This window comes from Carex rostrata, chromosome 8 (genome assembly GCF_964058835.1).
Source record: "Carex rostrata chromosome 8, lpCarRost1.2, whole genome shotgun sequence".
Classification (NCBI taxonomy): Eukaryota; Viridiplantae; Streptophyta; class Magnoliopsida; order Poales; family Cyperaceae; genus Carex; species Carex rostrata.
Window position 1 is genome coordinate 2682007 of NC_135925.1, and position 70600 is coordinate 2752606.

The 70600-nt window shown below is 33.8% G+C and overlaps 8 protein-coding genes, 1 long non-coding RNA gene and 9 other non-coding genes across 19 annotated transcripts in view; 5 read left to right on the plus strand and 13 right to left on the minus strand.

Moving 5' to 3' along the window:
- Nucleotides 1-248, plus strand: part of LOC144558759 (GATA transcription factor 27-like) — a 5074-nt gene extending 4826 nt beyond the window's left edge. For both annotated transcript variants that reach the window (XM_078307622.1, XM_078307623.1), the window contains exon 8: nucleotides 1-248. This exon is cut by the window's left edge and continues 408 nt beyond it. The gene's annotated coding sequence lies outside the window, so the exon portion shown is untranslated.
- Nucleotides 249-3202: 2954 nt separating this feature from the next.
- LOC144558452 (pentatricopeptide repeat-containing protein At1g02150-like) lies at nucleotides 3203-5471 on the plus strand. Its single transcript, XM_078307294.1, has 2 exons — nucleotides 3203-3658; nucleotides 4103-5471. The coding sequence occupies exons 1-2, from the start codon at nucleotides 3284-3286 to the stop codon at nucleotides 5267-5269; spliced, it is 1542 nt and encodes a 513-aa protein (XP_078163420.1). The 5' UTR covers nucleotides 3203-3283; the 3' UTR covers nucleotides 5270-5471.
- Nucleotides 5472-6111: 640 nt separating this feature from the next.
- LOC144558203 (uncharacterized) lies at nucleotides 6112-6985 on the minus strand. The gene has a single exon (XM_078306980.1). It carries the CDS (start codon nucleotides 6941-6943, stop codon nucleotides 6293-6295), a length of 651 nt encoding a protein of 216 aa, XP_078163106.1. The 5' UTR covers nucleotides 6944-6985; the 3' UTR covers nucleotides 6112-6292.
- A 14722-nt stretch (nucleotides 6986-21707) lies between these two features.
- LOC144557992 (uncharacterized) lies at nucleotides 21708-22232 on the plus strand. The gene has a single exon (XM_078306679.1). The coding sequence runs from the start codon at nucleotides 21708-21710 to the stop codon at nucleotides 22230-22232; it is 525 nt and encodes a 174-aa protein (XP_078162805.1).
- A 7698-nt stretch (nucleotides 22233-29930) lies between these two features.
- LOC144558887 (small nucleolar RNA snoR20a) lies at nucleotides 29931-30016 on the minus strand. Its single transcript, XR_013513043.1, has one exon. It is a non-coding gene; the product is annotated as a small nucleolar RNA snoR20a (small nucleolar RNA).
- Nucleotides 30017-30054: 38 nt separating this feature from the next.
- LOC144558877 (small nucleolar RNA R38) lies at nucleotides 30055-30140 on the minus strand. Its single transcript, XR_013513033.1, has one exon. It is a non-coding gene; the product is annotated as a small nucleolar RNA R38 (small nucleolar RNA).
- Nucleotides 30141-30608: 468 nt separating this feature from the next.
- LOC144558798 (uncharacterized) lies at nucleotides 30609-32270 on the minus strand. The gene is made up of 2 exons (XR_013512993.1): nucleotides 31792-32270; nucleotides 30609-31072 (listed from the first exon to the last, which is right to left on the minus strand). It is a non-coding gene; the product is annotated as an uncharacterized LOC144558798 (long non-coding RNA).
- LOC144558881 (small nucleolar RNA Z221/R21b) lies at nucleotides 30756-30851 on the minus strand. The gene has a single exon (XR_013513038.1). It is a non-coding gene; the product is annotated as a small nucleolar RNA Z221/R21b (small nucleolar RNA).
- On the minus strand, nucleotides 30913-31061 carry LOC144558893 (small nucleolar RNA snoR2/U65). Its single transcript, XR_013513049.1, has one exon. It is a non-coding gene; the product is annotated as a small nucleolar RNA snoR2/U65 (small nucleolar RNA).
- Nucleotides 31101-31299, minus strand: LOC144558882 (small nucleolar RNA Z112). The gene has a single exon (XR_013513039.1). It is a non-coding gene; the product is annotated as a small nucleolar RNA Z112 (small nucleolar RNA).
- On the minus strand, nucleotides 31333-31418 carry LOC144558885 (small nucleolar RNA snoR77Y). Its single transcript, XR_013513042.1, has one exon. It is a non-coding gene; the product is annotated as a small nucleolar RNA snoR77Y (small nucleolar RNA).
- LOC144558892 (small nucleolar RNA snoR31) lies at nucleotides 31621-31712 on the minus strand. The gene has a single exon (XR_013513048.1). It is a non-coding gene; the product is annotated as a small nucleolar RNA snoR31 (small nucleolar RNA).
- LOC144558895 (small nucleolar RNA R30/Z108) lies at nucleotides 31788-31884 on the minus strand. The gene has a single exon (XR_013513051.1). It is a non-coding gene; the product is annotated as a small nucleolar RNA R30/Z108 (small nucleolar RNA).
- LOC144558883 (small nucleolar RNA Z107/R87) lies at nucleotides 31954-32064 on the minus strand. Its single transcript, XR_013513040.1, has one exon. It is a non-coding gene; the product is annotated as a small nucleolar RNA Z107/R87 (small nucleolar RNA).
- An 8378-nt stretch (nucleotides 32271-40648) lies between the features above and the next one.
- LOC144558761 (protein ORANGE, chloroplastic-like) lies at nucleotides 40649-45923 on the plus strand. The gene is made up of 8 exons (XM_078307625.1): nucleotides 40649-41003; nucleotides 41438-41552; nucleotides 41792-41908; nucleotides 42071-42157; nucleotides 42555-42631; nucleotides 42763-42890; nucleotides 43561-43697; nucleotides 45446-45923. Exons 1-8 carry the CDS (start codon nucleotides 40786-40788, stop codon nucleotides 45521-45523), a joined length of 957 nt encoding a protein of 318 aa, XP_078163751.1. The 5' UTR covers nucleotides 40649-40785; the 3' UTR covers nucleotides 45524-45923.
- A 1436-nt stretch (nucleotides 45924-47359) lies between these two features.
- LOC144558762 (light-harvesting complex-like protein 3 isotype 1, chloroplastic) lies at nucleotides 47360-48989 on the plus strand. Its single transcript, XM_078307627.1, has 3 exons — nucleotides 47360-47823; nucleotides 48012-48149; nucleotides 48508-48989. The coding sequence occupies exons 1-3, from the start codon at nucleotides 47451-47453 to the stop codon at nucleotides 48759-48761; spliced, it is 765 nt and encodes a 254-aa protein (XP_078163753.1). The 5' UTR covers nucleotides 47360-47450; the 3' UTR covers nucleotides 48762-48989.
- A 172-nt stretch (nucleotides 48990-49161) lies between these two features.
- On the minus strand, nucleotides 49162-54389 carry LOC144558760 (glutamate dehydrogenase 2, mitochondrial). The gene is made up of 9 exons (XM_078307624.1): nucleotides 54217-54389; nucleotides 54024-54137; nucleotides 51452-51673; nucleotides 51286-51360; nucleotides 51054-51170; nucleotides 50625-50875; nucleotides 49785-49860; nucleotides 49613-49699; nucleotides 49162-49502 (listed from the first exon to the last, which is right to left on the minus strand). Exons 1-9 carry the CDS (start codon nucleotides 54322-54324, stop codon nucleotides 49317-49319), a joined length of 1236 nt encoding a protein of 411 aa, XP_078163750.1. The 5' UTR covers nucleotides 54325-54389; the 3' UTR covers nucleotides 49162-49316.
- Nucleotides 54390-63135: 8746 nt separating this feature from the next.
- On the minus strand, nucleotides 63136-68216 carry LOC144558493 (subtilisin-like protease SBT2.5). Its single transcript, XM_078307331.1, has 9 exons — nucleotides 68010-68216; nucleotides 67620-67770; nucleotides 66953-67347; nucleotides 66704-66799; nucleotides 66253-66322; nucleotides 65880-66162; nucleotides 65132-65460; nucleotides 64743-65010; nucleotides 63136-63958 (listed from the first exon to the last, which is right to left on the minus strand). The coding sequence occupies exons 1-9, from the start codon at nucleotides 68156-68158 to the stop codon at nucleotides 63243-63245; spliced, it is 2457 nt and encodes an 818-aa protein (XP_078163457.1). The 5' UTR covers nucleotides 68159-68216; the 3' UTR covers nucleotides 63136-63242.
- Between the last annotated feature and the right edge of the window lie 2384 nt (nucleotides 68217-70600).

The window sequence follows — 70600 nt, forward strand, 5'->3', positions numbered from 1 at the left end:
TCTTTTTAGATCAATTTGGTCGAGTAATTTGGTATTTGTCGACTTCATTTCTTGATAAGAGATGAGAGTACAAGATTAACTCAGGTTTTGAACTGGCTTGTGCTGGTTATTTTAATGATATGTATAGGATGGTAAGATAAATGAGCGGAGATATGGAGTTAGCTTGTGTTTTGCTTTTGAACGTGTTGGAGTAGAAAAAAAAAAAAAAGTCAGGAAAAAAAGAAGGTACATTTTGCTTTGTTTTGAAAGAACTAGTGTAAATTTTGCTTGGAGATAGCATTGCTTTCTTTTATTTGGACAACATGTGTGCTCAGAATGCGGTACAAGATTACCTCTTAGGCTCTTACATAGACACTATATCTAATTTTTGTACACATGTTCATTTTTGACTCACTCATGTTTTCAGATAGTTAAAAAAACACTGAAAAAAAAAAATCTTTTCTGAAGGACGAGAGTTTATATTGAACCCACTCGAAAGTATGCGTTCAAATTAACTTTAAATGCATGTTTTCACTATTCAATTTTAACCCATAAATGTACTAGTCGTGTATGATTTATGAACATAGTGACAAACGAATAGTTCGGGTTTGGTTCGGGAGAGTCAAAATTTGTGATTCGGATATAATTCGGTACAATAAGGAAACAAAAAAAAAATTGTGTTTTCTCGTGAATAATTCGTGATTTGTGTTTTATTCGGAGTTCGGTTCAGAAACATTAAAAAAAACAAATAAAATGCAAATTATTAGCGAATGTATCGTGTATGTTGTTATGTGTTTATGAACGCATGCATGTATTTAAAAAGGACCGACTAATTGTTTCCAAACTTCATTCTCTAGTTTTTTTCTCAAACTTAATTAAGTGTCACCACTTTGAAAGTAGATGTAAATCTCTTTTTTAGTATTATGTAAAGTTTAATAAGAAGTATTGTAATTTGTTGTACAAGATGATGCGAAAAATAGAGACTTTTCATTATCATGTGGTTCTCAGTTGAAACTAGTAACTAACTGTTTTGATCAAAATCACTTGTAGAACTTTGACCGTTACCACTTCAAGTGTTCAAATCCTAAAATAACAGCTGAAAGAATTATGTAGACATGTAAACCAAAGTAAATAATCTTATACACCTAAGTATTATGCAAAAGTAAAACTAACATATCTCTAACTACCGAGAATTTAAAATAAGGGCTAAAAGATAAAAGCAGACCAACATGTAAATCTGACAAATAAAGTCTATAAATCTAACAGATCTATTTTGTAAAACTAATTTTTAAATCATGTACACCTGAATTCGAAAGTCTATAAACATCGAATATAAGACATGCAAAATAAACAAGATTAAGTAAGAAATGATAGATAGAGATATCTCTGAATAGATCGTCTCCTCATATCTTCTCTAGATCGCCTCTCTCTCATCTTTTCTAGATCGTGTTCTCATATCTCCAGATCAGCAGTAGCAGTCACATGAAAAGGAGACAGTACCGGATCGGTCTCAGGGGCGAGCACTACAAGAGAATATAAGAGGAAGGAGAGAAGAGAGATGGCGGGGGAGAAGAGATTTGGGAGTCTAATTTGGAGAGGACTTGTTTTCAACAGTTAGAACGATTCAAGTCTTATTCATAATTATTTTATGAAAAAAACTGAGAAATAAAACTTTTTCTCTTTAAAATAGCATGCAATTATCAACATTATTTTTGCCAAACTTTAACAATGAAAATAGACATAACAATTATCAGAATTTTTATTAGAAGCAGGCAAAAAATATTAATGGTATGATTAGTGGGTGCAGATTGTTGTGAATTAATTAATTCAGTCAATAGGTTGTTCAAGAATATGCAAAAAAAAGTTCATTAGTTGCTTGTTTCTCATTCAATGTGGCTCCACCATTAGTAGGGTGTCACGTTTAATGTGAGTTTGGATCCAATTAAATACTATATCTCGTATGGTGAGATTCAAATCGTCCGTTTTGATATAATATGAATTTTAATGAGATCCCGTAAATTTAAGGCAGGCTCGAATAAAATTTCGACTCAATTTTGAGTCATTCTACTGCAAAACATTAGGTAATTGTCCGAAGTAATTAAGAGGGGAGGCTATGCCATTAGATACTAGAACTTAACACATCAACAAAAGAAGATGAGACTTGAACTTAATCGTTTCGATTTGTATTATCGTCTAGTAAAAGAAAAGGGAAAGTCTAAAATGAACTAGAAAGGAAAAAAAAGAAAAAAAAAAGAAAGAAAGAGGACAACTATCACAGTGACGACATAAAAATAATCTTTTTGTCATATTTGATTGAAGTCTAAATCAGAGATTTATACTTCAATTATTCTATCAAGTGAATATTAATTAGACTGATCTAATTAGTAGGGGTGAGTAAACCGTTCATAACTTGTGAACTCATTCGTAACTCGCTCGCTAAAAGCTCACTAACAACTTATTCATTATCAATTCTCTCATTAACTTAATGAACTGAGCATAAGTATATCCCAACTCACTTATAACTCGCTCATTAAGAACTGGGTTAGATGAATTCATGCCACATCTAATTCCAAATGGATCAACTTCAACTTAGTTACACTCAGATCCAGGCAACCAACGACTCTAACCCAGCAGATCCAAAGTTTCTTCTTTATCCATATAAACTCTATTACTCTCTCATACTCGCATACTTACCGTTCCGACTTCACCCACTCTTGCTAACTCTAAATCCCTAACCCAGCGCTGCCACTTTATTATGACAATTTGTTAAATATTATCAATATTAATTAGTTTTTAAATGATGTGTGTGGAACAAAAAAACTCAAAACAAAATTCAAATTGCCTCAAACTTGATTTCTTAACGAGACGCTTAATGAGCACAAGTCAACTCGAGCATTTAACGAGCTGAACACAAGCACAGCTGTCAACTCAGTATTGTCTTCTCAACTCGAATCGACTCGCTCATTAGGCTGATGAACTAAGCACGAACATATCGCAACTCACTTGAATTTGCTCATTAATCATCCCTAACTGTGAGCGACCATTTACAAATTTTGAATAATTTAATTCGACCTAAATAAAAATAATCTAGGTTGTCTCATTAATTTTTTCGTCTTCAGTCGAACATGGGCTTAATTCTGTTAGACTTATTCGTTGGGCTGTTGGTCCGTTGGGCCGTTGGGCCTACAGGTACCCTCTTGCATAATATGAAATGGAGAGGATCTACCTCACCGCACAAACGATATCCTTCCGTCGTCGGTCCCCATAAACCCTGCTGCTCTCTTTCTAGAAAAAAATAAAAATTATGCTTCTCCGATCGCCTCTCTCTTCTTCCCTTCCATTTTTCTCCTCCCGTTCTACGAGATCACCGGCGCCGTGCCTCTGTCCCATCCTCCACCACTCCATTTCAAGATCAAAGGAGCAAAAGAGAGAATGCCTCGTCATAGTGTCGAGGAGTATATCACAAGTGCACAGCTATGGGGCAATGGATTTCGAGAATAAGCGAAATCTCCATTGGAGCTCGCTCTATCGCCGAATCCTGCCTGCTGGAAGGGAAGGCAAGACTGCTTCCAGTATACTTGAATCGTGGGACGCACTGGAGAAGAGGCTGACTAAGTGGGAGGTCTGTCGGGTTGCCAAAGAACTGAGGAAATTTGGCCATATCAATTCAGCCCTTGAGGTAATATATTCCCTATTTCCCTGTGCGTATTTTAATCATTCTTTTCATTTAGTATTGGATGGTCGCATGGTCAATCAAGACCCAGTTGAAAACATGGAGCTCTTAGCTGTTTGATTGAACTTCTTTATAACCAATTAATTCAATTTAAGTGCCCGTGTTGAAACCAAGCTTAATTAAGCTTCACTGTACGTTGATTTACTGGTCAATCTGTTTAACTTGTCTTAAGTTAATCCCAGTTAGGTCTTCAATTACAGTCAATTGGGGTACCAGTTCTAGTAACAAGTATCTAGAAAAAGGAATTGAGTGGAATGATGGCAACAAAAAGAGATTTTTCAAAGACCAGTACTGGTAACGGTACCATTACCTGGTACATGCTGGTACGCTCATGATTAAAGCGGCATATATATGAGTTCTGAAGTTTTGACCGACGGGTGTCTTTTTCAGGTTTATGAATGGATGGTGGCACAAGGGGGCCGCCGCTTCACCACTAATTCCGCTGACATGGCTGTCATGCTGGACTTAATAGGCAAGGTGCGGGGATCCGAAATTGCCGAACAATATTTCTCAAACCTATCAGAATCCTTCAAAGACAAGCGCACCTACTGCTCTCTTTTAAACATATATGCGCAACACAAGTTAAAGGAAAAGGCAGAGGCCACATTTGATTTTGTACATGAAAATGGGTATGTAACGGACGCATTACCATATAATGTCATGATGACGCTGTACCTTGATATTCACGAGCATGCTAATGTCATGAAACTCATACAAGAAATGAAAGAAAGGAACATAAAATTTGATACTTATAGCTATAACATATGGATTTCCAATTCTGCTGCCATGCAGGATTTGGATCAAATGGAGAGTGTACTTCAAGTCATGGAATCGGATAATGTAAATGCAACCTGGTCCATTTACACTACACTTGCTAGTAAGTATATCAAATTTAGTCTATTGGACAAGGCCGAAGTTTGTCTGAGGGAGGCAGAGAAGAGGATTACAGGTCGCGACCGTAGTGCATTTCTGTTCTTTATTCCTCTTTATGCGAAGATTGGTAAGAGAGAGGATATTTACCGGATATGGATGTGGTATAGATCTAGCTTTAGTTTACTCCTAAACAATGGATACAAAACCATGATACAAGCACTTTTAAATGTTGATGATGTGGCAGGGGCAGAATCAGTATATGAAGAGTGGACTAAAAGTGGAGGTAGCTTGGACCTGAGAGTTTGCCAAGTGTTAATGGGTTGGTATTGCCGTAATGGGTTGTCTGATAAGGCAAGTGAAACCCTAGACCGTATGGTACAACAAGGAGGGAAGCCAAACCAAGTTTCATGGGTAATACTTGGTGAAGGTTTTTTGAAGGAAAATAGATTGAGTGAGGCCATGAATTGTTTAGAGAAGGCAATCTCGTGTTCTATGGTTATAGCTGGAGATAAAAAATGGTGGCCAAAGCCGAAATTTGTTGAGGATTTGTTGGAATTGTGTAAGCAGAGAGAGCAAAGTGAGTGTTTTGATCAGGTGGTTGCGATTTTGAAAAGGGATGGTTTGGATGAGATTGAGCCATATCGGGCTTTCATACGGCAATATAGTTTAGTGGGTAGTGGTTGATTTTAGACACTTTTATTCCCATATTGACATTAGTTATTATTGTCACTATTCTCTTATTATTATTATTATTTTTTTTTTTTTTTTTTTTTTTTTTTTTTTTTTTTTGATAGTTTTTTATGTTGATTTAAAAATGGTTGGTCAATTATCTCTTATCTGACACGCAACTTTTAAATCATGCTTGTAAGTTCATAATTTCATGGTAGTCTCTAATTGTCATTTTCATCATGCTTTAAAAGTTTTAGTAATATGGTAATTTCTTATTTAGGAAATGACAAGATTTGAACTCTTTTCGTTGACACTACATGTTTTACACCAAGCAATGTATAATGTGGTTTCTTTAGCAATTTTAATACACGTTTGCTACTTGGTAACTGTACCTGGGATTGTTCATTTGGCACTCTGCATGGTTGAACTATTAGCTGTTTGTTTTCAAACCAAAAATTTCTAAATCAATATTTTCATTTTTAAAGTTCAAATTGTCAGATAGAGCTGTTCAACATGATTACTATATGAAAATCTACTTGCATACTAAATTTTACATTTTTTTCAGAAATTTCTTACTATTTTGTTAGATAGGTAGAATATTACTACTTTTGAATTTTTGAATTTTAAAATCAAGTGATTTTCTACCTATCTAAAAAAATAAAATATAAAACTCAAAAAATGTAAAATTTGATTTACAAATACATTTTCATATAGAGATTATGTTCAACGATTAGGATTGATTGTTTAGATTTTAAATTTTGAGATAATAATCTATAGTACGGATCAATATGCGCTATACATAGTAACATAGCCTCACTAGTCACTCCTTGTTTTGTGGAGAATGCACAGGCAAACCATTTTGCCAGTAACAGGGCAGTCTCTGCGTGCATAATATTATTTACTTACATAGAGACAGTAAATTTCACAGTTTATGTATCCATTCCTTGAAAACTATAAGCTAATATTGTCTTTAATCTCGCTCACTTGTTCATGTTCCTGCATGGGCACACCTTCTCTTCAAATAAAGAGATTTGCCTCTTAGCCATGGCCTTCATTTTGGGAAGCCGTTGCCTCGCCTTTACTATTTTGCGGGTGCCACCAACCTTTGCCTCTTCCAAATGGGGTACCAAAGCCTCCAAACCAACCACCTCCACCACCACTAGTAGAACCATCTCCTCCACCACTTGAACCACCAAATCCACTGCCACCAGTGCTGCTGCTGTATCCAACCCCGAAACCATATTTACCATGCCTGCCACTGCCACCACCTCCACCTCCACCACCACCCCCACCACCACCTCCACCTCCATACCCAGATGATGTACCCGATCCGCTTCCATATCCAAAGCCGTATCCCTTCCCATTACCATCAGGAGACTGGCCGGAGCCGGAGCCGGAGCCGGAGCCAGAGCCGGAGCCGGAGCCGGAGCCTGAGCCTGAGCTTGAGCCTGAGCCTGAGCCGTAGCCAAAGCCACTCCCTGGACCTGCTCCCCAGCCCCAATTATAGCCCCAACTTCCATCAGGACCAGAGCCATGACCCGACCCACTATCTCCGGTCCAACCGGGACCGTGAGGAGGTGGTATCTGCTCCATTGGATCTGGGTTGGATGGTGTTTCCATATCTTCAGCAAAAGCACAAGTTAACAGTACAATTGCTGTAGGCAGTGTGTATAGAATGTTCATTGGCATTTCTCTTGTTTGCTTTTTGTGTAGTTTAGTATATGCTTAGACCATATATCCGCTATTTATAGGATAAAGATGTGAGTCACGGGTTTCAGTTGGAAAAGCAAATTGGTTAGCGGATAAAGAGTCACAGAGGGGTTCAGCCGTTCAGTTCAGGTCCTTCAGAATAAAATTCAGATCCAGTGCAATGCATGAGATCTATGTCGGCAGTTCAATTTGACACGAATCTTAAAACGGATTCCTTATATCCTAACACCCTGATTGGATGGCAAGTAGAGAAAGGAAGGGGAGGTAAAGAATAGAAGATCATGGAATGGAATAGAAAGGAAGATCAATGTGTTTGGATGATTAATGAGAGAAAATAAGTTTAATTTTTTGTTTGGTTGATTAAAATTTAGAAGGTTAATAAGAAATTCGGTGATTATTGTAGGTTTGTGCCAAAAAAACTTGTATGAGAATTATATTGATAAGATATAGGATTGAACATTTGTGTTATATTTTTTTAATAATATTTGCAACAAAATTTATTTCCATCTGTTACACTCCAAATTGGAAGAGAAACTGATTATATTGATTACAATGATACAAGATTAAACCTTTCATCTCCTGTATCCTTCAACCCCTCTTATACTCTTCACCTCTGACATAATTTTGTCAACCAAACACGATTTAACAGAAAGTTTTCCTTTTTTTTCCATTCCCCTCCTTTCTCTACTCTCCATCCAAACAAGGTGGTGCAAATAGGTACCATATTGATTTTGGCTTAACCGAAAGTATTTTACTTCCTTAGTTACTTGAGAGGATATGGGTTTATTTGTTTTCTAGAATAACAAAAGATAAAATAGTCCTGTTAGTATGATATCAGTGTCATATGACACTAATTTTAAAGTTTATTGGATAGATTTCAAAAGACTAATTGATGTGTTTACATGAAAACAAATTATTTGTTCGAGTTATTTTGGTATCAAGTTAAACGGTCAAAAATGTTAAAAAATAAATGTATTAAAATTAACTTAAAAACTTTCACATTATACAGCTTGACTTGGATACTAATAAATTCAAAAAATTATAAGTTTTACATGTAAATGCAAAATTAATGAAGTAGATCGATTAGAACCAGAGAGGTGTAGAATGGGGGTGAATTGACCCCCATTTTTTTTTTTCAAAAACTAATAATGAAGTAGAATTTTCTTCTATAATTTATAGTAAAATGCTACATGTACAATAAATTGAACCCCATATTTTTTGTGAAATTTTATACTATTAACTCTTATTCTTTAAAAAAAAAATAATTTGTGTATAATTTGAGAGATTTCTAGCATGTTAGAACTTTTTTTTAATCAAAAACTCACATGTGACACTTTTTATTTTATATTATCTCTCTTCTACTCATCATTCTTATTAGAAAAAATGACTCTCATTCAAAACATTTCTGCCTCCGCCCCTGATTAGAACGTTTGAATTCGTCATTTGAAGTCAATTCGATAGATTTGAAATTAGTACTATGTAGATTGAAATAACATTGATATCATAGCTAGACTCGATAAAAATATGCATCTCCAAATCCAAAGTTCTTCTAACAGATTATATCCGTGTTTAAATGTTATTTGCAATGAAAATTTTTAGAAAATGTCTTGTTCCTAAAATTTGAAATAAAATATTCTTTCTTTCAAATTTTCAACAAAGTTATATTCAGTGGCGGCCCTGACCCAGGGCACCCAGGGCAATGGCCCTGGCTCCAAATTTCAAAAGGGCCCCGAAAAGTAAAAAAAAAAAAATTATATGCGTTAAAATAAAAAAACAGAAAGATGAAATATCTTTCCATTCACGGACAGCCGCGCAACGACAAAAAAATATGCCTAATAATTTTTCTTCTTCGCTAGAAGGAAAGATATCAATCATTCCTTTTTTTTCATTTTACCGTTTTATCAAAGTTTCTTCATTTTGATTCTTTGAAACATACCAATTCTTCACTGTTGAAGAATTAACAGTGCCAACTAATGTGACTACGAAAATTAAAAACTTAGAAAATTGAAAATCTAGTTCCGCCCTTTCTTCTCTGTAGATTAATAAACGAGTAAATAAAGGAGAAGGACATTAAGAAATCTTATTCTTTTCACGAGACAGTGCTGCAGCGGCGCGACAGCGGTAGCGGTAACGGCATCTGTATTTGACTGCTCTGCCTCATTACCTAGGTTTTATCATTTTATTATTTTGTTTTATCTTTTAATTTAAAACAATATTTCTTAGAAAACATGTATCAGGTAACGAAAAAATAAATAGAAAAAGAGAGGGAGAAGAAAAACTAAAACCTCAAAAAGGTTCTACTCAAATACTTTGGAAAAAAAATAAATCAAAAAATGAGTCTTTGGAAGACCAAGTTGAAAGTGAGGTGTACGAAGAAACAAGAAATGTATCTGTAAATGAAGATGGGGTAAATCAAGAAACAACAAATATGTATGAAAATGAAAATGAGATAAATGAAGAAATAACAAATGTATTTCAAAATGAGACTAGTGAAAATAGTGAATAAATTAATCATGTGGTTTATACGTGGTTTTTGTGCAAGTAGAAAATACAAGGCAGGTTTTAGAATTGGTTTATCAAGAAGCATGATGTTGGTATGTTATTCATTGACTCGTTGTATGTGTTTTATTTTGAAGGCTATTGGCTTTATGTCTCTCATATTTTGTATGATTTATTAATATATCAATAAAAAATATTTATATTAAGACCACAAATTTTTCTCTCGCCCCGGGCATCCAAATCTTCAAGACCGGCCATGGTTATATTACGGGTCACATAAACTTCGTTATTAGTAAATGGCAGAAGAGGAAAATTAGAGGGGGCAGAAAGAGAAAAATGAGGTTTAAAAAAAAAATTAAAGGAAGGACATTTATTTCAACTTTGAAAAGATGTACAATTTTGTCAAATTTTATACGATTTCTACGGTTAAGAATAAGATCTACCAAGTTTCTTCATATTGGAAATATCTCACTATAGAAATATGAAGCTAACATATTCGTGCACAGAACCCAATTGTTTTATCTTCTGATTAGTATCAATTCTTTTAGCTCCAATAAATCGAAATAATTGGAAGACCAACTTGAAGGATAATTTGAAATTTGTGTATACAATTTAAGTATTTCTATATACAATGAATACAAACAAGGCAACAATTCGCCTATTGAAAATTAATGATGTCTTAATCAACAAGTTAAATCTCTATTAAAAAAATCAACAAGTTAAAATAGAATTATTTGAGTAGTAGGATAATGTGGAGAGTATGCATGAATTAGTCAAAATCGAGTCAGAAAATATTCGGTTCAGATCTAACTTGACAGAATGAGATATATACCTTGATCAGATCAGAATTCATGTATGAAAGGGGGTACCTGTGAAGGAGACTAGCACAAAATAAAGATTGTAGGCTATGTTTTCTTTTCTTTATTTGTAAGGGAAGAATAGGATTGCAGAGACATCCACCACCGTCCCAATCTTTGGTGATAATTACTGACAATACCAACAGTACCTATTTATTCGTTTCATTTTAATTTTGATTATGTACCAGTACCACTTATGTTCCTGTAGTTATCATACTGATACTGAGATCTGAATTCATGATGAATTTGATGTAATGACATCTAGGGTGTTCATTGGGTCCGGTTTAGTCAGTTTTGAACCGTACCGAATTAGTTTAAACCAAACGGTTCGGTATTTTTTTTTTTAATAGTTCAGTTCGATTTGTTTTTTAAAACCGAATTATTATGAACTTTTATTATGAATTTAGTTTGGACTGCTCCGGTTTATTTCTTAATATACTTCAGTTTATTATAAATCAATTGTTATAAACAAAAAAATTAATATATTTCAGTTTGAACCGAACAAATCAAACAAATTGAAATAAAATTTTGGTTCGCTTCAGTTCGGTTATATTTTGAAACCGAATTTATAACCGATGAACAACCGAATGACATCGTCAAGCAATGAAAAAAAAATCTGCGAATCTTATCCAAAGGTAAACAAAGATAAATATCTATATTCGTTTCTTTTTGAGTTTTGACTATTGCAACAGCACTAAGTGATGTCGCCATGTCGGTGCCTCATTAATTAAATTATCTTCGGATTTCAATAAAATTGCTAAAGGGGAACTCAATGCATAACTTTGTATTCATTAAATTAAGGTTGAACCACAACAACTAATGATATTTTTTTTGTAGATAGTCCACAATTTTCTGAAAAACAGTGAATTTGTATCTATCTTAAAAATAGTAAAAGAATTTAAAAAAAAATAAAATTTGATCTCCAATTATATTTTAACTTGAATATCATGTTGAGCGGTTTGGATTGTCTGTTTAAACTTTTAAATTGAAAATAAAAATATTAGAGTACGATTGAAGCATGAAACAATGAGGCATTTGAGTCCTCCTCAATGAATAAACCTTTATTGGTAAATTTGTGGTTCAAACAATTACCTTAAAAAGAAAAAGGAAAAAGAACATCAACAAGTCTTAAAGTTAAATAGACCAATCTAACAATCTGGATTAGCATCTTAACATTTTCATTAACACAGCAGTTTTGTCTTCATGCAGCACACAAACTATATGCAGCTTTATTTCAATACTATAGAACCGTGCGTACCATGAAGTCAAAACTGCTCTGTTAAATTCTTTACCCCCATAATGCTAAGTTCTATTTTTAGTTGTTGTGTTGTAAAGGATATTTAGAATGTATACAGTTGAAATAAAATAAAAAGATCACTATCATTCTTTTATTGTCTCGTGAATAATCTCTACATAGAGAAAACTAATTACTAGCATGGTGCATTTTGTATTTGTGGTGTCCACTTTTCATTCTATCTTTAAAAAAAAAAAGGTAAAAATATTAAAAGAGTTATTTTAACTTCATCTAACGCATTAATTATGTATACTTTTATTTTATCTATGTTGATCTGCGTAAAGTCAAAATAATTTTGTTAATATCTCTTTTTCCTTTTTTTAGGAATTAGTAGAGGTGCTATTGGGTCGAGTAGGATTCGGATACTATTATATTTGAACTCATATTTTAAAAGTGTTCGGGTTCAAAATTCAATCTATATACTTATTATTTTCAAACCGAATCCCCACGCTTTTAAGATAATATCCCAATCAATCCTTCTTGCTTCTTGGCAAACTAACTCAGAATAGCATTTTAGCTAGCAAAGTAGCCTGTTCAACTACGTATCCTTCATTCACACAACACAGATCAAAATGTTTCAAAAAAGAAAGATTTCATTCATTTTATGCGTGCAAGATCCTATCTTTGAGTTTCCTTTAGCATCTTATCTTGCCTTTATATGTTGCTTTCTGACTTAACAATAGTCATTTAACTTAATTCCTAGTAATCCCATCCAATAAAACATAAGAGTTATAAATTTTCAAAAGAATACATAGGAATACAGCAAATAAAGCCATCCAGATACCGCATATATTATTAGACATTTCATTTTCAATATTTCGGTTCCAGATAGATAGATACTCATAACTTGTATGTGAATTATCGGGTCCAGTTTGGATCCGGAGACAGGTCGGGTATATGTCACAAGTATTTGGAAAAAAAGTTTTTAGTTTTTCATTAATGGCTTTTTGAATTTAGTAGGAGAGATATAATTTTTTTAAAAATAAAATATTGAAAGAGATATAATTTTTGGAAAGTAAAATTTTGAATATGATCTTCTCATAATGATTAATTTATGATATGATATTATGATTTTTTTTCGTTCCATGTTCTCATTTCTAATGGAATTGAAATGATCTATGGATTGACTAGATCATATTTTTCCATTTATTCATTTATTTTCATTTGTCCAATATTTCTCTTTGTACTTGCCTTTTGTTTTGCATTTAAATAGTAAAAGAAGAAAAAACAATTCGGTATCTTTCTAGTATAACTTAATATTTAAATAAATTTTTGTTTTAAAAAGAAGTTCCTACAAATAAGTTGTTTTTCAATAGTTATTAATCTATGTTTTAATATTAATTAACTATAAATAATTATATTAGTATTGTATCAGATATTTATACAGGTATCATGTCAAATTCAATTATAGTTCGGATAATTAAATAAAATCTATATCTTATCCATTATAATATCATGTCCGTTCAGATTCAAATCATATTTTAAATTATTAATTTTGTAACCATATTCATAATTTAACCAATTGTATTTTTTTTAAACCATATTCTATCCAAACTAATCAGATCCAGATCAATTCCAATCCAAATATGATTTAGTACCAAATTGAAATCAAGTAATCGAGTAGAAGTAGCACCTCTGAAAATTTGTTCTGGTGGCCGACTACCACAGTATACATCAAACAAAGGGAAGTTCTTTACTTTATTTTAACATCCATGAACACCAAGGGACCCACCACCGCACGGTTAAGAATTATGGGCAAATTAAGATAACATGAGACCGAATTAAGTGGCGAGATTAAATATTAATAAGTTGGTTGGCTGTTGGAGTGGATATAATTAAGAAAAATTCTAGGTGATTTTGTGTAATATGTTATGTCCAAAAATAGAACGGAAAGCAATTCCATGATTGGGACTTGCGATCACGGGTGAAGGCATGCTGTCGACAAGATTTTTTTTTATTTTTAGATATGTAAAAAGAGGAGGGATCAAGTTACAATCATTTTTTTACATTTTTAAAGTCCAAATTATCGATCCAAACCATTAGATGTGATCTCTACAATAAAATATGCTTCCATACCAAATTTTACATTTTTTGGAATTTTTTTTACTATTTATTAAGATGGGTACAAAATTCAATGGTCTGAATTTGACTAGTTTTTGTACCCATCTTAATAAATAGTAAAAAAATTCCAAAAAATGTAAAATTTGGTCTCCAAGCACATTTTATTGTGGAGATCACATCTAATGGTTCGGATCGACGATTTGGACTTTGAAAATGTAGAAAATTGTTGTTGTAACTTGTTGTAACTCAAAAATTGTTGTAACTTGATTCCTTCTCATGTAAAAATTGAATTATTGGAAAACAAATGAATTACTTTTTCTCATCTTATGGAAGGAACCAAATCAGAGCATCTACATCTCTAGTATTATTAGAGTTTCTAATTCAGTTTCAGAGATGTAGAAGAGTTTCTTATTAAGAAACTGTTTATAAATTCTATCCTGACCAAATAATTGGCTCAAATTATTTCTCATTTTTAATATATTGCTGACGTCGCTTAATAGAAACTCTAAAATTAATTTAAAAAATGTGAGAGTTAGAAACTTTAAAGACCTTAATTTCTAAAAAGTGACTAACAGTTATTTAGAAACTCATTTGAGTTGCTACGATGTAAATGCTCTAAAGAACCTTGTCACAATTTTTGTTTTTAGAAATGTAAAAAAATGAATTATTGGAAAAAAAAAAATGAATTACTCTCTTTTTTTCATCTCATGGAAGGAACCGAATCAATAAGGCACCCTGTCGACAATTTTTATATTTAGAAATGTAAAAATTGAATTATTGAATTACAAATGAATTGCCATTTTTTCATCTAATTGAAGGAACCGAATCAATAAACCAGCTGTCAACAATTTATTTTTATATGTAAAAATGAATTATTGGAAAACAAATGAATTACTTTTATTTTCATCTAGAAGGAACGGAATCAATTTCTGAAAATCAAGCCACAAAAAAATCTAAAAACTATAGGGACCAAATAATTTATTCGATCACTATAGATATTGTCAAAATTGTGCCCTCCCACCTAAATTTGCATAAATTAAAGATACTGAATCAATAGTTTTTTTTTTTTTTTTTTTTTTTTTTTTTAACTGTGTGATAGTTGGTGTGCAAATTGTGAAAATAAAATAGACTGAATTATTGAGCCAATTCTTTCCATGTTAAAAAAAAGGTAATTTATCCCTTTTACAATAAAATATTGAGGAGGGTTCAAATGCCTCCATGTTTTTGTGCCTCCATCATGTCTCCATTTTTCTCCATCATTTTCAAAGTTCAAACAGTCGATCCGAACCGCTCAACCTAACCTCCATACTAAAATATGTTTGGAGACCAAATTTTATATTTTTAGGAATTTTTTTACTATTTTTTTAGAAAGGTACAAAAAATACTGTTTTTAGATGGTTCAGATTTACTGATTTTGTACCTATCTAAAAAAATAATAAAAAAATTCCTAAAAATATAAAATTTGGTCTCCAAACATATTTTAGTATGGAGGTTAGGTTGAGCGGTTCGGATCAACTGTTTGAACTTTGAAAATAATGAAGAAAGATGAAGACATGATGGATGCACAAAAACATGGAGGCATTTGAACCCTCCTCTGAAATATTTTATATATTTCTAAACATTAAAGTTTTGGGTGAAGGTAGTCTCTGGAATCGCATACAAATGCTCCTCTTTTTTGAGGTGGGCTTTATAAAGTCTATATCCATGTGAGATACAGATAGCCAATCTCACACCCATAAAAGTCTCTTTAAATCCTCAAAACTTTGTCAAGTCGGTGTGCTAATGCTTTTGATTAAAAAATGGGCTCTAAAACGGACTTCCCGTTCCAAACAATTAAGTTGATTGAAATGCCGAAAGTTTTATTTATATCACTTTAAAAAAAAAAAACCCTCAAATTATGATGAATTCAGAATTCCAGATCTACCAGGACTCCAAAACCAATTTGCTGCCTCATTTTTTAGAGCCGCAGATTGGTTTGAAGGATTCTGAAAACTTAAATATATTAATATTACAATGTATTTTTATGTTTTGGGAGGCCGCCAAGCCAATCTGCGGCCCTCAAGAATGAAGCTGCAGATTAGTTTGGCGGCTCAGGTAGATGTAAAATTTTCCCAAAATCAGAGTGTTTTGATTTTTTTTTAATTTTTATTATTATTATGGTATAAACAAAAAATTCGGATTCAAATGAGGCGTTTGGGGATGATGTTTTGTCTTTGCATTTATTTATTTATTTCTAGAAATTACAGTCTTGATTTAGATGAGCATAAGGGATACCACGTTATAATTACTATTGTTTAATTAATTTATTTTAATCAAAGGATTCATGCATATTTTCATTTCTTTCTTCCCATTCACAATCTGTTTGTTGCGTCTAAGGTGTAATGTAGTTTTATTAAATTATACAATTCATTTAACATTCTCTTCATAGATTCTTACGCACTTAATTACGTTGTTATCTAATATACATGGTTTAAATATTTCAAAAAATATATATTTATCGGTTGATCAATTTCTCATATGCAAACTTTTTGATAAAATTTATATAAGTTTACAAACAATACAACAATAAAAGCCACTTGGCTGTTGCTTATTTTTCTTTTTTCTGGATGCTACATCCTCATGTAACACCTTTCTATCAATGAAATGGGAACTTGATCCCTATTTTTACTCAAAAAAACAATACAACAATAAAACAAAATGAGTGAGGCTATGCCGCTATGGTGATATGCATCAGTGTTGCGATAAACCCACCCAGTCCAGGATCGAACTGGCCAATCTGTGAACCGGGCCTGTACTGGACTGGACCGTTCTTCAAATTCGGATCGGACCATCTCTTTACTAGGTACGGGTCTAGTAAGGGTAAGGTTCAAGATTTTTTAGCCAACCCATACTAAACCTTACCCATTCCAACCTGTGAACCAAACCGGACCAGACCTGACTAAACCCGTCCCAACTCAGACTGGACCGGACTAAACCCACTACAAACCAAACCCAACCCGCTCCAACCCGTCCCAACCTGCTCTAAGCCGGATCTGACCCTTTCCAACGCGTCCCAACCCGCTCTAAACCGGACCGGACCGGACTCCTTCCAACCCGCCCCAACCCGTACTAACCCCCCTCCAACCCTCCCAACCCCTAGAATTCGTTTTTTTTTTTTAAATGGGCTACCTCCCCCCCTCCCCGCCCCACCCAAAAAAAATCCTCCATAAATTCAGACCTGGACCAAACCAGACCGTGGGAACCAAGGGTTGAGCACGGGTTTGGGTTGGTCTCAAAAAATCGGACCTGTGTGACCCGACCCGTTGAACCCGTGTGACCCGTGTCCCGGTTGGATTTGGACCGGACCGGACCATTTTCAAATCACTAATATGCATATTGCCGAGTGATTCGTATTTTGAATTTATATCTTTGTTTTTGAAATTTAAACATTCAGTCCGAATCATTCAATATATTTTTTATATGAAAATATAATTTGAGACCAAATTTTACATTTTTTTTAGATAGGTAAGAAATCATATTTGATTTAAAAATCTTGGATCATTCAAAAATAGTGATTTTTTACGTATCTGAAAAATAGTTAAAGAAATTTATAAAAAATATATATATATAATTTGATCTTCATGTAGTGTTGTGGAAACTTATCTTAGTGGAAACCAACTTTTTTAATAAGCTCTGCAAACCATAATTAATAAGTCAAAGCTATTGTGGGATTTCAAAAGATAGACCATTGATAGTGGTTGATTTAAGGGATATACAAGTAGAGCACTAATTATTAGGATGTTAGTGGTCGATCAGCTTATGACTATTTTTTAATAAAAGTTGACTTATTTAATTTTGTTATTTTTTAATTGATGAGGGTTCTAATACCTCATTTTTGTTATACCTCATCATACCTTATATTTTATATTTTCGTTTTCAAAGTCCAAATTGTCGATCCGAACCGTTCAACAAAATATTTATATTAAAATATGCATGGAGATGAAATTTTATATTTTTTTTGAATTTTTTTGCTATTTTTTAAGATAGCTACAAAATCATTGTTTTTGAACCGTTCAAAAAAAAATGATTTTCTACCCATCTTAAAAAATAGTAAAAAAAATTCAAAAATTATAAAATTTCATCCCTAACCATATTTTAGTATGGATATTATGTTGAACGATATTTGAATATGAAGAAAATGAAGATATAAAATATGAGATATGATGAGGTATAAAAAAAATGAGGCATTGGAACCCTCCTCTTTTTAATTTTTTTTTAAATTGACGACGGAAAACAATGGCACAAATATTTGGGCTACAAATTAATATTCTTCTTCAAGTGGCATTTTTTTTCCTGTAAAATATATGAGGATTTTATTTTTAAGAATAAAACAATATATATAATGGACATATAAATTAAAATTTTAAAAAGTTGATTTATTCAATAGAATGATATTATGGTTTAACTTTGATATGTGGAGTTATTTTGTTAAAAAAATAATAATAATGTCTAGGATCACTATTATGTAATTATACTATTATAGTGATATTTTTATCAATGTTAGTTTAACCTAATTAATTTGCAATTATTTTTTTAATTTAAACAATTTTATGGAGTCCATATAGAAAGGGGAGGAGAAATGAGTTAATGAGAACAGTGTAAAGCGTCAACTTCCTTTGCGCTCTAATTTGAGAGTCACAAAATTTAATTAGTTTGTAACTTTGTATATTCTTTTCTCTCTTCCTCTTCCCCTCAAATTTAATATTTTGAATCAAGTAAACAAACTTCGATCAGGTCATGTCATCCCTCATTGCCGCCTCCCCTCCCTTCTAATACCCGGAATTTTTAAATATACCCTCCACAAAAAAAGACCACTGTTTTTGCAAAACTCCATATTTATCAGGGCCGCACCGTGAAATGGCGGCCCCACTCTTGGAGGCAGTCATTTCACATTGCGGCCCCACAAAGACCAAATAATTAAATTGTTTCAGTAAAATTTTATTGATTTGTTTAATATTTTCAAAAATAGAAATGACAACTAATAATTTGAATATGTTAGAAAGAATATAAATCAAAATAGATAAAACATCTTATAATTTAGATGTACCAGAAGGACTTCGAAATATTTTTTAGGCAAAATTTTTTTCGGCTTTTAAAAAAATAAACTATTTCTTAGTGCGTTACTAGAAAAAAAAATGCTTTAGATCTGAATTATTGATCATGTTTCAAAAGTCATTTCTATGAAAATAAAAAAATTATTCTTATCCTTCTAGTACATTTAATTTGTAAGTTACTCCATTTATTTTAAAAAAAAATTTGATTTGACATTTCATAATGATGGTAAACAATTTTTTTAAAAACAGATGGAGTGTCTTAGAATTTGAATGTATTAGAAGGACCACTATAATTTATTTATTTACTAGAAGTGACTTTTGAACCGGAATCAATAATTCAGATACAAATCATTTTTATTTTTTCCAGTAACACACCAAAAAAATTGTTTAATTTTTTGTTACAGCCGGGAAAAATCATGCCTGAAAAATGTTTTGGAGTGCTTCTCGTACATTTAAATTATAAGAGGTTTTATCTATTTTGTTTGATGCTCTTTCTAACATATTCAAATTATTATATGTTCTTTCTATTTTTAAAAATCAGTAAACCAATCAATAAATTTTCAACAAAACAATTGGAGAATTTGATTTTTGCGGGGCGGCAATGTGAAATGGCGGCTCTTCAGGAATGGGACCACCATTTCATGTTGCGATCCGAGTAAATCTAAAATTTTGCAAAAACAATGATTTGTTTTGTGGAAGGTATATTTAAAAAAAAATGGTTCTAATATCACTTCTGAAGCACAATTCATTTGAGACCTTACTTCTGATAATCCAAGCGGAGGCATTGGATGATTTGAACGATTGGTCTGATTCCTTGGACCGGATCTCATCCCGCTCTTAGACAGCCCACTCGTTCCAAGTTGGGCAGTTGATCTAAGCGGCTTAGGCGAAGGTCTGGGTTGACTGGATCGTAGAGAGGAGAGGAATCCGTGAGGCTGGTTTCACAGAGCAGCGAATACATCCCGCTCTCAACTGTGGAAGGACAATAGGCCCGTGCGGCTGAGATCCACTATGGTCCCAGGAGAGTTCCAATCGGATAGTCATCCTTTAATTAAGGTATACAACACATGATACGAAATCCCCAAAGCATTAATGGCTTCCTCCCCTTTTCTTCTCCCCATCTCTAAGGAGAAAACCCACCCAAGCTGTCAACCTATTAAACAAATCAATCTACCTAACACCTAAATCCTAAACAGTTATTCCTCAACACCTGATAACTCATAAATGCACAAACAGCACGGAACCACCACATTGATTGTTTTCCACTATTTTGATACTTGCTATTGAATTTACTGTCTTCGTTTTATTCCCTGTTGAGTTTTACTATGTGCTTTTGAACTTACCTCCTTATTTCTTTTATTGAAACTCTCCTTACACAAAAATCATCTCAAAAACCTCTTCTCACGGAACTACCATGGAAAGAAATTTCCCAATGAGTACAAAATAGGTCACCACAGGATGCGTATACCTACCAACTGACAACGTACATGAATATCTACTGGAGGGACTCAAGAAGTCCATTATGGTGCGAGCCACTGACTAGAACGTTTACGGTGAAGGGTGTATCTGTGAAGTCCAGCTGTATCTAGCAAGAACTTATGGGGGTCCCCCTGAACGCTTCACACAAAGACGCAAATTTACCGACTTCTACTTGATTCAACTACCCCCCGGCATAGTCAAGGATGAAGTGGTCAAAAATGGAAAAGAGTGGTGTCTGAAGTCGGGGTGGCAAATGGAGAGATGGGATATTTCTAAGGATGCAAATTCCCAACAGAAGCAATTCAAGATAAATATCAAAATCACACGTTTTCCTGAAGAATTCTGGCACCCCTGTTTTGTTAAGATGGTTATGGCTGGGTTCGGAGAAGTCATGGAAATTAATGAGGAAAATATGTGGGGAGAAAATAGGAGGGAAATAAACATTACCCCTCGGCTGCATTGATCCTAAGAGAGTATCGTACTCTTCTGTATTACCTTACGGAGAGGTCTGGAAAGAGTTCTACTTTGAGATAACGGCGTGGGACTACCTAAACGATGTTTCCCTGGAAGCAAGGTACTTACCGGCAGATTATGAAAAGGCCAGATCTTCACTACTAGACGCACACGATAAGTTAATTCGCCTCTAAGAACAAAGAAGCCCGCCACTATCATCATCTTCCTCAACCTCGAGCTCATACACCGGTCCACAAGGGGAGGCAAACCCACCAGGCCATGAGTGTAAAGGTACTGATGCACCGGGTCCAATGGCTGAAGCATACAACCATAAATGTAGCCTAAAAGGCTGTGACGGTACAGGTAACCCAAATAGAAAGAAATGAGGGGGCATTTTCCATGCCAAACACAAAGCTAGCTGTTAAAGTAGGAGACATGTCTATCTTCTGTGGGTGCCAGACCAAGAGAGGAAGGTTGAAATACCAATTTCTGAACCTGATAGAAGCGGGTACAGACATGGGGCAGAAATAAACTTGAACATACCAAGTCAGGACATAAGGGAATAAAGACGGGCTAAAGGAAAGGTCAGGGAAGCTCAAAAGGGCCTGATTGTTATGGAGGCTCTCTTAAGCGCATAGGTTCAGTTACTGGGCCAATTCATGCTGGGCAGTCTTCCATGCAGGTAGATGCTAACCAGAATGACAACATGGGAGCTAATGGCCAGGAGGCATCGGTTTACCATGTTAACAAAAAAAGAATGGTGGAGGTGAGTCAAGAAGGACCACCTCCACAAGATCAATGAATCTCATTTCTTGGAACTGTTGGGGAATTGGAGGCCCCCGTAAGCAGCAGTTCCTTTAAGCACTCCTCCGTTCGACACATGTGAATATTTGTTTTCTTGCGGAAACCGAGTGTTCGGTTAGAAAAACCATAAATATTTTTCAGCAAATGCCTTTCAATAATTTTTCTTTGTACCGACATATGGCTGGTCTGGGGGACTTGTGTTGATGTGGAATAGGGATACTCGATTGCAAGTAAAAGACAAATCGAGGTCACTTATTCATGCGACGGTTACAAATGCAAGTGGTGTAGAGTGGGAGCTAGTGTGTGTTTATGGGGATGCAAACCATACCCGAAACCCACAAATTTGGAGACAAATTTTGAGAATCATAGCAAAAGGAACACCGGTTTGCGTAATTGGTGATTTTAATGCTATTGCGGATGAAAGTGAGAAAGTATGTGGTGATCCGATTCTAAACAAGAATAGTCGGGATTTTAAAGAGTTCCTATTCGAGGGAGAACTAATTGATATGGGGTTTAAGGGTCCAGCTTTCACATGGACAAACAAAAGGAGTGCCTCCGAGGCAATCCATGAGAGGCTAGATAGAGTGGTGGCGACGGTAGGATGGTTACAGATGCATTCACAAACATATGTGAATAATTTACCTCGTATTCAGAGTGATCATGGGGCAATAATGCTTAGGCTAGATGGGAGAAAAGAAAAAAAGAGGAGGTTCCGTATGGAATCATAGTGGTTTGATGTGGAAGGTTTTAAGGGTGCATGGGAAGAAGATTGGAAGGAAAATAGAAATATAACATGGCATGAAAGGATGAATAAATTGAGTGCTAATATTAGGGATTGAGCTAAACAGCAAGGGTCTCCACAAAACAGATTGCATGAAGCTCAAAACTGTTTATGTTATATTCCGAAATTTTAAAACATAATTAATTGCCAAACCGATCTTTAGAGTAAATAAAATATTCTAACTAAACTAATGATCGATCAGATTTATCTGATTAAATTTAAAACAAATCTAAAATTTCGAAATATGATTGACTTATGAAATTATATACCTTAAATTATAGAAAATTAAAAGTAAAACAAAATGAGTTATAAATAAATATGTTGCGATCTAATTTTGGATAATAATTATACGAGATTTTCGTACGAAAACATTATATAAAAGTTACAAATTTTGTTCGTTTATGAGTTATAGAATTTGATTGGATAATTATATATATGTATATACTAATTAATATCAAGTTATTCGGATTCTAAAATTTAAAATATAAACACTTGCAAAAATATTTGTACGATATTGTAAAAATATTACGGAACCTCGATTCGAATTTATAAAGGAAACATATTTTTAGATCACACGATCAAGTTATATAAACTTCTGAAATTTTAGAACCCTACGAATTGATCCTGCACGAATCCTGATTTCATCTCCTTCCCTTGATTTTTAAATTTTATTAAAAGTGGAGATTTAAACCAATTGAATAAAAATTTCGGGTCCAAGCCCTCACCCTCTCCATTCCGCCCCTCTGTCTCTCTCTACGAAGTGGAGCCCCGCCTCCCTCTCCTTTCTCTCTTTTCCGCCTCCTCCATCTCTCCCGTTCAAAACCCTAACATCCCCTCTCTTGGCTCTCTGAACTACGGCCCCACCCGAGAACTCTTCTCACTCCCTCTGTCATTTCCTTCCTATAGAAGGAAACTAATTTCCCGCTCTCTCGTGCAGTCCCGTCGATTGTCAGAAAACCCCTCCCCCGTACTTGACTTGTGCGCGATTTCACCTGCCCAGTGCGACTTGTGCTGTACTCGTGCCTACCCTCTGACAAGGGGGCTTGGCCGTGCTTCCTGCTCCGTACCTGCTGCCTTGTGTGAACCCGGGTAATATATATACCCCCCTATGTTTCTTGTGGGGTTTTGCCTCTCCTCTTTCTCTCATGTGTTGAGAAAAATCTGTTCCCTCTCTCTCGTTGCCTTGTTTCCTGTTTTATTTGAGATTTTGAGAATCCGAAAACCCTAGACAGTTTAGGAGTTTTCTTTGCTTGCTTGCTTGCTTGTATCTCTGGTGTCTCTCGGTGCTAATTGGTGCTTGGAGACGCTTAAATCTGGTGGTGTTGTTGATTTCTTTCCGACGGCCGTGAGACGAGGCAATATCCTTGGGACCGGCCGTATTCACTACTCCCCTCTGTGCTTGCTCTAATCGGGTAAGTTTAGCACCTTACCTTTGTCTTTGATGGTGCTGCGAAATATTGAATTTTTACGCTTACTCGGGTTGTTGATTTTCCCGACAAACTAATGCACGAGGCTGTGTTGCCGGGCCCTCTGATCTGACCTATAGCCATGCTCTATTCTGCCTTGTTGTTATGTTGTTGCTGGTCTGTTCTGTGGTGCTTGGTTGCTTGTTGCCTTGCTCTCTGCTCTGTTCTGTTTGTTTTACTGGTCTGGCTTGTGCCTTGTTCTGACCAATTGCCTTGACTTGTTTTTGCTGGTTCTGTGTTGATGCTGTGTATGTCGATGATGTGTTGTTGAAATGTGTAGGTGACTGGTACCAGTGTACCAGTCCCGTAATTTTCTGGTATGATGTGATTTGTTTTTACCTGTGCTTGAACTGACAGGGACCGATTCGTAAATAATTTGAAGTTGGGGGTTGAATTGTAAAATATAGGTCCTTGGGATAATTAAAATTTAGTAGGGTCTGTTTTGAAAATATGCATGTATTTGCACTTGGGCCCTTGGAAAATAAATAATTGGAAAATGCTTTTTTTGGGCTTTGCCTTGGATTAAAATTATGGAATTTGGAATTTTTCCAAAATATGAAATTGTTGGATAAAAACACCTAACCCGTGGTTAAAATTAAAATTTGCGTTACAAAGTTTTAATTTCGAAAACATAATTTTATACGTTGTTAATTGATAAGGAAAATTTATTAACAACACAAGTATTTATTTTATACGTATTTATAAAATGATGATTTAGCGATATAATTAGGTTAATAATTAAATATCGAATTTCGTCGCTTAAGTAGAATAAAATAACACGCGTAACTTGAACTTTAAAATGTATGATTTTTAAGAGTAATAATCAATGAGTTGAAACAAATCAAACTAAAACACTCCACACGTTAAATAAAATAAAAGTCTAATAAATAAGTTTTAATTAAAACTTTTTAACTTTTCGAAACTGTTATAAAAACTTCGTTGCTAATTAATAAAAGGACAATTAATTAGCAATGAAAAGTATTGTTTTATACTTAGATTCGAAACACTAAGATAAACGTAAAATTAGAGTAGTTATAAAATATCGAATTGTGCGGCTTAGTTAGAAATAATTAAAAACACGTAAAATAGGTAAACATTTCTTATCTAAAATTTTGTAAAACCAAATTATGTATCTAAACTATCAAATTAACTAAAATATATTAAACTAACAATATAGTTTAGTAATAATTGCACAATTTACATATTTTATTAAAATAATAACATTAGGAATTTTTAATAATAAGTTAACCTTCGAAGGTACATTTCGACCGATTTAAAATGATTAGAGTTAAGTTAAACTAAATCAAATAGATAAGTAATTATGATCTATTAATAGGTAAGACACGTTTAAAATTTCCGTAACTAACGAATAATTATTTTTGCGAATATTTCGATATTAGAATTTTTGCAAGCAATATATCTTCAAATTAAAATTATTAAACATATAAATTATTTTAGGATTAAATTAGATTAATTTAGATCAAAGTGAATGATCAATATCTGACGAACTTATAAATTAAGATTAATGCTAAGCTCAATGGCATGAAAGTAAATAATTAATATCTGACTAACCGGATCAGTCAGACTGACTAACTCGGTAATATTTATAAAACCAAAATAATCGAGAATTTAACTTACACATTAAATGGGGCGAGGGTTAGAATAATTTAGCGTAGATTTTAATTAGTTTAAATTACGTAATTTCAGATCAGCAGATTCCTTACGAGTCCGATCATTGGACTGATCCGACCGACCTGTAGTTCGGAGCATACGCGAAGCCCGCTGATTTCGCTGAGGGTTAGCCACAGAGACTTCAGCCCTACAGGTGTGAGATATCTGAATTATTTTCTTTCGTGGGCGTACTCTTACCAGTCGATCCATCTGACCTGACATCCGCACTTTAATTTTAAGTAGTTCCATTAAAATTTTAGAGCATGTTTATCATTTCTGCACTGTAGGTAGAATTGCATAAATCCTGAAAAACCTGAATTTACTGTATTTTAGGAGTAGAATAATTAAATAATATTATAAATATATTATTAGAATATTAGGTTATTAGTTGTCTCCTTCTCGTGGAAGACAATATATTATTATTATGATACGTGCATACGCATGCATTGGTGAGAGTTGAGCAGAGCCGAGTGACTTCGTTCCGTCTTGGTGTCACTTGGCATGGGACGGCCCGACAGCCACTGAGCTGAGGGTCACTTGATCCTTGGATGGCTTTAGGATTTATATTATATGTATAAACTTGATTATATATCATTTTCGATCATTTTACTATTTGACGTGAGCAGTTTCGATCTCGAGTTCTGTGGCACGATACGATTCGGGATTTTATTCCTTCCCTACATTAGGAGCTACTTTGCCTAGAACGGGATTCCAAGGTCGAGCTACGGGAGCCTACGGGAGCTACGGGAGTCTACGGGAGTCAACGGGGGTCAACGGGAGCCTACGGTTGTGCCGGGCTCAAGCCGGACCCAATGACCGGACTCATAGCCGGACTCATAGCCGAACTCAACCGGTCTCAGCCGGTCTCGAGCCTTGTGGAATCATGCGTGGTGTACCTATTGGACTGGCCAGACGGTAGAGTTCTCTCCTGCTCATGAGGAAAGAGATTAACTTTTTACGACCTGCATTGTATGATTTCTCCTATTGGATATGTTTGGGTGATGAATCGTTAGGTGAGATGACACATCGGATTTTGATATAACCATCGGCTAGTGTGCTGTTCTTGTGGAGCAATGCGCGATGTCACTAGGCAACGTGTATCATTGCACTCTGATCACAGTCCTTGGATTATATTGTTGGATCTTGTGATCCTATTTGCACGGCACAGGGTGATTTACTTTATCCATATTATTATTATTGTTATTGTAATTGGGCACACAGTGCAAGGAGTACTGGATTCCGACTTGATTTATATCCGATATTACTCCTTGATTTTATTTTGGGTTTATTCTGCATGTTGGCATAATAGAATAATCGCATAATGGCAACATTCAAAAGTATTATAAATTATATTAGATACTATTATAGGTTCACACATGTGCATATTTTAATTATATTCATTTTATAAATAAAAGTGCTTTGACCGTAGAGGATTCCCTGAGGGGATAATTCTGGGTCACATACTGGGCGATTCGTCGCTCACCCACAAGTTGTTTCGTAAGTTTTAGGTACAGATTTTGGCGGTCCGTAGCAGGAGATGTCAGGAGCTGTCCCCGAGGGCCACGCCATTTGACTTAGTTAGGGTTAGACTTTTGACTAGGTTTACGAGTCTCGCATTTCCTGTGATATATATACGGGCTCGGTAGATCATGTATCCCCTTTCATTAGACTGATGTTATTTTGGATCCGAGACGGATCGGACTGTATGATATTTACATTTGTATTTGATTATCTGATATGTGACTGATGCTGATATTTTATATTATTATGTTTCCGTTGTTGCTTGATTTTTACTTTGTTTATTTTAGCCTTGCGTGCTTAATGATTAATTAAGCACGAGGCGAGGTTGATCACACCTTAACCCAGAATTCCTGGTTTAGGGTGTGACAGTTTATACCAAAACTAGATGTTGCACCCGAATTACCAAGACCAACACCTGGAGGAGAAGTGCCAATTTGAAATTGACAAAGCCAAAAAAGAAATAGAGAAATATTAGGCTCAACGGACCAAGCTAAACTAGGCCTATGCAAGTGACTTCTTTCAATTTTTAGGCCCAGATATTGACTCAAAAATTAGACCTGAAGATCACGCTGCTATAATGCGGCTACCATCAGAAATGGAGGTAAAGAAAATTATTTTCCGTATGGGGCCGGATAAATCTCCTGGCCCAGATGGAATGCCGACCAGGTTTTTGCAACATTATTGGGAAGTGGTAAAAGAAGAGGTGGTTAGACAGTTGCAGATGGTGATCCAAACAAAAAAACTGCCAAAGGAATGGATGGCAAGTAATATCTTACTTATTCTAAAGGTGGATGAGCCAAATAGTCCAAAAGACTATAGACCAATTACCATGGGAAATGTAATGTATAGATTGCTTATGAAGGTGTTAACAACAAGGTTACAGAAACACAGGGGAAAATTTATTTTGAACTCTCAGACAGCTTTTCTAAAAGGACGGTGTATTTTGGATAATGCAATCCTAGTGAGGAAACCTTGCACTCATTTAGGAGTTTGGAGTACAAAGAAGAATTAGATGCAAAAGTAAATATTCAGGTAAAGTTTGGGACATTAAGTTTTAACTTTTTTTTAAAATCAGCGGTTAAACAGGTTGATCCACTGGTCTGACCAGTGAACCATTGATCCGATAGCACAATTTTCATACTAATTTGAAAATCACTATTTTTCTCTATTTTCATTTATTATTCTCAAATTTCACTATTCTAGTTATTCTAACTTCCGTCCAAACGTACCCTAACAAATCACTGGTCATATATACGAAAGAGCTTAATGTATATCTCCACCAACATCCGGATGAAGGAGGGGCTAGTCCAATGGGCATCGATTGGTGTTGTTCGATCAAAATTTTAAAAAAAAATGATGATGTAATATTCAAAATTTATCTTGTATTAAATATTTTCAATGCAGTACGCAAAAATAAAATAAAAAAATCCAATGAATATTACTATATATGAAACTACTTAAACGGTTCATATCAAGGAAATGTATTTATTTTGTAAAATTTGGTTCCTAGCAAATTTGATGTAAGAGGATTAGTACTTCATACATAGCAATTGAATCAACATAATACAGATCTAGCATTCAATGACACTAATAAAGCATTGACTATCTATATCATATTGTTTTAGCCCACTATCAAAAAATAATAATAATAATGATGATTTAATTTGAAAATATGTTCCGATCAAAACAATCATGAGAATCAAAGGAGCTATTTTTCAAATCGATCCGATCATTTTATTTATTTATTTCTGTAAATTGCATAGTCTTTATTTAAATGAGCATAAGGGATACCGGATACCACGTTATATTTAATATTGTTCAATTTATTTATTTTTCTAATTTATTTCAATCAAAGGATTCATGCACTTTCATATATTTCTTCGCATTCATAATCTTTATGTTGTGTCTAAGGTGAAATGAAGTTTTATTAAATTATACAACTCATTTAATATTCTCTACAAAGATTCTTAGGCAGTTAATTACGTTGTTCTCTATTATTATACATGTTTTTAATAATTCAGAAAAAATATATTCATCTGTTGATCAATTTCTCATATGCAAATTTTTTTATAATAGTTGAGTTTAAAATTTTACATTTCTTCAGTCAATATTTCTGCAATGCAAGCTTAATAAAAGTTCACAAACAGTACAACAATATCAACCCTAAAACAAAATGAGTGAGGCCATGCATTTATATGGTTTGGTTTGAATCTTGGACGTCGAATATTAATTTAACGGTCAATAAGGATTCGTGCATTATTTTACCAGGCTTTTTTCCTTAAAAACAGTTTTGAGCTCCAGGCCTCAAATCAAGCCCGCAGGAAAATTGCAACGCTACCCAATTAATGGGCTGAGATTGTTCTTGCTATGTTCCTAAATCAGTAAATCCTAATTTATTTCCCTTTTAAAATTTAGTTACAACACATTTCATTTTAAACATGATTACAATGTAATCCAAAGCTACCTCCGCAAGATCATAGCAAAACTCACTCGCCGACGAGATTGTGGAACCAAATACAAAATTCGATCCATTTTGCAAACGAAGAAATTGCCTCAAAACATTGAAGGTTTTGGGACAGAGTGCGTTTGCAATTTGACAATTTCTCTCGGTATCACGTATCAAGATATGCTTTTCACGAAATCTTCGACTCATTCGAATAAGAGTTTGTTTTAAAAAGAATCAAAATAAACAGTTGATCAAATTAATAAATATGTACCAGATAATAAGGGCCCGGATAATCAACGAGAAATCAGATCCAGGTGAGTTGAGACACTGGTTTTATCTCGCAAGAGAAAATTAATTTTTGACAGGATCGAATTTCTTCTAGATCCAACCAAGAAGCTGATCTTGCTTACGTAGTAAAATATCTAGCTTAAAATTAGTCAATTAATTGCATAATAATTGGATGAAATTTCATAAATCCCTCGACCGCAGCAAGTAAAGACGAAACAAAGCAAGCAAAGCAGTGGAGATTCTAAATAAACGAGCCTCAGACCGTCCTAGTCAAGATGTGGTTTTTCAACAAAGCAGATTCGATAACCGGCTTTCAGAAATTCATTTGTCATCATAGGCAGAAAAATAACAATATATTAAGAAAAAGTTTATAAAATCATTGCATCAGATTTGAGTTTTTCAGCATCCAGATATGTCAGCCAGGGATAACTGTAAATTTTAATTTTTCTCATCATTTACAATGTAATTTCTGTAAAAAAATAACTGTTTAACACAAAAGAATGAAGAAAATTCAAAATTTCCAAATCACACAAGATGAGAAAGAATAAGGGAGTCTATCAGATCTTCCTATCTAAAACGAAAGAAAGATCATCGCACCTATCAAAGGTACTTCCTCTTTCTGTAAAATCTCTTCATTTAGGCCCAGATCATACATCAAATTGAAATTAACATTTCAGAAGAAAAATCATGGGTCGAAAAATATTTAATAAGACTTAATAGTCTTACAAAACCTTTGTTCGTGATATATTATATTCCGAGTGCATTTACTTTCTTTTAGCTTGGAATTGTAATTTTCATGTAATGGTTGACAGATGCGTTCTGATATTTATTCATGCAATAATACCATGCCCTAAAATAAGATTATAAACATCCAATTCCATTTCTGAATTAACAAAAACAATTCACGGAAAATAATTTAAATTAGGGAGAATCATCAGCAGACACAATCGTTATCTTCAAGTGCAAAATGCACAATTCGGTCCGCATCAAGGTCGGATCCTAAGGATCCACATCATTTGGTTCTCCACAAAATATTAACAATGCATTTCAATTGTAGATATTAACACAATGAAAAACATGGCTCAGAGATGTAAATGGGTATTATGTCATTATCAGCACAGATGAGACGAATCTCAATCAGAGTGGTGCATGACTATGTTCTCATCCTCGCACATTTAAATTATCAAAATTGCTAACAAAGCATTAGTTTAGTATTATTTGACAACGAAGGTTACAATTGTAATCACATAAAACGGCTCCGTGCAAACACTGGTAATAAGCACAGGTTCCTATCAAACAGTGAAACATCAACAGAGACTTAATTTAGGCCCGATCATAGCATCCCTGGTCAAAGCTCTTGGCTATCAGGGACGTGGCTCAGGCCCCTCAATAAAACTTCATTAAAATTTGAATGTTAAGAAAACATCCTCAGTGACCAAGTCAAAATCACACAAACAGATGCACAGACACAATTTCTGAACAAACCCAGACTGCAGATTCAATCAACCACAAAGGAATGACGAAAATGCAGAAATGGGAAGCAAGAAAAGGGAATGGAACAACTGCTTATAAGTGTCATACGGCACTTCCTATCTATTTCAGGTCTTGATCCTCATAGGAAAAAATTAAAATCATTACTCAAAAAATTGATATAAATCAAGCCTCAGAAAACAGCCAAAAAATTACATCAATGTTTTCAGATGGTAATTCCAACATTTTTAACTTCTCATCATCGGCAATTGAAAAGATAAAAAGTTTTAAATATTAAAACTAAACAATTGATTGGCATCAGGAGCTGAAATGTTTTTTCTCATCCACTGAGCAGTTTGAAACTGCGCAGTGTAGGAAGGTGTCCTAAGAATTCATTTCAAGTTTCCTCACTTGACAAACACAAACAGTATAAAGAGAAACAAATCAACAAATTCCTCAAATTAGATCAAAAATAGGATTCAGAAGAATGAATGACATCAATTAGAATCATTGATTCGTTCAGACCAAGTGTTGAAATATATATAATTGACTTCCTCATCATCCATGTAGAGAGATAATTCAAGTCAAAGCAAGATCTGAAAAATAAGAATCATAATGAATTTGAAAAAGGAGAAGATATGTACTCAGTGGTGGCGATTGTAATTAGGTTCGATTCTGCCAGCAAGAGTCCTCACGGTCATCAGTAGAGGGAGCTCGTTATCCTCATCGCAGCCTTCTCCATTAAAAACCAATATAAAAACACATCAACAGAATGCAAAAAGCAAATTAAACAGAGATCGGGAAGGAAATGCTCAGTTCAGCGGGTGTGTCGACATACAAATCCCTGCGATTGTTGAATCGAGGGACCTGCGATCTGGTCTGTTGAGCTTGAACATTATTGACTCATCACCGCAATTCCAACCCAATCTCTCGGGACTTCTAATCTAAATCTAAATCTAAATCGAAAAAGAAATAACAAGCTTTAAAGCAAAATTTTCAGAACAATTGAATGAGTTGATGTTTTAGGAGGCGTGGCGCTGGTTTTATATAAAAAGTATAGAGAGAGAGAGAGAGAGAGGCTGGGAGAAAAGAAGCGGCTGCGCTAGGGTTTTATAAAGATAAGAACTAGGGTTTTTGACGAGATTATCGCGTGCCAGTGGCGACAGCCTAAGGCCTTCGGGCCGATTTGAGGTCTGTGCTGAAATATTACCAAATGGGCTTTAATTGTCTCCCTGAAATTTCTAGGGGCCAGTTGGTGCCGAAATATTTTAGGCTTTACAAGTACAATTTGGGAAGAACATATTATTTGGTGGTGTCTACTCTACTCTAAACCTGGTGTTTATAATGACAACGAAGTAGGTCTGATGGACATCGGATCTAACTTTTGAGCCCAACTAGCTCCAATATTATCCGATTCATATTAAGATTTATGTGTATAAAATTGAAGTAGATACGTATGGATTTTAAAGCTAAGTGTACGCATCTTCATACGAATCGAACGATAATTGAGCCCATCGAACCAAAGTAGATTAGATGGCTACTCTGAAGTCGTTTATAATCAGGGTTCTAAATAGCGTGCTATAGCGGAACAATATGGCAATAGTGTCGGTTTTTTTGGTCGTTCTGCTATGACTTGATAAATGTTATTTAAACATTTGTTTATAATATATCATGATATTCTTTCATCAATTACTGAGAAAATTATACACAGTTCTTTTAAATAATATTAAATTAAATGTTGTGATCCATACAAATCTTTGTTAACAAATAAACATACACATTTTTTTAAGAATTATGAATTAACATTGGGACCTGTTCACATTTATTTTTTAGAATTATGAATTATCATTGTGATCTAAGTTTAGTATATCTAAAAAAATGGTAGATTAATTGAATCATATTTTTGAAATATATGCAACATGAGAGGTAGGTATTATAAAAATTGAATGTACTTTAGAAAAAATTAAATAATTATCAAAGTAATATTAATAAGCTGTGATTACAACCACGGTTCTAAATATTTAAAAATACAAGTACAAACAATCCCTATATATTATATACATCAAAGGTCTCATTACCTTGTTCAATCTGCTTTAATGTACTTCATTCCATTGCTCTCTCCGACAACATGGTTCGAGGCAATCTTCCAAGGGCGGACTCAGTGTAGTCCAAGGGGGGGCAGTTGGTTCCGGCTGGATTTTCAAAAATAGTGGAAAAAATGAGTTGATTTTGGTTTTGCCCCTCCCTGAAAATTAGTTTACCCCTCTCTGGGCTAAATTTTTGTTATTTTGAAGCCAATTTCACCTCCTCCCTTTATTCCTTGCACATTTTCAATTTTCTTCAAGTGTTTATGATTTTGGGTAAATTTTGAAGGAAGAAGAAGATTGGTTTAATGAGAATAAACATGGTGTTTTATGATCCAAGATGTTAAGTTATGGAATCACATATGTCACATTAAATGATTGGTTGATATTAGAGGACCACATATGTCATATTAAATGAGAGAGAAGGGGAAGTTGAGACTAATGGGCCTGAAAAATACATAATGGACTTCTTTGATTGAAATTCTACTTTAATCTTATCTTCATTTATTGTCAAAAAATAAAGATATGTGCCTATTAAACAAAAATACAAGTCAAAATTTGATGTTTCTGATCTCCTATTAAACAAAATATAAGTCAAAACTTGTACAAATTATCAAGAAAAATACAAAATAGAAAAAAACCACAAAGAAGTCATGAATTAGATTAGAATCATATTTACAACCATAATTCAATTTTGGGAACCTCATGATTTAGAATCATAATTTTTTATTATGTTAATTTTTTTATTAGTACCCGATTAGCTAATGAATTTAAATCTGATAAGTTTTTTAAATCCGATTTTTGCCTCTCCCTGGCAGAAATCTTGCATTCCCCCCTGCAATCTTCCACCCCTAAAAATAGCCTCGTTGCGTACTTACGTTGTCTCCGAATATTTCATGTAACCATCATGAATATATTTGCTCATTTAACTTGCTTGATGTGTCCATTCACTGCATGCCATGAATGAGCTGGACCAGGTTTGTTGCCAGAGACCGATGCAAAAAAATTTTTCAGGATATGACAAGAAATTATTGAATCAGGTTTAAATAGTCAATCGAAACGGGTTTAAACCCACTAAATTATAACTAACCCTCAAATTATCGAATCGGATTTAATCACCAAGATGAATTTGCCAGCAGAGCCAAAAGAAAAAAAATCACGATTGTGGGTTGCGCGATTTTCTTTTTTAGTTGTGCGAAATTTAAACAAATTGAGTTGCATCTTACTTAATTTCTAAATAAAATGGGTTGCGCATGAACAATTTTTTCTTTTCAGAGCTACATTTGAGATTAAGTTGAGCTCATAGTAGAACAAACTGATTTTCAAGATAGGGCAGCCTGATTTTCAGGGTAGGGCAACAGTGTCCTCTGTTCGAAGTAATTGACAACCGATCCTAGCAGCAATATGATCCACACCCGAGATGCATGAACCTGAATCCTCCCAGGTACCTGACTCGAGCAAATTGAAACAGATGGCTCAGATTAACTCAAAACAATGCCTACTCAGAGATGGCGTAGGAGAACAATATTATTTGTGCTTTGAGATTCATGCCAAGTTAAAAAACGATCATGGACCGTCCGTGTCCAATTTGCTTGAGTTGGGTACCTAGAGGGAACGAGATCCGGTGCTTTTCTTTCCATGCTATTTCCGTACTCTTCTCTCTATCTCTCTCCTCTTACTTTGGGGCCCATATGATTCACTTTTTCTCTCTTCTCTTCTTTGAAGAGAGATATAGAGAGAAAATGGAGAGCAGCCGGCTGCTTTTCTATTAAGAAAAGCAGCGGATTGGGTTCCTACCTGGAGTGATATGAATTCCGAGATGCATACAGGCATTTGAAAAACAAGTACACTGACATTTCCAATAGGCAAGAGCTACACAATTGATGCACAAAACATCCCTCTTCGATGCATATCTTCATGTGTGAGTATTCCATCTTTAAGAAGCAAGTTGAAAATCTTTACCTTGGCCGGTATATATATAGCTGCTCCAAATCTCATTGTCTCCATTTTATTCCCCCACTTGCCATGATTGTTTTATAAAAGAAACTTGCCGTGTAACTTTCATTCGGAGCCCACCTCCGTATGAGAACATCTTTGGCCTCATCAAACGACCAAGCTGCTTTAGGTGAGCAAAAATCATAAGCTTCTCTGAATGACATACCTTGAGATGTTAGCCCACCGAAATTTTTATTTCTATCATTTTTTCAAAAAAAAAGTCAACCAAAAAATCTCCTTTTATGAGAAATTCAACTTCTAGCACAACCGTAGAACACCAATGCGCAATGGCGGAATCAGAAATAATCAGTAAGGGGGGCCAAGAGGGTAGAAATTAAAAGCTAGCTCTGTATATTTTTTTGGGCCAAGGGGGCCAGGAGCTCAGGCCTTGGTTCCGCCCCTACCAGTGCAGTTTTAAATATTGACATCCCCACTATGCCGATGCGGCTCCAGATATAGAGACGCACTGTTGTTCTGCGGCTCTATTTTTTCTTTTTTCTTTTGTCTAAAGATTTTTTTTTAAAATTCGCATCCACTCAGATATCTCAAAACAAATTCTTTTCCGCTTGGAATTCGAATCCTCTTAAATATCTCAAAGTTTTTTTTTTTTTTTTTTTTTTCTGGAATTCGCATCGTCTGAGATATCTCAAAGTTTGGAAAATTTCAACCGTTAAATAGCATTATGCACGAATGTCGAGGCACATATAACACTGGCCCCTACGCTAAGGGCCTGTTCGGCCGACAAATGAGAATGGGCGCGGGCACAGAATTTGAACTGAAAAACACTGTTCCCGTGGGAAAAAAAAAATTCAGTTGAACTGAATTTTTTTTTTCCCACGTGAATAGTGATTCGGCCGAACAGACCCTAAAAGTTAAATTATATTTTTATGTACACATCGATTACGTAAAAGCTGAGACATCTCAGTATATTAAAAAAGAAATATATATGGGGCTGTACTGGTATTCTGCGGTTCCAGATATAGTGCGGATCTCGATATTTGAAATCTCACCGGTGTTTTATGATCATGTTAGAAGTCAAATTCTTCAAAAAAAAAAAAAATGGTAGAAATAAAAATTTTGTGCTAGTCGTGGCTGTCCATCCCGAAAACAACAAATCAGAGCCCCATCCCAAGAATCAAACTAATAAAAAATCATCATGCTGTTCCCAATCAATCAGTGGACGAACCAATGAAAAAAGTGTTTCAACTTGATCAATTGTTGCCAAAAAGAAATCCATTAACCATCCAGATATACGGACCAGGGTGCCGCGTACGACTTCTTAAATTTTGAATTGTGTCACCCCAAAAGTTGTGCGATTTTTTGTATGCTTTCCACCACCAAGGAAGCTGTGGCGCAATATTTTTAACTATTCAGCACTCAACAACTTTTTTAGGATATGATTGGATGATATGAAAATAGCTAGAATAAATGGCTATAATATAATAGGGGATATTCGGAATATCAATATACATCTAAACAATATTTTTACTATTTGAAATAGTTAAAATAGTTGCTATTCTCTATTCCATGTATATGTTGGAATAGTTACTATTCGAAAATGTGAAAAAAGAAAAAAAAATGCTTCCTTCTCGGATTTCCGTTAACACAATCCCAAAATTATAAAATTGATATCACTTCTATTATATCTACGTCATGACAATTCATTTGAAGTCCCACTTACCTATCTTTTATCTTAATTAGCACCTTATTAACACTATTCTTTATCGGTTACAGCTATTCACTATTCCAAATTTATAATCCAAACAACATTTTTACTAATCCGAATAGCACAATTTTTATACTAACCTAAAAAATCATTATTTATTTTCTATTATCACTATTTATTCTTAAATTTCACTATTCTGGCTATTCTAACTTCCATCTAAACGTAGCCTTAAGTGGTACGCCATAATTACCACTTAAATAAAGATAATGCATGTCATTAGATTAGGTAAGGTTTTAAGAGATATGATGGATCATGGAATCAATATATGACTACATTTTGAAGATTTAATACATGTATTTAAATATTTAAAACAACTTCGTATATATATTTTTTTAGACGATTGGATAAAATAATTATTATGTTCTCATTTTTTTTTCAAACCGAACTTGTTATATAGTTTATACTGTATACAATTTTTCACAGTAATTCATAGGGATGCAAACCAATCGGATAGTGGTAAAAACATATATGTATCCGCTTTTATTTTTCGGATACGGATTGAATATTAGACGGATACATATTGGATATCGGATATCCATAAATATATACATAAATATTTTTATAATATATATCTACTATTTAGATACAAATAATTAAAAATCAAAATCATATTTGTATGGATATATCCGTATTAAATTTTTGGATACGGTGCTAAAAAAAAAGAGTAAACAATTTAATTGTTGGATCCATCATATTTTTTTAAGCGCCGACGCTTGTAAGTTACTAATTGATATTTCAACAATTGAAGGATTTCATCCCAACTTTACTCGAATAAAATAAAATAATAATTGTTTTTATCATCAATAATCAATTCCGTTGCAGATTTTTGGCAACAATCTTCACATTCTCTCAATTTATTCTTGCCATCAGTTGCTCTTCAGCATCTTTCAACAGCTGGCCCACAAATTATCCTCTATCAACAATCGTTGGAGCAAATTTTGGTTTGTCGTTCCTATCCAAACTATATCCACAATTTTACTCTGTCACCATCTAGGCGAAAAATATTTTTCCGCACTTCCCGAATTATTTACGGTGTCCTTGGAATTGGGTTTGTTTAAAGATTCGTATTAAGAATATTTTTTAGATATCAGAGTATCTCATTTCTGGTATGATTAGAAACTCTTGTGTTATTACAGTTTCTAATCTAAGATGACAATTCTTATTTCAATTTCATAAATGTATTCGACTTTATTTTATTTAGAAACTATATACAAAAAAAATTCTTATTAAGAAATTGTTTATAAACTCCACTCTGGTTAAATTACTGATTGAATTTTTTTTTAATCACTGATATTATTTTTAGTGGAAACTCTAATTTCAATTTTAGGGATGCGGAGGTTTATAAGTTAAGAACAACTTAATTTCTATTTAGTAGTTAACAGTTATTTAGAAATCAATTTAAATTGTGGGGATGAAAATATTCTCATACAAGACTCCTAAAAATATTTTTTCCTAATCGAATCAGACAGTTGCGATTACGTGCCATAAAATCTCTTGGGTTTTTCTTTTCTGTGGCATTTTTTTAAAAAATAAATTAAATCTACAAACCAATATATGAAAATTTTGAAACATACCACAACGCAACCTTGTCGTTGCGTTTTACTCGGAAGAGTTTCGCTCCAAGAGGTAATACACATGTTGTGTTTTATTTTTGGTTCTGAAAATCCGGCTTTACACCATAATATATTATAATATATGGGTATGTTTGGATGTGTTAAGAATATAAGTTATTATAAAATAGAGGTTATTCGGAATAGCAATGTACATTCAAACAATATTTTTACTGGAATAGTTAAAATAGTTGCTATTCTTTATTTCTTGTATATTTGTTTACTTTTATTTTTATTCTTCCTTGTACTGCGAACTGTCTTTGATGAACAATGCTAAATTTTATCTTAGATTTAAAATTTAAATTTAAATTGTATAGACTAAATGTAGACGTCAATCAAATATAAACCAACATGTGTGGCGTGTTACTCGAAGAGAAAAGAAGTACATGTTACGTAGAGGTGTTAACGGCTACGATAAGAGTCAAATGAAATTACAAATTATTTTTACTCATATTTTAATATCCACTACGAATTACTTTGACTGTATTGCTTCTTTATCTGTTATGATTGTCAGATAACGAAACGGTAGCAGGTAAATAACATATAATACTAATATAATAATTATTTTTATTATATATTGAATAAAACATTAAAACACATTCATTTCACACATATATACATATTCTTAAAGATCTAAATTTTATTAAAATTTGTTAAAATTTATTTATGTAATTAATTTAATAGTTAACTAAGTACAACACAACTATCAAGAGTGGTTGGATAATAGAGATACAATTCTTGAGAAGTTATCATCTAGGCGAACTGGTATGCATTGGATCAAGTTGAAATCCTAAATTGTCTCTTCTAAAATTTGTAATTCAACTAATATTTGGAGTCCCAGCCTCCCAGGTCTCTCTTATGGGCTTAAATGATCCCAAGTTTATACCAATTTAGTGTTAGTCTCATTTGACCTTATGGCTTGTATAGATTTTTTTATTTATTTTTTTATTTTTTTTGCAACTCTTGTATCAATATTATGATGTTAAAATTCTAATGGTTTGAGGGGCTGATCTGTAATTATTGCATCCCACTATGTAAAAACTTTTTTTTCCTGTTATTAATAATTTTTTTATGGTTGGCAGCCTCTGCTAACCCCTCAAAAAAAAAAAAGAACTCTAATGGTTGTCTCTGTTACTTTTCCATGGAATTTAAATCTCACATATCACAGATGAGCCCTCTTAATTTCTTACCATGTTGGAACCACAAAAATTTACAAGCACTTTATTGAGAAACGGAAAAATATTGTGAGAATAAAAAGTTAATCGTGATTCACGACAAATAACTTTGTATTTTTTATATTAGAGATATTAAACTGTTATTTTGTTCTATGAGATTACTTTAAATGTATGTGTGAGGCTACTTGCAAAAAATTATATGTCAACTGTCAAGTATATTGAATAATCAAAATGTTGAACTGTGATTTTTCTATTATCTCTAAATTTTTTTTAACCAGTTCTTCTTTGTTAGAGTTATATATTGTGTTCAATCTCAATATTTCTGATTAGAAGATGCAAAAGTAAATAATCAATTTGATTTTCAAATAATAAGTTATGTATGCTTTAAAAAACCAACAATTGAACCAGTTAACCTACCAATTCGACTAGTGAACTGTTAAACCGAAGCTTTGATGGTTCGATGTCCCGTCTGATTCAACCAGTATTATAAATAACAGTATGCGGTCATTGGACGGACAAAGTACCACCATGCGATTAATCGGAAATAATCGGCCATAATCGAAAAAAATCGGTCAATTAATCGGAAAAAATCTGTAACAGTTTGATTACCGCTAATGACTAATCAGTCGATTAATTAGTCTAAACAAACGTTTTTTCCAACACTAAGTTTAAATAGTTTTGATCTCTATATAAAAGAGATTATGAGTTTAAAATTCGAATGAGAATTTTTTTTTATTATATTACAAAAATATTAAATAGATGGATAGCTTTCTTAAACATTGTTAAATAGTTTAAAATGGCGGTATGGCCGCGGACACGGACTCAGTCTTTGTGTAGTGTCGCGTGATTGGGTAGAGCACGAAATACTCTCTCTTTAAAAACTGTAAAACCCACCGACACCGTCCCTTGTTCCTCTTCCTGCCACGTGTCAGTTGAAATTACACATTCCCTGATTCCCCTCTCCATTCTTCTCCCACTGCTCCCACCCAGTCTCTTCTCCACCAACAGATTCACAAACTCAAAGCACGGCCACCGCCGAAGAGCAGTGATGCTCTGCTCGGGACGCATCCTGACATATGCCTTCTCGCCCAAGACACTCTACATCCCTAATCCTTCTTCTAGAAGGTTCATCACCACTCGTCGAACTGTCAGATGGCGTATGATTTCATCCAGCAGTTCGGATTTCCCGCCTCCTTCTTCATCTTCTTCGTTTTCAGGCGATAGCATGGCTGGTCCGCCCGATCTGAACGACAAAAACGCTGCTGGGTACGTTTTCATATATTTCGACATTTAATCAGAATTTGAGATGATATTAGTTGATGAAATGGCGAATAGGAGCTTAGTTGGGTTCAACCAAGGTTGAGAAATAATCTCCATGTTGTTTTACTGACTGCTGGTTCTTTCTAGAGGAGATAGGTTGAACACATTAAAGAAGAATGATCAGAACTAATTGAGTCAGTTCGGGGTCCTTCTCTAGTTCGTACTGGTACAAAGCCTGGCTGGTTCAATTCCAATTCTGTGCGCAACAGAACAATGTTTGCGGAGCTTGTATTGTTCTCTCTTTTTGTTTTGCCTTTTTTTTTTTGGTGTGTGTGTGTGTGTGGGGGGGGGGGGGGGGGGGGGGGGGGGGTCTTTTTTGAGATATGGAGGTATCTGATACCACAATTCCTTTTGATACTGATTGAAAATATTGAATGCAGGTTTTGTATTATAGAAGGGCCAGAAACGGTAGAAGACTTTGCAAAATTTGATTTACAAGAGATACAGGATAACATTAAAAGCCGCAGAAACAAAATCTTTCTCCACATGGAGGAGGTACGGTTCAACTTATCTTTATTATTATACAAAACTTTTTCAGTAAGAGTCCACTTAGATTTCTTCATTGCATTAATTAGATGTGAAAAGGTTGGGTTAGGAAATGGAATTAGTTCCACACACCAGACTATCACAATATTCCTTGTAAATCTCTTATAAAAGCAGACTAAGCAGTCAGTTTTTTTTTTATATATATATATAAAAGCGTGCGTGCGTTACATAAGTTTATATTGATACAGATCCGTAGGTTAAGGATACAGCAGAGAATAAGAAATGCTGAGCTTGGCATCTTAAATGAAGAGCAGGAAAACGAACTGCCTGATTTCCCCTCCTCCATTCCATTTCTCCCTCCCTTGGTGAGTAAAGTAACACGATTGTCAGTGTGTTATATATGTGTTAGGAAGCTTTTTGAAAATGTCACCAGTAAGGGTATTTTGGAAATTGTTGATTAATTGTTCTATATTCATTCTGTTTTCAGGACAAGCTAATTGATTTTTTTAACTTTTCTGTAATTTCAGACTCCTGCAAATTTAAAGATTTATTATGCAGTGTGTTTCTCTCTAATTGCTGGAATCATTTTGTTTGGTGGTCTTCTTGCACCAATTGTAAGTTACCTTATAAATTATTAATTTTTAAATAAGATAAAGTTGTGAACCATGATCTTATTGATCACTATTAATGGTTACTGATTAAAATTTACAAAGATGTATTGCAACTTGCATATGCTTGACCTACGTCTAGCGTCATAAGAATAACTGATAGTATAGCAAACTTTAAATATGATGCCGACCACAAACTAGTTAATCAAGAACATTTTAACAGGTTCATATTTATAATATGGTTGGCCTGTAATAGGGTTGATTCAAGTTGGTACATTTTGCACTATCAGCTTAGCTTTACTTATTTTAGCTTATATAATTGGGTATTGTAAATACACTAATATTATGCTTAGCTTAAGACTGGTCTGTTCATTTGTTGTTTTGTGGATTTCTAATTTTACAGCTCGAGCTTAGGTTGGGGCTTGGAGGTACAACATATGAAGATTTCATAAGGAATGTTCACTTGCCTATGCAATTAAGGTGCTTCTTTTCTTGTAAAGCATGTCAAAATCCCATCTGAGTTAGTTATTTGTTAGTTGCATCATTAGGTATCTGAAGCACTCTAATTTTTTTTTTCTTTTTGTTAATTTCTTTTAATATGAACTCTACAGTCAGGTCGATCCGATAGTGGCTTCTTTCTCTGGGGGTGCAGTAGGGGTAATATCGGCATTGATGGTTGTTGAGATTAATAATGTCAAGCAACAGGAGCACAAAAGATGCAAATACTGCCTTGGAACTGGTAAGTCATGTATTATCAGTTTATCACGCTGGTGGTACCGGTATATACTGCCAGCACATGCTGGTATGGTATGAATCCAGTCAACATATACAAGGAGAATATATACCACTAGGTTGTCATCATTTTTTTTTTCGGTTCTATTTTGTGTTGCATCTTTGGCCTGTACGTTAGAAGTGAAAATCCTTGGTAAATATTTTATCAATCCCCTGTTTAAATTTTAAAACAAAGAAGAGCTTCAGGAAAGCCTAGCCTAGTTGTTGTTATCGTGAGCGGTATAGTAAGTACATCCCATGATTTTGGAATCGAAATGTGGCGTAAACTAGATTCAGTAGGTATCCAAATTGGCAGGGTCTTCTATTTCAATTTTTGGTCAGGATAGTGAGGGTGTGCCATTACTCAGTGGCAGAGCCAGGCTTTCAATCTATGGGGGTCTAAACGTGAATCGGGATCAATCATATAAAAATTTCATGCTGCCTAATTTTACAATATCCATAGCATTTTACTCTTAAACTATATAGAGTATCATGCATAAGTACAAATTTTTTGAAAATGAATGGGGGTCAATTGACCCCCATTCACTATAGATGGATCCACCTCTGCCATTACTTTAATATATTTCGTTTGCATTGCCTTTAGGAAGTATTTGACAGGTTTCCTATGATGTACGCAGGGTACCTGGCATGTGCTCGTTGTTCGAGCACAGGAGCTCTTGTATTGGCAGAGCCAGCTTCGACAGCTAGCAGCGGAACTCAACCTTTATCTGCTCCACGGACCGAGAGATGCCCCAACTGTTCTGGAGCTGGCAAAGTATGATTTCATTTCTCCTTTTCATATAATACCATTTAAGGGATAAATACGTTGACAACAAAGTCATTCAGAAACTGTGAAAACTGATAATAAATTTATCAAAATAAAAAAAGGGTATAGATATGTTCTCTACGAATTTAGATTGGCCCTGCCTCAAGTTTTCAAATTATTCATCGTTATGGTGATTCGGATTAAATGTCTCTGTTTTATCGGCCTTAGTGGTGATTGTATGAATTTCTAATTCCACCAAATGTGATACATGATCTAATTAATTGATAAGAAACATGTTTAAAATTTTAGTTTCCAATTCATCGGTTGTCACGGTTGTCAAATGAGTTGATTGTTATATATCCCTCTCTCATAAATAGAGACACTGGATACATATTATGTCAAATGAGAATTTGACTCAATAAAAGAAAAAAAAATAGTTGAGACTCTAATTTGACACTGGATACATATTGTAATTAAAACATCATTTTGGGTGCTCTTTTCTTTTTTCTGTGTATGCGGGTGTGAGATTCAAAAGTTGTATCATCTTTTAATTTGTATATATATGTTTTTTTTATCCCTGAGCGCACAGTATGGCTTACCCTTATTTGAGAAAACTGATATTTTGCACTCATTTATTTTCAGTCTCTGTCTGGACAGAGTTAATCCTAAATACTTTCAGATTTAATCTAGTATATATAAATTAACTTCTATTAAATGTAGATTATCCATATATGTAAATGTAGATTTTGAGAGCTACGTTGGGTATTGATATACTTCCGCACCCAATTTTGAAAAAGAGATGAACAATCAGAGCCCATGATCAACAATCATTTCGTAATTATTACACGTGTCATAAGATTGAGCTACCTGGCCTTAATTCTTTTTTTTAGTCAAATTATAATGCATTTCTGACAACCGTTGACACTTAATTATTTATTTTAGTATCTGTTTAGCTCTTGACAAGAGTTAACACTGAACACTTCTTAAACCTCGGTACCTCAATTAGTTGAGGGATAGGTTATATTGATAACATGCATGCTTGAGAAGTTGTGGCAACCAACATATCAAAATAAAAAGTTTAAAATTATAGCTGCCTTCTCTGTGATTTATATAGGCCTTTATGTCAGAATTGATGCAATTTGAAAGCTGTTGGCTACCCACCGAACAATTTGAAAATTAGTTATTTAGTTATATTGAAATTTGATTGGTGGCCTAACAATTGTCAGATCACCAAACCTGATATCTATCTACATGATAAAGGAAATATCAATAGTTATAGTTTTGGATTCAAAGAACTTTTGACATTTGTTTTTGGCTGTTTTAAAATTAGAGTTAATTGTCAACATATAGCAAAATAAACAATAAAGTACTAAGTATTGGAGGGTGAAACTTCTGAAAGTTATATCATGATGGAAAAAATAGTATTTCATTGTGTTTTGAGAATTTTGCCCTCACTGGATTTGCTAGAAAGGGTGATCTATTTTGTGAGTGTAATTGTGCAACTTTTAGTCCATTTCCATTGACTTAGCCTTTGACTTCTATTTCTCGCATTGATTTGCAAATACCTCCAAAATGGTTGGGTGTCATTCATATTAATATTCAGATTTTTAGATTGGCATATGAACTATGCTAAAATATTGAGTTTTGTTGCACACGTCCTACAAATGATGTTAGTTGCCTAAATAATGTGATTTGGCATCTGGGTATACGGTAGTCCTTTCTCATCTTGGTATCGATATGTTGTATGTAATGTGCAGGTGATGTGCCCGACATGCCTCTGCACAGGAATGGCCATGGCTAGTGAGCATGACCCTCGGATAGATCCATTCGACTAGAATTCTTGCAATAGGAAGTTATCTATTTCAGTATTGTCTTACAATGTATATAGAGTTTTCTGTTGATTCTAGAGAAGTCGTAGTACTGTGACAGTGTCATAAAATGATTCACAAATAGAACTATTTTGTTGGAAATGTATTAAGTTTAGCACGAAAATTCAAGTTTAGCTCGAATGTATAGATTTCTGAGCATGCAGAGAAAATGCGACAAAAAGGAAGAGCACCGCTAATAGTTCCCCAGGTCTGCTCGATAGCCCATCTACCGGTAACCTGTTGTTACTTCTCTGCCAATGCTGTATTTATCTTAAGCCTAAATTGTGTATAAATTTAAAATTTTGTACTTGGCTTGTATTCAACACAAGTTTAAATCCAATATTATGTTATTCTTGAGTTTGGGACAGGTTTTCTTTCTCTTCAACACAATGTGACAATGATATAGTCTTGCTTTCTTTTCTGGTATTGCTGTTGATATGCTTCTCTGAATCGTTTAATATTTGATTTGAACTCCGAAGAAACAAAAGAATACTATTTTGTGGCTTGAAATTTCTGATTACTAGATTATATATGTTGCATGCGGTTTAAAATCAACTGTATAAGTTTAGGGAAAATAAAATGTTTTGCTTATCGGGCGTTATTATGAAAAAGCTAAATCTAATAGGCCGGATGGATGAAGCTAAACAACCGATGAATACATTCTGATCTTATTTGCCAAATCTAATAGGCCGGAGGAAACATCGGTACATTATTGAGTTCATTTATGGCCCGGGAAACATTTTGGATTTATGTTAGGCTTTTGAAGTGTATGGGCTTCTAATGCGATGATTTGAGTAAATTTGTTCTTTTTTAAAATGTTTTAATATTTCAATTATTGGGATATATAGTTGATATAATCAGTAGATTACATACAATTAAGTCTAATTGAAGAGGAGGGATTCAATTACATCATTTTATGGTGACACATCTTGACACTATGATTTTATAAGTTATTTTTCGATTTCAAAATTCAAATAGTCGATCCGAACCGTTCAACGTGATGTTCATATTAAAATGTGCCTAAATTTTACATTTTTTGAAAATTTATTACTATTTATTTAGAATTTTTTAAAATTGCTGCTTTTCAACGATTTAAAATTGTCTAAAAACAACAATTTTATACACATCTTAATAAATACTAAAAAAATTTCAAAAAAATGTAAAATTTGGTTTCCAAGTACATTTTAATATGGAGATCATGTTGAACGGTTTGGATCGTCTGTTTAGATTTTAAAATCACAAAAATAACTTATAAAAAATATGAAATTAAGATTGTGTCACCATTTTTATGATGGTGTAATTGGATCTCTCCTCCTAATTGAAACGGACTTTTAGTCAATGAAGTGACTAAAGTAAATTTGTTGGCTGGGTTCTTTGACACAGTCACAGACTACGCACACAAACACCTAGGGAAACGGAATTCACATCTTACCAGACAAGAGTACAATTGAAACGGACGTTTCAGGATTCGTCTTTTAACTTTACACGAATCTCGAAGCGCAAATAATCTGGCCTCCCTTCGCCATCCCGAATAGACACCGGCTGAGAGTAAACCTGGGCCGTCCGTTTCAATTGCAATGAGTCAGGTACCTGGGAAGATGGCAAGGCAACGCTCTCAGTTCGTCATCCAAGGGAAGCAGCTCCAGCCAGTCGTGGCAGTGAATAGCGCCACATCATCACTACCTTCCACCAAAGACTTCATCCTTAAAAGCAACGCATCCTAGACCTTTTTCACATACACCTCAAGACTCGACCTTCTTCTTATCTGCTCAATGTACATGAGCCAAGTCTATTCAAAATATTCTTCTCTCTCCATCATCTTTAGCCATAAAAATTCCCTCGTTTTATTTTAATTTTCCTATCTTTTCTCTGTAGTTTTTGTTGCATTATCACCATGGCTTCTTTCTCACCACCTCTCTCTTCTACTCTCCCTACCTCACTCAACAGAGCTCATTTCTCACGCCGAAATTGGTTGTGTTTTATCCAAAAGAGAAATCAATCTCTCTTCCTAGCAAAATCGACTGAGAACGGCGCTGGAAGTGTAAGCTCCATTGCAACAGAGGAAAAGCAAGAGTCTTCTCCTGTAGCTGTAGCCGGGAAGAAAGAAGAGGGGGCGAAAAAGGCGGAGTCTTTGAGCTTGAATGGGACTGCTTCGGTCAAGGCAGAGGTGCCCTCATTTAAAGACGAGAGATGGGTTGGGGGTACTTGGGATTTGAAACAGTTTCAGAAAGGGGGCAAAACAGATTGGGATGCTGTTATTGATGCCGGTAAGTGCAACTGCACCAACTTTGTCGTTGAACGCTCATTAGGTGTTTGATAAAATGCCTCATTGAAGAATTTATGTTAAAAGAAAATTGTGGATGGAGTAAAATCTTTCAATGGACCTCTGTGCACTTCTTTCCTGTGTAGATTGGTTAATAATCTCTTCTAGCATTATCTGTCTAATCCATTTCAGAGGTTAGGAGAAGAAAGTGGCTACAAGATAACCCAGAGGCATCGAGCAATAATGAACCGGTTGTATTCGATACCTCAATAATTCCATGGTGGCAATGGATCAAGCGGTTTCATCTCCCTGAAGCAGAGCTTCTAAATGGTTTGTTGAAACCAATTGTTTCCTTCATTTGTACATAATGCTTGCTAGTGAAACCTTTAGCTATATTATTTATCTATTTCTAACATCACACATAATTTTAGTATAATTAATTCAGTAAAACTAATAAATTCTCATTTATATAGCTAAACAACAGTTGCCATGTTGCACATTTTGGCAAAATATATTGTTAGTTGATCTGAAAATAAATTTGTTACCTAGTAAAACACTAAAAAAACATGAGTGACGAGTATATAAATCTCCCAATCAACAATCAGTTTATTTATTTTTCTTTCTTTTTCGTAATTTTTTTGTGGTGTGGAACCTAAAAGTTTATTTGTTGGAATTTCTAAAATTGTAGGTCGTGCTGCCATGATTGGGTTTTTCATGGCCTATTTTGTGGATAGCCTGACTGGTGCCGGTCTTGTTGATCAAATGGGAAATTTCTTTTGCAAAACCTTGCTATTCGTAGCAGTAGTTGGCGTATTGTTTGTGAGAAAGAATGAAGATATAGAGAATATAAAGAAGCTTATCGAAGAATCTACCTTCTATGATAAACAGTGGCAAGCAACTTGGCAAGACGAAAATTCACCAGGCAATTCTGGCAAGAATTAGGTACTCTAATTTTTCTCTTGTACTTGGTCTTCTGACAAGGGAGGGTTGTCTAGTAGTTTTCGAGTCATTATTATTATTATTTTTTCCTTTTTTAGTGCGGGAGTTGGTTTAGCCTTTCTATTGTGCTCAATATAAGTTCCTAAATAACAACCTTCAAACTGGTTAACTCACTTCATTTGGATAATTTTGTACTATAGTTATTCTTCTATGTCAAATTGTCAACTGCTAGCTATGATGAAGTCAGATTGTAACTTATCTTGTAGCTCTCGTGGTTCTTTTTAGTCAGTTCATCTAAACATGTATTGATTTCATTTTATTTTGTCCAGTATAATCGAATTGCAATTGAACTCTGATTAAGTACCTATACACATTAAAAAGAAATGAACTCAACAATATCAAATCAATTGAAACATCGCCATTGTATGATTATTGGAGAACTCAGGAAATTGAGGGGGAGTGAATTACACAAAACTAACAGAAACACATAAAAGGAAGAAAAATATCAATGGAGAAAATTATTCTGACATGGTAAAAATAAATGAACAAACACATTTTCTATGCCCCCCATCCCCTCAGGAGGGTAGCACGGGCAACACGGTTTACACCAAGGGTAAAAGCACCCATTCTCAGATTGCAGTCGTGCGATTTGCACATTTGCTTGATATTGTTGAAGGAGCTGTTCATGTACTTCTTCAACTCCATGTTAACTTTCTCTTCATCCCACATGAATCCTTGGATGTTCTAAAATTGATATAATAACAAAACAAAACAAGAGCATTAAAGTTACCCTGAGAGTATGTGTAATGCATTATAAAGTGAAGTACCAGAAGAAATAATTTTTCTAAATTTACCTGAACCCATTCAAAGTAACTAACAATGACACCACCTGAATTTGCATAAATGTCAGGCAATACAAAAACTCCTTTCTTGGCTAGAATCTGCAAAAGATAAAATTAACTAACCTTGAGCATAATTGGGTATTTGAATTTTTTTTTTTTATAATAGTTTGTAACATATTAATACCTCATCAGCTTCAGGGTCTGTTGGATGGTTTGCAGCTTCAATAATAAATTTGGCCTTAACATGTGGTGCATTTTCCCTGTAGTAGTTTGGTTACCTTAACAAAGTTAGCTTTATAGTTTATGTTATCTCAAAATCTCATTTTTTTTTTTTTCCATTCTAAGAAGGGTGGAATTTCATGTATACCCCCTCAAAAACCTCCAAATTACGATTTCCTGTAAAATTAATAATATCATATTTACTCAATTTATTGTATTGTCTATTAAAACTCATTTTAAATTTATAAAGTTTCTATTTTATCCTTTATTGAAAAAATAAAAATATGTAGAAAAGACATAAATTTTTCTTATTTTAAGACTACATATTTTTATTTTTCAATAAAGGATAAAATAGAAACTTTATAAATTTAAAAGGAGTTTCATAGAAAAGATATAAATTGAGTAAATTTGTGAGTTTTGAAATTTAGAGGGATATATGATATTATGAATTTTAAAGGAGAAAATTTGTAATTTTGAGTTACATGAAATTCCGCCTAAGAAGGGTTACATAACACATTCATTGATAAAGGAAAAAGATATCGTGACTGTAATAAAGGAAAATAATATTTAAGCAATCAACTGCCACACTGCCACACAGCTATCACCAACTTTTCACTGATAGATATATTAAATAAAGATCAATTACGATTTAGTAAACAATATCAACTATTGGAATAAAAATAAACAAAAAAGATATATTGGACGTGCAGCATTTTAAAAACTGTGAAAATCAATCAAACAGATATATCATGTTTACCCTAATTTATGTAAAACTAAACTTGACTGAATATATATACCAGCATACCTGTTAAGGACCCCACCAAGGGCACAAGGGAGAAGAACATCACACTCGTGCACGAGCAAGTCGTTTGAATCCATGGCCTCAGCCCCGGGATAATCCTTCAAGGCACCGCCTTCACTTTTGTGCTTGATCAATGCTGGTACATCTATCCCATTACTGTTCTTTATCGAGCCTGAGACATCTCCAATTGCAATGACCTTGCCACCTCTTTCATGGAAAATACTTGCAGCCCATGAACCCACATTACCAAAACCCTATTATAACAAGAAAATTATCCAATTATTTAATCAAATCAAAGAAATGAGCCTATGATTGTAATACAGCCATTATAGGTGGTAGTTTGAGCTTAGGCAATAACCACCTTTCTTTTTATATAATATATATATATTTAGAAAAAATATTGTGCATTTGAAATGCTCAAATTATGTTTACCTGGATAACAAAGGTTGATCCTGAAATCGACTTCCCATGTTCAGCCAATAAAGCCTCAGTTGCGAACACTACACCTCGTCCTGTTGCTGCATCTCGACCTAACGAGCCACCAAGTTCCTAAAAACCAAATTTTGAAGACTAAAAGAATGAGAAATTTTTAATTCAATAATTATTTGACAATGACAGTTAGTTTCTCAGAGCTCAGAATATGTACTGGCAAAAATTGACTTACAATTGGCTTTCCAGTGACGACAGCCGGCGAGTGGCCATGGAACTTTGAATACTCATCCAGAATCCATGCCATTGTCTATTTAAGCAGAGCACCAAAATAGATTTTTAATAACAGGAAATAATAGAAGACATACATTTCCATAAAGTTGGTAATTTACAACACACACCTGTGCATTGGTCCCCATGTCAGGAGCCGGTATATCGGTGTGAGTCCCGATTAGGTCATGGATTTTTTGTGTGAATACACGTGTCAGCCTTTCCAACTCGCTGTTGCTTAAATCTCCAGGCGAGCACCCAATTCCACCTTTGGCTCCACCATATGGCAATGCCGCAACTGCTGTCTTCCATGTCATCAGCTGGGCCAAAGCATTTACTTCGTCTGGATCAACCTTTACAATTTATATATTCAAAATTAAAATCTTGAGTTGGTATAAGAAAGGTCAACATTTACACAAGAGAATATTTTACCAGTATGCCCTAAATGTTTTCTTCATTTGAAATCTGATACTTTGATTCTTAAGTCACAGGAAAGTCAAACAATAGGTACAAGTTGCATGAGAATAGTAACAGTTGCATGAAATATTGAAAAACGAAGACACGCAATAGAACAATACGTACAACATCGAACAACGAAGACACGCAATAGATATTCAAAAATGTAAACTCTGACAATAGTAACAGTTGCATGAGAATAGATTTACCAGGAAAATAGTTTGTCAACTGATATATGCTGCTTAATGTGAACTCAAATTCAAACTGAAAAATGTAATTCTGACAATAGTAACAGTAGCTTGAAAAGTAGGTGTACCATGAAAATAGCTTGTCAACTAATATATGCTGCTTAATTAATGTAAACCAAATTAAAAATTAGGAGAACCCAATTTTCATTTGGGCTACCAATTTTTTAGAATTGTCACTTTCTTGAGGGGGTAGCATTATCTCAACAAAACCCATAGCCTCCATTAATTAATGAAAAGTGAAAAGAAGGCTGCTTTGATTGCGGATGCAAGTCATGTGACTTGGATCTTTCTATAAAAATAAGCAAGTAGCCCTGGTTTTAATGGTTGCTAATATTCTAAAATTATAACACTTCAGAAACTTTTTTTTTTATTTGAGAAAATCCTGTAAGCAACAATTCAGAAATTAGTATTATGGAGTTGTAGTTTCAATTGCTGTATCCACTGACAGCGTAAAGAGGAATATTGTATAGCATATTTGAAGAAGGAAAATATATAAAGATATTGACAGAGTACAGCACATCTGTTATATATCATTTTATTTTCTCTCAGTTGTGCGCTGTTATACCCCAATTTATGGGATGGGAAATAGCACTTGGCTTCTGATTGCAATATTCTTTGGCATGCTTTAAGTATGTTTCTTATTTAAAAATTGGATTATTTCATATACACCCTTCAAAAACTTTGACACTACATATTCCACCATTTAGAATTCATAATATCATATTTACCCTTCTATTTTCAAAAGGTCACACATATACCCACTTTATTATATATATTTTTGAGTGAGTCTATGGTACTATGCATATTACGATTTGGCACTGTGTTATGGCTCTATATTCGAGTTTTCAAATTCCAATGGTCGATCTGAACCGTTCATCTTGTTCTCCATAATATTAATATGTGTTTGGAGACCAAATTTTACATTTTTTGAAATTTATTGAAAATCACTGTTTTTGGATGGTCCAGAATTTTCAGATCAAGTGATTTTCTAAATATCTAAAAAAATAGTAAATTTTTTTTAAAAAATGTAAAATTTGGTCTCCAAACACATATTAATATGGAGAACAAGATGAACGGTTCGGATCGACCGTTAGGATTTGAAACTCGAATATAGAGCCGTAGCACGGTGCCAAATCGTAATATGCATAGTACCATAGACTCACTCTATATTTTTTATTAAAATTCAATTTAAATTTATGAAGTACCCACTTTATTCTTTATTAAGAAAATAAAAATTATATAGTTTGTGTAAAAAAAACATTCATGCTTCTAATTGGTCGGCTTCTAATGAGATATGGTTCATTTCTCTACTTGTAACACATATACAATGACATTTAGAAATATGCTTATGCATGTATCACAAGTAAGAAAATGAATAATTTTTTCTCGTACCTGATCAATTAGAAGACTGAACATTTAAGACTCTTAAGCATGCCACATATTTTTATTTTTTTAATAAAAAGCAAAATGAATATTTTATAAATTTAAAATAAGTTAAAATAGAAAAGATTAATAAATTGAGTAAATTTGTAGATTTTGAAAATTTAGAATAATAATATGATATTATGAATTTTAGAGAAAAAAAAACATAATTCTAATTTTTTTGAAGGGTATACATGAAATTCCCCTTTTAAATTCATTGGCTTTCTTGCGTAAGATTCAAAATATACCCAAACAGGTAAGACCGTAAGAAGATATTGTTGCTCCGTGACTGTGTATAGAAGAAGTTCCAAAATTATTCACGTCTCTTTCTCCAAAACAAGTTTTTTTTTCTCGCAAAAATAAGTAAAATATTGAATAAAAATATAAACCGAAGAAAAGAAAAACTACGTGGCACTTGACAACTGGTTACTTTCGTGATCAGCAGTAGCACTATTCGATTTGAATTTTTCCGATAAAATTTAAAATATCTTACAAAATACGCTCTAATGAACAAAAGCAAATTTTAGAGAGAAGATCACAAAGCAGGAGAGAGAGAGAGAGAGAGAGAGAGGGTTACATCATGGTGATATCTGATGCCTCCTTTCATGGGCCCACGTGCATTGTCATGCTGCACTCTAAATCCAACGAAAGAAACCAAACTGCCATCGTCTTTTGGTATCGTGCATTCAACCTATAACAATCGAATTAATTCAATCATACAAAGAAATTTGGAAAATCCCAATTTTTTTTTTCACCGTCAATTTACTAACCTTAATCTCTCGAAATGGGATAAGGAGACTCTTTTCAAGTTTTGAATCGAGGCCGAGAAGCCTCGAGGCTTGGCGAAAGTTACGGCTGGTTGCAGCTAGAGCATTCATGGCGAATGAAATATGAAAATGTTATTGAGTTTCTAAGCAAAATAGATTGTGTGAATGAGTTAATGAGATGGAGAGGCGGAGCAGGGTATAAATAGATGAAACACGGGGTCGTATTCGGATAAGAACATTTGACAATTTTGTCCCTTCCTTTTTCGGGATTCGGGCACAAGTTGAACTGCTTATAATGTAAATAGGTTTTTTAAAAAAAAATTAGCTCGTCTGAAATTATTTCTAAGAAAATTATTTTATTTCCTACAGTACTGCATAGAGCAGCAAAATTTGAATAACAGCGGATTTCATTCCACTCTTGAGTATGTAGAGATATTAACTTTAAATCTTCAGCTATGTATTTAAAAAATACAACAATTAGTTTCACAATTCAATGATTTAATATCTAGTTTTAAAAATTATGACCTTCATTATTTATTTTATTTTGAAACCTTGGCTGAAGCTGCCAACCTCCATTATTTTTATAACTAAAAATCCATAAATTCTAAAACTGAAAATTTTACATACAGCGTGCTAATTTTTCTAATTGTCTATTTCATAAGTAAAATTATAAATTAGTAACATTTCAGAATTCAAAGCTTATATAATTTGACATTTCAAATTTGGAACTTGATGTATTTACGAAATATTAAAAATTTGAGAGGTGCAATTTAAGACTTTACATGTTTATGAAGCATCTTCCATTTGACACTATATTTTGAATGAATATCATAGTTCGTAAAAAAAAATTGTAAATATAAATTTTAAGTTTCTATGCAATGCTGAAAATTATAAAAAAAATTGTTATAAAAGTAAAAAGTAAAATTGTAAAAGCAAGAAAAAAATATGTATAGGGAAAGGAGAAGGGGAGATAACTCAGAGAAGAATGATTAATAATCTTTTGGATTCACAAATCACAAGGATATTTTACTGAACTTTTTTGTGGAAAAAGTATTTGGTTTCAACTTTTACAAAAGAAGAACATTTTATAAATTTAAAATTTCCCATTTTGTTTAAAACTTAAAAGAAAGGAAGGGAAAGGCAGCATTTAGGATGTATCTTTTCGGCACCTTAATTATTGAAAAAACAAAAAGTAAAGAATGTTTTTTCATCTTCCATCATTCAGTTTCCAATTCTGTCCCTGCCTCCCTTTTTATTTATTTTTTTAATTTTGACGTTTCGGCGCTCCTTCCGTCCTTTCATTTGACAAAATTTCTTTCAACACAAATTATTTCTTACTACTTTTGACGTTACGGCTCTTGATATTTATGTGCAAGAGACATTCTATAAAAAAAATGAATGACGTGATTTATCAGAGTTCCTTCTTTTTAAGGCCCTGTTCGGCTGCACAGTTAGAATGAGAATAGGAACGGGAATAGAAAAAGTTTGAACTGAAATTTACTGTTCACGGGGGAAAAAAAAATTCAGTCTGAGTGAATTTGTTTTTCCCACGTGAACAGTATTTTCGGGATTACATCTGAACAGGCCCTAAAATAGTAAGTGTTAATCACATGGGTAATGGCTAGAAATTCACTAGTCTAAAATCCGACTTGTACATATCATATCTTAAAAAATAATAAAAAAGTTACAAAAATTATAAAATTTTATTTCCGGACATATTTTAGTATGAATATCATGTTGTATAGTTCGGATCAACAATTTGGACTTTGAAAATAAAAATATTAAATATGAGATATCAGACATGAAAGATATGAGGTATTGGAACCCTCGTATTTTTTACGGCTTAATACATGAGCATGAAATCAATACATAGGTTATAAATATAAAATTGCAAGTATGAACATAATTATCAAGTTGAAAGACTAAAAAAAAATGATTTTAATAGAAAGTTATAGCTACAACACTAGTACAGGAGTAGTGAAAAAAAAAATGAAATTAAGAAACTTAATTAAGCTAAAATTATACTGGATCCGATGTGGCTATAGTTTATACAACTAGAGGCCAGCTCATAATTAACATGATTTTCATTTAATATTTGATTTATTTTTCCTTTTTGCAATCACAAAATCTATAAATTAAAGTGTCCTACAGTTTAAAACTACATTACCGTGCCATGGAGTTGGCGCTGGAGAAGGAAATTTATCACACCGCGAATCCGTAATCAGTCACGTCACGTGATGTGACCACATTCGAACGAAAATTACATGTCACGCCATGTCACGCGAGCTAGTTATGTCACAGTATGAAACATAGAGTATCCAGCTTTTTTGGTACGCATAGAGTATTCATATTTCTCTTTTAGTGTAAGTTTAGTGATGTCGGTACTCATATAATACTGGTTTTTATTTTCTCTAATTTATTCTAATGAATATTTATAATTTGAATTTTTAAAGTAATGTCAAATGTTCAACTTTTTTTTCTAAAAAAAAAATTGTGATATTATTTATTTTAGAATTTTTAGAACTTTTCATATTTTTTATATATTTTTTTAATTTTCAACAATTTAAATTAATTTTTTTTTATGTGATCACTTTACGTCACGTCACGTGTGATCATGTCACATATGGACATATTTATTATTTTATAATTAACTTTGAATATTAATAAAAATGTCGGCTTCTCCTATCAAGAGAAACATGTTTTATTTGTCTAAAATAAAAAGTATAAATAGATAAAATGCTAAAATAAGAAACATTTTGTAATAAATAATCAAGTGAATCACATATTCTGAAGTAAAAGGCATGTTATAATTGAATCATAGTTCTAAATAGCTAGCTATAGCTACGCTATAGTTTTTGGGAGCAGATCACCTGTCCCCCGGAGTGCAGGAAAATTCTGTACCCTCTATCTCTGCAACTGGGACCGATCATTCTTAAAGGGGGCCGGTCACTGTTCATTTTTGAATTTGGAGTCCACTAACAGTGACTCTGGGGGCAGACGATTCGATCTCATAGTTTTTTTGGATTTTAAAAGCTATAACGCTATTAACCGTTTTTTTTTATAATGATTCTAAATAGCTAGCTACGGTTGCGTTATAACTTTTTTGGACCTTAAAAGCTATAATGCTATAATAGCTATTTAGAACTTTAAATTTTGATTGAAAAATTAAACTTGATGAGGCGCTCTCAATAAAGTAATAAATAAGTTGGAATAAAATTGCTCTATAAATAGAGAAGAAAAATAGTCACATTGTTACTAATTCAGTCACATCACATCTGATCACATAACATAACTTGCGTATTACGTGACTGTTATTCATCACCTTAGTCACATCACTAATTTTTTAACAAGGGTTAAGTCAAAGTATTTTTCTTTAATACGGAAGATATTGATGCCAAGGGTAATTTGGGGATTGCAAAATAAATACAAAGTTGGCTCAGCTGTCCAAAGCCGTGATTTGATTATAAATATACCTACAGGCTACAGCGAATCCGCGCAATTCGCGTGGCATGTTTGCGTGTCAATGACAATCCTTCCGCACAAACGGCTCTATTTGCAAATTATGTGATATATAATTTATTAATTTATTAAGCCGATCCACACGTGAGAAATGTGGTCAGGGATTTTATTTGTTATAATTTCATTGATAGTTTGTGAAATTTTTCTTATATTTATCATCCACATCTAGGGCCGCACAAAAAGTTTGCAGTTTGTGATTCAATTTGAATTTGATTCGAAAAAAAGTTTGCAATTAATTCGTTCTGAAACAAATTAAATCAGTTTGGTTTGAATTTTATTCAAATCAAACTCAAACTGGATATAATTCGTTCGAAATTGATTTACGAACTATTTAGGTTCGAATCTCAAATAATGCAACTAATAGATTCAACCATCAATATTTAATAATACAGGAACCTAACTTATATCAGAGTTCAAAATTGTTAATATAATGGTAACTTATAATAGAAAAATGTTTCGACAACGTAACATATTAATAATGGAATAAATTCCATTTGACTAGGTCTATGCCACGATTTTTTAATCAATCCAATAGCGTAAAAGGTAAGGGAATCTTGAGTCGACCTATAATCTATTAGTGTGAATTTGTGAAAGGTAAAAGGAACCTGTGTGATTTTTGTTCCGCGAGAAGAAAACTAATGCAGAAACTACCGGTATAACTTGGACTTCCAAAAAATTGTAGTTCGTAATTCGATTAACTGCGATTCAAAAAATTTGTAGTTTGCAATTAATTCGATTCGAAATTAGTTCGTTCTAAAATAAATCAAACTAGTTCGGTTCAAATTTTATTCTAATTCAAACTCAAACTATGGTAAGTTCGATTCGGATCGATTTGTTTGCAGCCCACATCCAACGTCAATATGATAATTTTATTTATTCTCATTTTAATATCTTACTGACTTTATTGAAATCTATTTCTTCTTTCAGAAATTTCAACTTTACAATTGATTTGTAGTTATACTGTGCTTATGCATATACTTTTCTTTAAACAACTTTTTCTAGATATTTATGAAAACTGACACTTTAACGTTCATTGTTAAATATCTTGAGGCTAGTGCTCTTACACAAATTAATCTTCATATATTATATTGATAATATTTTAGAGGGAAAATTGGTTATTTGTCACTTCAAACTCTTAAAATTTGAAAAATGACACTCCGAAATTAGAAATCATCCTAATGCCACTCTAAACTTAGTTAATTTTTAATTTTATCACAAATAATAATTGATGACTAAAATACCCTCCCATGGGCTCTTCCTCTCCATCCGACTCTCTTCTTCTATCGCATCCCAATCGTCCAAGTGTCCATCGACGGTCACTATTCCCATATGGTACTTTGCGAGTACTCGCACGTTGGTGTCCACTTCGCAGCTTGAATCGCCACGGTGCTCGTGTGACCGTACGCACAAAATTGCAGAGAACGAAATAGCTATGGCAACGAGAGACGACGCGACTAGTCGTCCCATAGTTGAAACCAAATTTCAACGACCATCAGAGGGATAGAAGAAGAGAGTCGGATGGAGAGGAAGAGCTCATGGGAGGGTATTTTAGTCATTCATTATTATTTGTGGTAAAATTAAAAATTAACTAAGTTTAGAGTGACATTATGATGATTTCTAATTTCGGGGTAGCATTTTTCAAATTTTAAAGTTTTGGAGTGGTAAATAACCAATTTTCTCTATTTTAAAACTAACATAGCATTGTTTTTTTTTTTGTTAGAGTAAGGCTTGGGTGCTATGGATACCATAAGGCCATCCCGTGCTACGATCTCAAAAACTTATCGTATAACCTTCAAATTTCGATTTAAATAGCTCAATAAATTGGTTATATAATAAATTTGTGGAATACTAATTTTTATTATTTTTGAATTTTTTTTTACTATTTATTATGATTTATGAAAAATGATAAAAAAAAAATATATAATTATATTTATTCTTATCCGTCTCCAATAAGCTAATAAATTTTTTTTTTTAATTTTATCTGTGTTTTCAGATAAAATACAGGTTAGGTAAACGGATAAAAGCAACGATGCTATTGACACCCCTAGTCAACGGATTTTTTTTTTGTTATAATTTTGTTGATTGTTTGTGGAATTTTCTTATACTCATCATTTGTAATCAACATCAATACGGCAATTTTTATTTGTCCTCATGTCCATATCCTACTGATTTCATTAAAATCTTTTTTTAGCAAGCCTCTTTCAGAAATTTCAACTTCACAATTAATTTGTAGTTATATATACTGTGCGCATATAGTTAACTTCAAACATATTTTTTCAGAAATTTCAACTTCGTAATTAATTTGTAGTTATATATACTGTGCGCATATAGTTAACTTCAAACATATTTTTTCAGAAATTTTAACTTCGCAATTAATTTGTAGTTATATATACTGTGCGCATATAGTTAACTTCAAACATATTTTTTTAGAAATTTCAACTTCGCAATTAATTTGTAGTTATATATACTGTGCGCATATAGTTAACTTCAAACATATTTTTTCAAATAATTCATGATAAGTGACACTTTACTCGTTCATTTGTTAATATCTTGAAACTAACTCTTACTATAAAAAAAAATCTTGAAACTAAATGTACAAAACTTAACCTTCATGTACTATATTGATAAGATTATAAAATTAACACAACATTTAAATCATTATTCTTAAATCGCAAACAAATAATTTTAATATTCAAATATTTTGGAGTCGCTCCAGCGGAAAAAAGAAGAAGTGTCTAACAAAGACGATTATGTTATGATTTCAACACCCTAACAACCGCCTCCTTCCATCCCTTCTAGGTCTCACCTCCGGCACAATCTCTCTCTCGGCTCTTACCTCCATGAGTGGAGAGGAGAATAAGAGAGAGGGGAGAGACTGGAGCCGAGCATAATCAAGAATGCAGTATCGTCGGAATTTGAGGCGTAGAGTTTCTACTCTCATCTCAAATGGAGCGCAGTGACGATTAAAGTAGAGTTGATCCGATAGTAGAGAGAGACGAGATATTAAGAAAATAGAGTAATTAAGACTATATATTAGTAGTATTAAAGAATTATAGTAATTTAGAATAGTCTGGTGAATTTCATAATAATAAAAAAAGAATAGATCTATAAATTATAGTCATTAATTTGGTTATAAATTTATTTTTTATTAATAAAATCATTACTAGACATTTAAAACCATAACTTAAAAAAAATATATATATATATATATATATACACTTCTACATAAAATTTATTCGTATTTCGTTATATTCACTCCCGAATAAAAATGTTTCTGCTCACTAAACGAAAATATCTTATAGAAAGGTTTCTCAGCGATAATTTAATTCATATACATCAGAAATCACTTTGGGAGCAGCTCTCGCAAGTCGCAACACAAACAACACAACACTACACAAAGAGCCATGAAAGGCTTGCCACAGGAGATCAGTCAGAGTTGACCGAGATAATATGAACGCGTGACATGGCCACGTGGACTTCAAATCCCATTGTATATTTTTTTTGTGAGGTGGAGAGGATAAGCGCAAGCGACCCGCCGCGTCGCAGCTGATGCTATGCTAATCATCTACAATATTAAACGAGGATAATTGTTCATAAATAGCTTTCAAATCCTTCCCAACGAATTATTCCGCCGAATTATTCGCAATTAACAGTGATGACTTCTAAGAGCGAAATAAATTATTCGTTTGAACTTTAAAGCGGTTGAGATAAAATAATTCTAAAGGAACGATGCACGTCGAACAAGCATATCCGCATAAATTGGTTTCTTGTTGTCAAAAGCCATGTAGGCAAATCAAGAAGATTTGCTAAAAGATGAAGATCACAATAAACTAGTGTCACTAGTCTATTGAGCGCAAAACACCATGAATGATATCATGCATCGTAGTTTATACCAGTTGTAAATAACGATATGCAGTCAAGTAACGTCAAACAATTAATTGGAAATAATCGAAAATAATTGGCCATAATCGTAAATAATCGGCCGATTAATCGGAAAAATTTATGACGGTTTGGTCATCACCAATGACTAATCGGACAATTAATCAGTCTAAACAGATGTTTTTTACAACATTGATTTATACATGTAATAAGGTATCACTGGATGGCTCCAGTTCTGTCCCAACTACAGAGGATCAGTGCCGCATCAGCTTACACAAGACAGAGGCTTAACAATTGTATTAGGAAGTTAGTTATTGTAACAAACATTCATGAGACTGTTAGATATTGTTAGAACTGTGGTTAGTACATGTTAACCATAGTCAGTGTTGTAATCAAGGATTCTCATTCTCTATAAAATGGGATCCTTGTAACATGTAAAGGCTAATCAAGAAATAGAAATAAATTCTTGCATTCTTCTCCTTCTCTGTATTCCTTTGAACATGCGCTAGACATAGGTATCAAAACGGAGCAGATATGGAGCGGATATGGAGCGGATAGTGGTAAAATTATATTTATATTTTTTTATTTTTTATTTTCCGGATATAGATACGGAGCGAATATCAAATGGATACAAATCCGAATTAGATTGAATATTTATAAAAATAATATAAAAAGATATTAAAAATATTAAAGTTCGTAATATTTATTTAATTATAATGGTGAATAGCATAAATTTTTCATAATATATATTAAAATATATGGTATATATCTACTATTTGGATACAAATAATTGAAACCTAAAACTATACCAGTATCCTTATCCATATATATATTCGGATATCAGATATACACATCTAAGTTTTCGAATATGGATTGAATACGGATAGGATATTATCCATACCGTTTTCACCCATAGCTGGATTGGATGAAAAATCTTAATTAGTTAAATGCTTTATGTTCCATAAAAAAAAAGAATGAAAGAAAGGATTATATAAAACAAGATATGCGGATTATATAAAACAAGATAAGATTGATTGCATCAACACAAATGTACAACCGTTAAACAAATTGCGGAACCAAAAATAGTTGACATTATATTAAAGGGTGACAAATGACATGTGAGGAATACATTTAAGGGAATATGGGGTATCCTGAATAAAATATTTAAATTGACATGATATAATCAGATTTCCAAAATTAGAGGGGCAGAGGGGAAAAACACAACTTTATGCAAAATGTGAGATAATTAGAGAGGTCAAATATGTAAAATTTTCTCAAGAACAATGTTTGAATTACTTTACCCCATTTTCTTCTTTTTTCCCCCTTTTAGAACAAAATGATCCAATAGAGATTAGAAACTAACAACCATACAACTTGATTTCTACCAATTGAAGTAATGAACTTTCTCTACCTCAAACTAAAACAGAGTACCATACGCATAAGCACCTTATTAACGGGTAATGATATTGACAATGCTGTTTTGACTTAATGCAACACACATGTTACATGTTTTTTTTATTTTTTTTATTTCGACTCTATTGTATGTATAAAGTCAAACCAGTGTTGTCAATATCTTTAGCCTCCTTAACCAACCTACCCCCAGAGTTCACCTCACTGTAAGTCTTTTCCTTTTAATTCAGGGCAGTTAATTTTATTTCACTACCAAGTGTACTACTAGCAGAAACTGCAAGAGGCATACTAACAACATGCTTTTTATCCCCTCTTAGCACCACCTCACCAAACGTAAAACCGGTTGTCGCCTCCCGAGCCTCAAACGTAATACTGATGCCTCTAGATGCATTTGGATTGATCCTAAAAATCCTAGGTGTAACCCTCACAGCAGCCCCAGTCGGTTCCCTAACATATGCCACATACGTCTCGGTCTCGTCACCAACACTTGTGACTCTTCTCATGACCCTCCTTGATCCCACCAAATTCGCAATGGTCACGCTAGGCGTGTTCAAATCAGAACACCATCGCATACGGGAAGTCGGGCAGTTGTTTATCCCTAGTGCCCGTCTGACAGATCCTTCATCCACTCCAGGCACTGTGCAAAGGAACTGGACATAGTTCTCAAAGTGTATGTCGAAAATCAAGCCAGGGTTCATTGCACGTGCAGCATAGACTGCACCGGCACCATAGTCAAACGGGTTTGCTGTCAGTAGCCCATCTGTTGTCTCTGCTAGGATGTTATAGCCAAAATGATCCTTTCTGTCGGCTGTTGTCATCATAGCTGAGGTTATGGCGGCCGGGCTCCAGTCTGGGTGCATTTGCTTTATTAATGCAGCGATGCCCGTAACATGCGGGGTTGCCATACTTGTGCCTGAGAGCATGGCAAACTCCTCTCCTAGACAAAATAATTAAAATGCAATTGTAATTTTAGAATACACATTTGGATGCAGTAATTATGTCTGATCCAACTGGCTTATATTCCGGTAACCACCGAGAAGTTTAAGATCTTTAGTAAAAAGTTCATTTTTTGACAGCATGTACTTAAATAACTGTTCAGAACCAGCATTATTTTAAGATGCCATGGTATATGCGTAGTGCGGATTAGTCTGTACTATATATGGATCAATATCTCCATTTTTAGAGTCCAAACATCCAACATAAACGTTCAACATGATCTCCATATGAACGTTCGAAATCAGTAGATCAAAATTTACATTTTTTTACAATTTTTTTAGATAGTTAGAAACCACTTGATATACTGATTTCGAACGTTCGATCATGTTGAACGTTTATGTTGGCTGTTTAGACTCTAAAATTGGAGATATTGATCCTTCGAAATCAGTAGATCAAATTTTACATTTTTTTACAATTTTTTACAATTCAAAAGTAGTGCTTTTCTTACTATCTAACAAAATAATAAAAACATTCTATTAAAATGTAAAATTTAGTCTGTAATTACATTTTCATAAGGATTTCATGTTGAACGGTTCAGAATGACTGTTAGAACTTTAAAAATAGAGATATTGATGTATAGTACGGACCAATCCGCACTATGCATAGTACCATAGCCTCACTATATGATAAATCCATAATCCTATCTATGTCAGGGACTATACATGACATCCATTCCAAATTCAGATATGTACTAAAGTTCACGTATATTCTGGCTAAATAAGTACCTATTGATTCAGGCATACTCTGGCTCTCTGGACTCCAAGCACCCCAAATGGCAGTGCCGGGAGCCATGATATTTGGTTTAAGTACGTCAGCATTCTCCCTGAGATTGTTATTCACATCAGGACCCCTTGATGAGTAAAATGCGACGATAGGCCCCTTCCTAGTGTAAGTAGCATGCCTTCCATCTAATATGCGCCCTGTTGCTCTAAATCTGATCACACGTCCATTTGTGCTTCGCAATGTATTCAAGTTGTAGTAGTTTCGAAGCACCTGTGCAGTGAGGGTAAGAAATAGCAAATAATTGAGTACGGAAAGGAGGCAACTGAAATAGATAGCATTATTTGAATAATTTTCTGAAAATGAACTTCACATGCGTGCCCTAGTAACTTACCTGGGAACCGTCACTATGAAGCACAATTCCAGGGAGCGGTAAAGTCATAGTTGATTCGGCTCCGGTATCATAATCGGGAAGGTTTTGGTCTGATGTAAATATAACTCCTGCTGCTCCAATCCTTCGAATTATTTCAAGAATGGTGCTGATCATGAATGTTTGTCCATACATAGAATGCGATACATGCTCACAGATGATTAGTTTTCCCCTAGCCAAGGATGGAATAAACGATTCTGCATCTAGGCAATTTGCATTTTCAGCATTTGCATTCAGATTGCTTACATCTGTTCCAGTTGCTATTGGTAACATCCTCTCAGCTGGTGTTGGCTCTAGCAAACAAATTCCAAATCAGAACCAATTTTTAGAGTGCCAACACAGACTTATTTTCATAGTATTTTAGCAATTATACCAAATAATACTAGTCTTGAAATCCTTGATTTTACAATTGACTTCCTTCATATAATATTTAATTTCATCTCAACTCAATAAATATACTGCCATTGTGGCTTTTGGGCTTATATATATGTTAGTGTTACCCAAGTAAACCCTGGTTGAGCAGAGTTGATGAAAAGCAATCTTCTGTAGCTTAAATAAGGATTCTGGATATATGCAATTTAGTACAATCAAGAATGGACTAATAGCATGTCCAAATGATTTATGCAATTCAGTCTAATCAAGAAAAATATCAGCAGCCATCCATCATAAATTAAAAAAAAATAGTTAATTATAAAATCGAACAGAGGTTTACCAGAAATACCAATGCCAGACAAAACTCTTCCATTGCCAAGAATGATCGAGTTGTTGTACACGCGGTCCGTACTAGAAGCAGCCACACTTGTAATCCAAGGACTAAACGAGAGAATTGAATTTGGTTCGGGACCATTATTTCCAACTGCTTGGATAACTGAAACTCCGGCTTTGGTTGCAAAAAGCAGCTCTATTTCTAGTATGCTAAGGAAAGAAACGGGTCCCGAAGGGATCGTTGATGGGCCAATAGACAGACTTAAGATATCAACTCCATCTTCTACTGCCTGCAAAAAATGAAACAAGAACAAAATAATTTAATACCACTTAAAATTGAACCAGTTTTGTGGTTAATATGCAATTATGATGAATCACACCTTATCGATTGCAGCAATCACATCTGACATGTAGCCACCGAAAGAGAAGAGAGCTTTGTAGATTGCAAGCCTTCATAAAAAAAAACTTAGTGAACAGATAACTTCAAGAGTAAGGTGTTGTCTTCCATTCGAAAACTACTTTGCAAAAATGGCAATCCAAGAAAAATTTCAACAATCTAAAATTCTAAATTCATCATTCTTTTGGGATTGTCAATCTTTTTTAGACAAATTAAATGGTTATGCACTTTATTATTATTTTTTTTAAAATAAGGGCATCATTTTGGATACTTCTTGCATGAATTAATTTATGTCTCTCTGTAAAGAGGCGAGGCCCCGCAACATCGGTGTAGGGCCTGCAATCCTCATGGAAATAACATTTTATTTTTTTATAAACTACTAATTAACATCACGCGTAATAGCAGGTCCAAAGGAAATCATAATCAGGGTTTACCTAGCTCCAGGAGCCATGCCACTGGCATTGCCATGGTTGTACCCTTTAGACAATACCGGTGTTCCGAAATTCCCAGCAGCAACCGATGCAGTATGACTGTAAATGAATTAAAATTAGAGATCTCAATAAGAACATTGCTGTAAATAAAAATTGGAAACAACAGAAATAGTACCAAAGCATGCAATTATGCATGCATGTATCAAACATCATTAGTATTATTCATCTTTACCTCAATCATCCTAATCTCACCTTCCATGTCCATCAGAATCTAAAGGTGATGCATAATCAAGGCCGGTTGAATTGAAATCCCCTGCTGCTATAGCCGCACGAGCAAAAAACTGTGCCCCGACAATCTTTCCATTGCACGCACTTAATGGAAACCCAGGTCCTGTCTCACATCTCCCCTTGAAATGACTAAGTCCCTTTAATGCCCCATTATTAGCGAAGCTGGGGTGGTTAGGGTTTATGCCAGTGTCAATCATGCCTATTAAAACCCCTTCGCCGGCGCCCTCTGCACCGCCTAAAGAAGGCCAGACATGGTCGGATACACCAAGGTACTCAGGTGTGTGTGTACTCAATTTGGTTAACTTAGCATCCTCTTGGATCATTCGAACTCCCATTGCTCCATCTAGAATCTTAAGTGCCTATTGGGTAATAGTACTCTTGTTGTTAAGAATTAAAAAAAAAATATCATAATTGCTTAGTCGATAATTGTTTCAACAATTAAATTGCCAATCTTCAATAATTAAATATTGTTTCTCTGCATTTACATTTCTGTAAGCATAAGTGATGGAATAAATCAGTATTTTGCTTATAGTTTCTCTGTAAATGCATAAAAACTACATATAAATTAACTTCCAAACATCATTAATTACTTAATTAGTGTTCTGGAGATACGAAAACAGAGATAGAGCACCGTTTCAGATGTTGTATGGAGAGCAAAACCATTGATCAAGCGAGTATAGCTATATAACTTCGTGTAGGTCCCAATCGGCAGAAGAGACTCGAGGAATAAATCATGTCTGATTATCACCTTTTCCTTGTACTTCCGCGCTTCATGCCCGGTCCTGCAATTAAAATTAACGCGAGTTTAAGTATAGCTTAATCATTTGTGGAATAGAACTATATTTTAAAGGAAAAAAAATTACAACTAATTAGCTAGTTTATGAGACAAGAAAAACCTATCAACAATTATACATTTTTAACTTTAAATAGAAGATTATTTAATCATATCAGGCAGGGTCAAACAGCATGAATTTCTTTTTAATATCAAAACATCAATCTTATAGCAAGTATCTACATTTACATGATATGTTTTGGCCTAGTAGCTTTATAAGAAATTATAGCATCTTCCTCCAAAATCACCATGTAAACTTTTGCAACCGCATGAAAAAATATCCCATTTAGACACAAGAAAGCAAGCAAAAAGAACAGAGTAACAGACACCGCATTCATGGTAATTCAAATTTTCAATGTGTTTCTCTTAACAATGGCAATTACAATAAACCTTATCAAGAAGTGAGGTTTAATTGACTGAAAGAAATAGTTCTACTTGAGCTGATATTATATAGTTAGAAACAGAGCACAAGAGTAGATAAGTCATGTACCTGACATGGCCATGTAGGTATCATTTACACTTGTATTGGTTTTTTCATGTATTGACAATCAGTGGAGCAGATCGTCTCATCCTGGGTCCCAGAGCTGAAGGAAACCCGGGTTGCATCAACCTACCATTTTATCGGATCTAGTACGGGTAATTTTTTTTTTCGTGAAGGATATTTCATTACTTATGTTATGTAATTATAAAAACTAAAACTATATTTTTTTTTTATATTTATATCAGGATCTTATACTCATGATTCAAACAATATGATATAACGCTTTATTTATTTGTTTTTCATTGATTTATTTATTTATTTTTCTTGCTTCTAAAAGTATTTTTAGAAGTACAAAAAGACATGTCAATGATATCTTTTTATTTGTTTTTTCAATCGTATTATATTTGAATATTTGATAAGACAGGTGTGAATATTTTTTTCGTTAACTTAAAATTATGAGCTTAATGAGTAATGGATATTATCTCCACCGGATCGTACTGGACAGTGGACAAGTGAAGGAGAAAAGGCCGGCCCAAATATCACTATTTTTCCCAATTTCTGTTGGGCTGTCAGCGACAACTAAGAGGTAGAGTGAAGACAGCTCGACTCGGTTGGTTCCGGTTAAGTCGGATTTGAGTTAGTACTTAGTGGTCCCATTTTGAATGAGTATTTGTGGTTAGTGTGGGAAAAATGGCACGGCGGAACCGGCTCCGTCACGGAACGGCACGGCACGTGTTACTGTTCTGTGCCGTGATTTGCGTGTAGCGTGCCGTGACCACCCCTTGATATTTTGGTCACGACATGCGAAAGATCTGGACATGGCACGGCACGGTATGTAATCACGCGAGTCACGGCACGGCACGCGAGTCACAGCACGGCACGTGAGTCACGTGTAATTAGGACCGTTAGGTCTTAATCAAATGGTGAATCTTGAAGAAACTAACTTAAATTATGAAAAAATAGTTAAACGTGAAAAACATGATTAGTTGCGTTTGGACATGGCACGTGAATAGTCACGGCATGACTCGCGTGCCGTGACCACCCCTTGACATTTTGATCACGGCACGGGTCACTGTTCACTTGGTCACGGCATGGTACAGCACGAGACCAAAATCACAGCGTGTTAGTCACGACATGGCACGGTACGGCACGACACGTTTTTTCCACTCTATTTGTGCTCCCTGTCTCTAGATCATTTGTATTGGAATGATCTCGCCTTAAGAAAATTCAACTAAATTCTAGTTGTCATGCTATTTGGTTACGTCAAAATTCTGCACAAGTATTTTATATATTATATATAAATATTTGAGTTCAATTATAAAAGAATTGTAATTATTATATTAATTATAAACATTTTTTAAGTACTGAAAAGGAGATGGGCTATGGTGCTTCATGACGCAAGGATTCTCTTTTATTGGAAAGTATACATTGATTTCTAAAATATGTTTGGAGACCAAATTTTACATTTTTTATAATTTTTTACTACTTTTTTGATAGGTAAAAAATCAATGTTTTTGATGGTCCATAAAACTTTCAGATTTTTGGTATATTTCAAAGACCGGAATATGTAAGGAATTCATGTATGTACAGGGTTACAATTTAATTTAGTTTCTATCCGAATCAGAATTTATGTGTAAAAACTATGGTTCATAATCTATGTGGCTCAATATGGTTAAATCCATATTAAATTTTAGAAATCAATGTATTAATGTCAGTTCAAATAATTTGACATATAAGACATTTCCAGTACAATATTCATTTTTCTTGTTATATTGTTTAAACCTTACCAAGGATTTGATGGCAGGAACTTCTACTAAAGAATGAATTGGTTCAACAATCAAAATTGAAAATGCATTGCAATAGTAATTTTATAGCTAACAAAAAGGAAAAATATATAAAAAAAGCTACTATAGAAGAATTAGATGACCTAGAATTACATTAAGAAGAAAAGAGAATTGACCGGTGCTGAATATAATTGGTTGACTTATTGGAGGAACCAATATTAGATAATTAAAAAAAAAAGAATATTAAGACAACAGACCAAGAATAAAATGAATTTCAGAAGATGATTAAAATATTAAGTCGTTTCATACCACAGCTGATAAAATAAATAAAAAGTTCAATGTATTCTTTAGATATAGATGGGACCATATAATATGATAGCATTGTTCGTATACATTTAGGGGCGAATCCAGAGTAGACCAGGGGGCAGTCGCCTGGATTTCGAGTTTTAGTGGTAATCTATCAGTACCGATCGACATTGCCTCTTTCTGGAATTTTTTTTGCCCTCCTCTGGATG

Coding starts and splice junctions, on each gene's coding strand:
- LOC144558452 (XM_078307294.1), top strand. CDS start 3,284: ATGCTTCTCCGATCGCCTCTCTCTTCTTCCCTTCCATTTTTCTCCTCC. Junction 3,659..4,102: donor ATATCAATTCAGCCCTTGAG/GTAATATATTCC, acceptor TGTCTTTTTCAG/GTTTATGAATGGATGGTGGC.
- LOC144558203 (XM_078306980.1), bottom strand. CDS start 6,943: ATGCCAATGAACATTCTATACACACTGCCTACAGCAATTGTACTGTTA.
- LOC144557992 (XM_078306679.1), top strand. CDS start 21,708: ATGTGGAATAGGGATACTCGATTGCAAGTAAAAGACAAATCGAGGTCA.
- LOC144558761 (XM_078307625.1), top strand. CDS start 40,786: ATGCTCTGCTCGGGACGCATCCTGACATATGCCTTCTCGCCCAAGACA. Junction 42,632..42,762: donor CACTTGCCTATGCAATTAAG/GTGCTTCTTTTC, acceptor TGAACTCTACAG/TCAGGTCGATCCGATAGTGG. Junction 43,698..45,445: donor ACTGTTCTGGAGCTGGCAAA/GTATGATTTCAT, acceptor TGTAATGTGCAG/GTGATGTGCCCGACATGCCT.
- LOC144558762 (XM_078307627.1), top strand. CDS start 47,451: ATGGCTTCTTTCTCACCACCTCTCTCTTCTACTCTCCCTACCTCACTC. Junction 47,824..48,011: donor GGATGCTGTTATTGATGCCG/GTAAGTGCAACT, acceptor AATCCATTTCAG/AGGTTAGGAGAAGAAAGTGG. Junction 48,150..48,507: donor TGAAGCAGAGCTTCTAAATG/GTTTGTTGAAAC, acceptor CTAAAATTGTAG/GTCGTGCTGCCATGATTGGG.
- LOC144558760 (XM_078307624.1), bottom strand. CDS start 54,324: ATGAATGCTCTAGCTGCAACCAGCCGTAACTTTCGCCAAGCCTCGAGG. Junction 51,171..51,285: donor TCGTCACTGGAAAGCCAATT/GTAAGTCAATTT, acceptor TTTGGTTTTTAG/GAACTTGGTGGCTCGTTAGG. Junction 49,503..49,612: donor GTTACTTTGAATGGGTTCAG/GTAAATTTAGAA, acceptor TATCAATTTTAG/AACATCCAAGGATTCATGTG.
- LOC144558493 (XM_078307331.1), bottom strand. CDS start 68,158: ATGAATGCGGTGTCTGTTACTCTGTTCTTTTTGCTTGCTTTCTTGTGT. Junction 67,348..67,619: donor TCCATACAACATCTGAAACG/GTGCTCTATCTC, acceptor ATTACCCAATAG/GCACTTAAGATTCTAGATGG. Junction 65,461..65,879: donor GTCTGGCATTGGTATTTCTG/GTAAACCTCTGT, acceptor TTTGTTTGCTAG/AGCCAACACCAGCTGAGAGG.